This window comes from Apaloderma vittatum, unplaced genomic scaffold (assembly GCF_000703405.1).
Source record: "Apaloderma vittatum isolate BGI_N311 unplaced genomic scaffold, ASM70340v1 scaffold13998, whole genome shotgun sequence".
NCBI classification, from domain to species: domain Eukaryota; kingdom Metazoa; phylum Chordata; class Aves; order Trogoniformes; family Trogonidae; genus Apaloderma; species Apaloderma vittatum.
The window spans coordinates 1-51085 of NW_009731386.1; the positions used below are offsets into that span (position 1 = coordinate 1).

Below are 51085 nucleotides of genomic sequence, written 5' to 3' on the forward strand. Positions count from 1 at the left end.
TAAATTGCCCAGAGACGTTGTGGCTGCCCCCTCCCTGGAGGTGTTCAAGGCCAGGTTGGACAGAGCCTTGAGTAGCCTGATCTAGTTGAGAGGCGTCCCTGCCCATGACAGGGAGGTTGGACTAGATGATCTCTAAGGTCCCTTCCAGCCTAGGCCATTCTATGATTCTATGATTCTATGAAACAGGCCATATTGTTTATATGATGATCATTGATAAACATATTTTCTTGCTGAGTGCAATTGATGGGAGGATTTGACTAGGTCTTCCACAAAGGGTGTTTCCATCTCTGCATTTTCAGACACTGATTTATGGGCTTGTACAAGGGATAAAACATGAAATTAATGCTGAAGAATGTTGCTGTACTTTCTCTGTGGACATAGCAAAATCCAGTAACTGCCTAAAATGGAATAGCTTTCCACACACACCTTCCTGGGGCAAGCTGAATTATCTGAATGGTGGAAACATGCTGCTGTGTGTCAGTTTAGATGCTGAGATCCTGGCTTAATGCATGTACTGGAAGTGGACTGTGATTCATACTTAGTAGCTCCTGTTCTCCCATCAGCTTAACAATATCTAAAGGCTATTACAATACTACAGTCACCACTTTCTCTTCCGTTGAACCAGCAAATTTACCACTGAATGAACATACACTGTGTAATACCTGCTTCCTTGTGCTGTTACACCTTAGGTTCCCTGGCAGGAGGTCAACAGGCATTTCCTATAGAGCTTCTAAGAGGGAAATTTTAGATGTGCCGGCAACAGATGGCATGTGTGCATCCACGACTAAACCTGGATAAGTGCTTAATAAACTCCATGTGAAGGGAAAACCTAGCACACCTGAAAGCTGAAAGTACAGGCCAAGCTGGTGGGCTCAGTATAATAGATTGAGTCTGAATATGAGGTGGACAGAATTTGACCAGAGTGATCTTATCTTTGGGTAATAAAATACCCAATTCTGTATTCTCGAGCCTGGGTCTTCCTCCGGTTTGAAGAAGACAGATAGCGGAGCAGCCATTGCTGGTGTCTGGAAGAGCCGTCTGCACTTAGAAAAGGAAACTGGAAATAGAGAACAAACTGCAACTCGCTTACTGAAATGGTGACTTCTCATATTAGTGTCTGTTTACACAACACTGCATTCAAGTGATCTTTGTGGAATAGAAACAAGCCACTTCTCTGAATTCCTGAGTTGAGAGGCTGCTGAATCAGCTGAAATTAATGTCATATTGTGCTCCCAGCAGGACCCATAGATCCTGTGGGTTGTCCACCCAAACGGAGTTTCAGGGTCTCTGACAAGTCATAGACAGTTGACCTAGTCTGTGTTTTTCAACACAGCTGTGTGGATGTTGCCAACAAAATTGTTGCAATCTGGTTACCGTTTTTAATTCTATTTGTGCATTGTGTTATTAGAAAGACTAATGATAAAAGGAAGATGCATCTTTTCTTTTTGAGCTACTAAATGTGTCTTTATCTACCTGCAGTTGCACTGGCATAAACTGAGGATGATGTTTTCTTCATTTTCCAAGAGGAATTCTGTCTGTTTATCCAGGCTTGGCATGATTGTGGGGGGAAAAAGGAAATGTTTTTTAAGCTTCTGTTGGAAACAATGCTATTGCTAAATATAAGCAAGTAAAACCACAGTTGAAATGGGTTGTGATCTAATTTTTTTTCCTGTTTTACCAGTCCTATTTATTTTCCTTTTTTTTCCCCCCTACAGAACAATTCAATTAAAACATCGAAATACAACTTCTTCACTTTCCTGCCTCTCAACTTGTTTGAACAGTTTCAGCGGATAGCCAATGCTTACTTTCTTTTCTTGCTGATTTTGCAGGTATGGATTCACTGTGCTGTTTCTAGCAGATTGCTCTGTCTGTTATCAAAGCCGATCTATGTATTGACAGTTGTTATAAAGTACAAGCTATGAATTAGCATTGTAGTAAAACCTTAAAGCAGACAGAAAGTAGGGCAGAAAAAAAAGCAATTTCTTCTCTTACCTTTGGGTATGAGGGTTTGAACTAAACGAAGAGAAAAAATTTAATTAAAGTTTTCAACAAAGTGTATGCCTTTTTCATGCCCTGTCCTACTACCCCTTTGTGTCTACATCCAAACGCTCCCAGCTGTCCTAGGGTTTGCATTACTTATTCCTCCTGTAGTACAAAAGAAAGTTGTTTCTTACCCATAGCTTTAAAGGCAAATTCCATTGGCGGTCTCAATGGAGACCACAAGAGGAAAGGCAAATTTGTAACCTGTATGGCTTCCCTGGGAAGGAAGGAGTTAACATCAGGAAGGCACAAGGTTGGGACTAGTTTGCATAGAGCTGAATATTGCTGGTCCCTGCTCAGCAGAGTGAGGAAGGTGTCTAACATGAGTGTCAGACTCTGGCCACTCCACCGAACCTTGTGGGTTTGTGTTGCACTTCACCCATCGCTGCTGATAATACTGCTCTGAAAGCCAAATGCACCGGAAAAATTGGTATCAGGATTTCTGCCCCTTTGCACTTTGCTAGAATATGGATAAATGCAGTGTACTCTGTTGTTCTTGAGTCCTACTGGAACACACATTAACAAAAAAACAGGGTATAATTTTGATTATGTTTCAAGTACAATGTTTTAGATTTGGCCTTTTCAGTGCCCACAAATTTGCAAAATTACCTTTTTCAAGTGCTGTTTTTCAATTTCAACTCGAAAAAAAGCACAGGTAAAATTTTGTGAAGCCTGTAGCAAACCACACACAGACTTCTTTGCTTATTTACAGAGAATGAATCTGGGAAATTTCAGCCCATGTATATTTTTCAAGACACTAGTGAAAGTGCCTTTTCAGCTAAGCTAACAACACTGTGCCTGTATTGTTGTACCGCACTCTAGCTATTTGTCTATCAAATTCATAGCATTTCAAACTATTTGCCTGAAATTATTCCACTGTGTCTTCTGCTGAACTATTTAGGAGCTACTGTATATAAAAGTATGCAGCTTTTCCTGCCACCTCCATCAAGGTCGGCTAAAGAGGACAGCCATTAGTCTTTAATATTCACGTTCCTCCATTAATTTTTTTTGCTCTTCTGCCCACTTGCTCCATCCCTGTAGCACTGGGAGTATCTCTTCCTTCATCAGGAGAGGATGTGATGCATGGCCTGTGGGGCATCTGCCTCTCCATGTCCCAGCAGGACATGCATATTCCCAGTTAGGTGAGAAGGTAGCAGTTACGTGTCTCTGCAGCCTCCACAGCTGAGCAGGGCTGTGTTTGCCTCTAAACTTCACTCCTCCTGGCTGTAGGATCTGGGTTGTGACAGTGCAGCAGAAGGAGTAATCCCAAAGACCAGCAGCTGCTTTAGTGTCACACACAGAGCTGATACTGGTGAGATCCACTCTGACGGACACAGTGATGGTGGTACGACATTGCTTCCATCATTAGTCACGTTCTTTCAGATAAAGGGGAGAGCTGCGTTGGGCTGAGACAACCATCTCTGCTTCACAGAAGGCATGACAGAGTTGCCTTCAATTCTTGGGTCCTCTCACTATGTGCCACCTCTCCAGAGAAATCCACTGGGGACTTTGCAGTCCTAATGTTACAAACAACAAGAAAAAACAACCCACTGCACTTCCTGACAGCTCGGTGTTTATATCCTAAATAACACCTTGTTTCATAAGCAAAGTGTGGGTTCCCTGGCTGTCCCGTATTTGTGGGGTCACACAGAAGTGATAGAGCTGCGTTTCTGTCTTTATTCTGTCTTTATCCACACAGTGGATGACCTGTCTAGGCAGGGAGAAGTCTTCAAAGCCTGAATTAGAGGCAGATAAATATCATTTCATTATACTCTTATAAATATTTCTGCTTAGGAAGAAGACATTTTCATTATCAGAAAAGACTATCAGAGGAGTTTCAGTGGGATTTGGATGCTAAATCCTAACACCGCTCTCAATGGCCATATAAATGGTGCATTCAGCTTTAAAAACTTGATAATTAGAAAAAAAATCAAATAACTCACCTCTCATCACAGGCAGCTCAACATTAAAACAGTGCTACCTTTCATTTTTATCAGCCCATGTGGAGGATAGAGACTTTCTGCTATTCATAGTTAGAGAGCATTTGGTTCTACTGTTAACAATAACCAAATAATCCAGATGCTGTCAATAGGGGCAGAGGCCAGAACGGCTGATAGCACACGGCTGTCGTCAGTAGTGAAAATCTGGCACTTTATAACTTCCAACACCTTTGGTTTGGGGAGGAGAATGAGAAAAACAATGGCAGCCTCGCTGCTAGAGCAGTGCCTGTGCCATGCCAGTCGCTCTGCAATCACTCGTGACATGAGGTACTCAGTGTCACAGAAAAATGTCCACTACAGCTTCCACAGATAATAATGTTTTGTTTCTGTCCATCTGGTGAACTGGCAGGAAGTTCCTCAACTCAGATTTTTTATTCCTACAGTTGATTCCTCAGGTTTCCTCGCTGTCGTGGTTTACAACGGTGGTGCCGCTAGTGCTGGTGCTGGCTGTATCGGGAGTCAAGGATGCTATCGATGATTTTGTAAGACCTGTCTTGCTGACCTGTACCTTGGAGTTTGCCTGTGATTCTTAGCATAGTGACTAAAGCAAATTGCTTAAAATAAACACAGCCTGTGGCAGGCAGTTGAAGAACTGGTCTGTGGTCAAGATGGGGCCTGAGATTAGATCACCAAATCTATGGATTATTACCTAAAAAGGAGCTAGAATTTCCAAATTGTTGAGCAGCCCAGTAGCTCCATTGACTTTCTCTGAAATGGCATCTGTTTTTATCTTGTTATTTAATTTCTCTTGATGCTCTACGGAGACTCAGTGCGACTTCACAAGCGGGCAGGTGAAAGGTGGGGAGGAGCTCTCTCAGGGAGCAACGCCAGAACATCTGTGGCCACTTTCCATATCAAAGCAGAGCAATGGATTTCCCTGGGTACTTAGCTTGCAATTGTGTGGCAGGCAGGACCTCCACCAGTTGAGTCAGGACTGTGCTAATTGACATGTAATGCCCTACCATCCTTCTTCCCTTCAAGAGCAAGCCCCGTGTTGCCTGTTGCTCTTTGTAGTTCAGTTATGTCCTCTGTTACTAGTGAAAACATGGGTTCGACAATGACTCAGATGTGACTCTAGCCTGCCAGACCCATTCAGCCTGAAGTGTTAATGAACTGCATACAGCTCTCATGTGCTTGTTTTCCTGGAAATGTGTTTTAACATACTGATAATATATTTTCAGAATCGACACAAAAGCGACAAACACGTCAACAACCGCCCAGTCCAGGTCCTCATCAATGGCATGTAAGTCCTTTTTCTTTTGCTTGCTGGGAAGAGCATTCTATTAATAATATTTTTTTTCCTGTGTGATTCCCAAGGACAACTTAGCAATTTAAAATTTAATTGCCTTTCACATCATTAGTTCACCATGGACTGTCTGATTAATGAACCCAAGACACGGTACTACAATCAGTGCAGTCATTATGGCTGTAACCTTGCACTGACAAAAAGTAAACTATTTCAGTTCCTGGAAATATACATATTTAAATAAATGATACTTTGAGAGTTCTGTATGATTTTACTCCTTGCCCTAGAAGTGACAACCAAGGCTGTCTTCCCATGTCCGTTGACGTCTACAGCATTTATTTCTGCATTAAGCAAAAATAGGTATTATCAACAAGTTATTTAAATTCAGAAGCAGGAAAAACTTCCTCATATGTGTCATAACACTTTGAGCATGTGTAGCAATTCTGAATTAAATGTACTTAAAATTTTTTCAGTGCGTGCTTTGGAAGTTGTACTCCTAGCACTGTTCTTTGCTGAAAAAAAAGAGAAAAAAAAAAAGAAATAGCAGAGGCTTTGGCTTGTGTGGCACACACATGTGATGTTTATTTGCAGCTCCATGGAGTCCAACTGTGTGTAGGACACAGCTGTAGACAGCTGTGAAGTCTCTAATGATTTTTTTCTGTAATATAAATAGCATATAGGTTGTGTAAACTTGAACAGATGACCAAACATTTAAAAATATAACTAGAAGCTGAAGAATAGGAATATGCTTTTTGTACTTTCTGCTAAGTAAACTAATTTCTTAGTTTACTGTGTATTAGTTACTGTGTCTAGGAAGCATAGAATGAAATAGAAATTTTCTAATATTTTACCTTTGATCAAAACCCAGAAACCATAGGTCCTGCTCAACTCCAACCAACACTGAAAAATCAAGGCTGAGCTGAACCCAAGCTTGAATGCCCAGTCTCTTTTTGATTTAGCTCTTGACATCTCTCACCTCTAAATTCTGCCTTTACACCTGTCATGACTTGGTTACGTTGACATGAGCAGTTTGTCTGTCTGTCCACGTGCACATCTTGCCTGATGCCTTCAAGGCCACACAGACTTAAGCTTAGTCAGGCATATGCACAGCCAGAGCACCTGCATGGACCTTCCTGACAGCCCCATCTGTTGCTCTGGCCCTCGGTACCACTTAGAAAAACTAATACAACTGGAAATTTTCCCAGGTGTTTGGTAACTCTGTTACACGAAGTAGAGATTTTTTTTTTTTTCCCCTGAGGCAGTTGAGGCCTTGAAGAGGAGGAAGGTATTAGTCAGTCCAGAGAGAAGAATAGTGGACACAGGCTGTGAAATTATTGCGGGGCTTATTCTCAAGCCTGCATGGGTCACCCCAACCACTGTTATTTTTTTACCTTTTTTTTTTAATATTGTGGTGTTCCCTTAGCTTAGCATGGGTCAGGCCACATCATGGCAGACTCTGCTCCACCTTATCAACAGCCCAAGTCCTGGTGACACCTACAGTCTGGCTTAGAGAGCAGAGCTGAACATCCTACTTTCGCAAGGGCCATTTGCTTTATGTGCTTACTTACTAGGAGTTTTCTTGCAGGTTAAAGGATGAAAAATGGATGAATGTCCAAGTGGGGGATATAATAAAACTAGAAAACAACAACTTTGTGACAGTGAGTACATTCTTCTCTCCATCCTGCTCACAGCTAATCTCTGTAGTTGAGTCAATAGTGATGATAACTACCTCAGAGACTGGCCGCGCGCAGAAACCACACATAGCATTGTGGTACCATGTGGTACCATGCTCTCTGACCGCGTGGACTCACGCCAAGTCTGTCTGTTCATGTTCAGGCCGACCTACTGTTGCTCTCCAGCAGCGAGCCACACAGCCTGACGTACATCGAGACAGCGGAACTGGATGGGTAAGTGAACCTGGCCCGCAGCTGCAATCACCACTGCCAGCATGAGGCCAGGTCTCCTCTGCTGACCCAGCATGACGAGACCTTACCTGTAATATCTCTTGTAGCAACAGCTTCCTAGTAAATAGAATAGACTTTGGGTAGATATCTTGAAAAGAACATCTTCTGGTGGATATTTTTTGCCTCTTTCCATGCAAATATCATGTGTAGAGGGGACTTTTTCCTTTTATTTTTACTGACAGTTCTCCTAACGCTGAGAGTTAGTTTGAACTGTGTTCTTGTGCTATTCCAGGTCACTGGCAGAAGCTTTCTGCTTCTCGTGTCTCCCTTAGTCTTTTCTCTTAGCCAGATTATCTGTGTGAGATAATCACAAGGAAAACCTCCAATAATCTCCTTTGGACTGCTACACCATAACATTAATACACACGCCACACACTGCAAAGGCTTCCAAACGTTGTTCACTCCAAGACACAATTGACCACAAGTCAGAGGGCTGCAACTAATTTGTATAAATTGGAATAAACTTTATCTGGCCTCACCTTTATGACCCAATTTCCATTACCTCTTCTGCATTGCCCGGAGCTGGCATCAGCTTGAAAGCCTCAGCAAGATCAGAGAGACCAAGAAATTGCATCTCTCCCAGTACCCTACAGACAGCCCTCTGGACTTTCCCAGCCTGATTTCTGCTGAAAATAAGCTGGTAGTTCCTGTGCATGCACGTGCCAGGAGACTCTGAAAAAATGCAGTGTTTCCTTGACATTTCAAACTCCTCATCTAGCTAGTCCCAGGGTTTGAGTGCACTTCAGGACCACAACACCATGGCAGAAGATCCAGAGCTCTCCTCTACGCTCAGATACCTCAAAGATCAGTGTGGTCTAAGTGGCAAGAGAGACAGTGAGCTGCTCAGGTTGCTGAGATGCCTGGTTTTGCACTTTGCAGTGAAAATGAGAAGACAGAGCCACCTTACCTCTCTTTGGTATTGTCGCACCATGGTGCCATGTCCAGATCTCCTCTGCCTTGTCTTTGGTACCATGGTACCGTGTCTGGAATTTCTCTGCCTTTCCAGGGAAAAAAAAGGCCGACAATGGCATGATCCATCAGATGTCTAAGGGAAAAGACTGTGCTCAAGAACAGAAGTGATTTTCAGGGACAGCTTTCAGTTCAGATTGAATTTTCAGTTCCTGTTTTTCTCTGGTGTTATTTGTTACAGTGAAACAAACCTGAAGGTGAAGCAGGCACTGACAGTCACTGCAGAGCTCGGAGAAGATCTTCAGAAACTGACAGAGTTCAATGGTGAGTCTACATGGAAAATCTACTTTCTGGAGGATTTGCCCAGACCCCAGAGTCTGGAGGGTGCCTGGGAGTCTTCCTTCCAGGCTGTCGCCTTCTTCCTGATCGGAGTCCAGATCTCAAAATATTTTCATGCTGCTCTTTTACATTGATGCAGCAATGCTGATGCATCGATTACACTGAGCTTCTGAGAAGCAGCAATTTCCAGGCATGGTGCAGATCTAAGGATTAACTCTGTGCACACAAGACAGGTGACTACTTCCCTTCCTGAAGCCTTGCTCTCCCAGCATTTCTATCCTGCAGTAAAGACTGCATTTTAAGACATTTAATGACAAGCAATGTGGATGTGGTTAACAGGCAACATATCCTTTCTTAGCACTGTTTTGTATATGAAATATAGAGTAGAATAGAATGGACTAGAATAGGATGGAACAGGACAGGACAAGACAGGAGAGGACAGGAGAGGACAGAACAGAACAGAACAGAACAGAATAGAATAGAATAGAATAGAATGGATTTCAGTTGGAAGGGGCCTACAACGATCAATAGAATAGAATAGAATGGATTTCAGTTGGAAGGGGCCTACAACGATCATCTGCCTGACCACTTCAGGGCTGATCAAAAGTTAAAGTATGTTGTTAAGAGCATTGTCCAAATGCCTCTTAAACACTGATAGGCTTGGGGCACTGAACACCTCTCTAGGAAGCCTGTTCCAGGGTTCGACCACCCTTCTGGCAAACAAATGCTTCCTAATGTCCAGTTTAAACCTCTCCTGGTGCAGCTTTGACCCATTCCCACAAGTCATAGGCTGGACTTAATGATCTCAGAGGTCTTTTCCAGCTACAACAACTCTGTGATTTTGTGTTTCCTGTCACTGGGTACAACGTATTATACAGTAGCACATATAGAGAAAGGAGCCAGACCTGCCAAAACTAGAATACTCCATGCTCACACATCATCTGTCAGCAGAGAGAGGATGAAGAAACAGACAAAGCAGTGTTAGCTATGCTCCGCAGTGCCCTGATGGCTTAGCTAGGAGGGCAGAATCATAGGAAGAGTCAATATGGAAAGGGATGGATTGAATGTTGCTATCCTTGGCACGTCTCAAGGACTGCAAGCTCTGAGGAAATATTTTTAGATAAAGAAGAAAAAGAGTTTTTAAAAAATTCAAAAAGAATTTTTAAAAATTTCAAAAATAGTCTTTAAAAAATTCTTTTTGAAATAACACAGTAAATAGATGATTCCTGGACAAAGAGTGGTGACATGGCAGTAGGTAGCACAGCTGGGACTATCTCTGGTAGAGTCATCCAAAGGCATAGACTCTGCTCTGCTTACTTCACTGAGATTTTATGAAATAGTGTGTGTGGTCTTAGCTGAGTGTCAGCTCAGTACAACAGGATTTCTCTAAGAGATGACTGAGGTTCTCAGTGCTTTAGATCTTGAGAAATATGTTTTTACAGGTGCAGTTAGATGCTTTATGTTAATAGTCAGAGTGGCATGCCTTAATTATTTTCCTGAAGAGGCTACAATATGTATCAATTAATAACCAAAATCTTCATCCTAAGTAATTTTCAAAGGATTTTCTGTGTAATGATGCATACTTGAAACTGTATAATTGAAAAAATACTTTAAAATGTTTTGGAAGAAAATCCTCTTTTTAAAATCAAATATTTACTTGTCCTTTATATCTCTATTTTAGTTATACTGTAAATAAAAGTGGCCTCTTTGCAATACTTAGAATGAATTAAATGTTTCCCAGGATGGTTTATATTTGGCAGAATACTGGGAAGAGTGCCTGGAACAGGAGTCAACCTTGCATTTCCCCAGCAAACCTCTGTAGAAGTATTTAAATATTTATGTAACTCTTTATCTAATTACTTCTTAAGACAGGAAGAGAGGAAAGGGTTGAGCAGCTAATACAGGCACTCAGTGGAATTCTTAATGTGAGTTATGAAGTTTGTTGACATGGCGATGGTTCAGATAAGGCAGATGGTTGCAAAACGCTGAACTTCTTTATTTGATTTGGGGAACTGGGAGATGTGAAAGGAAACAATACTTTTCAGTTACCTACTGCTGATCACGTGCAGCCTTGGCCGGTATTTAACTCTTTCAGGTGAAAGGCATTCAGTTGTCCCCTTGCTCTTAATGGGAGGAGGAGACTGGAGCCTTCCTGAGGTGTCTTCAGGTGCGGAGTTACTGGGGTCAGTGTTGGCATATTGGGTGAATCCCTAGAGCTTCTGACTTTTTTTCGCGATTGGTCTAAATCAGATGAATCTCTTCTATCTCAAAATCAGCAGATCAGTAAGGCAGACCGACTCATTCGTTGGAAAGCAGATGTGAATGCTGGCATACAAGGTTCTCACATGAGCGTTGTCCCTCAGCTGGCACAAGGAGAGGTGCTGGTGGAGGATCTAGTCGAGTCTTCCTGGGCTGGGGGATCAAGTCTCACTGTGCTGTGCTTCAGGTTGCCCTGCAAAGCCTCTGTTTAATTTGTGTTTTCCAAGGGGCTGTAAGGGCTGCAGTGAGACATGTCTGGTAACTGCAGACTTTTAGAAATTATGGGACTACATGTCTGATTATTCTGGGATTTGCTAGATGATAAACCAGAAAACCAGCACAGTTGTTAGTATGAGCTCTGATGTCACATATGTCACATAATTTCCTAATCACTTCGTGCATCAAGTCTGGTGACTGGCCTGCCCTAGGGATTAACTACTTTTCTATGAGATCCATTCTTGATTTTAAAATTTGCCATGGTGGAGACTGCCACAATACTTAAAGTTTTACTCTTCTTCTGAACTTTTCTGGATTTTGTTTCCAGCTTCTTGAGCCTGAAGTGTTTTGTCTGAGAATAGCTGGAAGAGCTGTATTCTCTGCAAATTCTCATCCTTATGTAGATACTTGCAGCCTGTGATCAAAATAACTTTAATGTTCGTACTGATAAACTGAACAGACTGAATTCTTGGATTCCCTTTCAGTAAGGCATATTTGTATTTTCCAGTTCTTTTCAAGATATTTGCAGGGCTCTACTTTAAATCTTAGTCGTCAGGAGCAAATGTTAATTTAAAATCATTTTTATACTGAAGTATCTGTGTTTACAGTTTTGTGTGAACACATTTTATTACAAGAAATAAAGTGTGGAAATAGAAACAGGCTTTTCAATCACTTACAGAATCAGCCACATGGCCAAAGAAGGTAGCAGCATCTTTTTTCTTGTGCCACTGGGGCTTAAGTTATAAAACAGATGAAATTAAAAAACGTTGAAAAAAGACACCACAGTTAATTACTTTTTTTTGCAGCCTTCAGGCTATGATTTTTCTCACTTGGGTTCCTGCAATTTTAAAGAAAATGTAATAGGAATTATGTGAGGTCAGCACTTTTATCTAAGTTATCCGGTGACATCCTACCTCTGTGAACTTGCTGTGAAATGATTAAAAGTATGTTGCTGGTTCAACATTTTTTCTCACCTACATAAAAGCTATGGGAACTTTGTTTTGTACTCTGCCAGTAAAAAACTGCCGTGTTCAAAGAATAGGATAAGTCCAAGTTCGTTGTTGTTCATTGTGACATGAATATGGGAAAGGATCAATATCCCAGAACATCAGTAAATATATGATACAGGATGGCAACGATGGGGTCAGGAGTGGACTGCAGCTACAGTGTGAAATATTCCCTGTCTTGGGAAGAGCTGAGAATGCAGCATTGACCAGCACCTTTCTGGAACAAGATTTCCATTTTGTTTTTATCTTCCTTTTACAGGTGAAATCAAATGCGAGGCACCAAATAACAAACTGGACAAGTTCACAGGAACTCTTACTCTTCAAGGAGAGAAATATGCCCTGGACAATGAGAAAATGTTGCTGAGAGGCTGTACTATTAGGAACACAGAATGGTGCTTTGGTCTAGTTATTTATGCTGGTAGGTAGAAAAATTGACGCTCAAATTGCAGAGCACAGTGGCACTAGTGTGGAAGTACATCACACCTGGTACACACAAAGGAACCAAATATTTTTGTCTTTGGAAATTAAGTCCCTTGGCTTAACTCTAGGCTAGAAACTATGCATATTAAAAGGGATTTTAACTTGAGATTTTTTTATAGTGGTCTGTAGGAGAAAAGTAGATTGCAAATGCTTCATGAAAACATCCAATTCCATCTTGATTAAGTGCCTCAGTAAGCTAAAGTCACTTTTTATTTCAGAAAGGCATGCAGCGAAGTACACGAAAGAAGTCTTGATGAGTCAGTAAGAAAGAACAGAAGAATTAAACTGGTTTAGGGATAAAGCTGAATTAAATCCACCTTTACTGGCCCACACTGGGTCAATTGGAGTCTTCCTCTTGCCAGGCTTGTTCAAAATTTTTCATTCTTAAGTGTATTCAATTAAAAATTCCACATAATTTCTACGCGATTTCAATCCCTATTAGAATACTGGGTTCATCAATAATATTCTTGTAAACCATTAGATCTATGCTTTTTACGGGCATAGACCTTCTGTTGTTTCTATACTGATGTAGACATGTGAGATGATGTATAATATGTCAGTAATAACACAGCAGTATCAGGTATGCTGTGAAAAGTAGTTAAACCTGAGAGGACCAACTGTTGAAAGAAGAGAGCAGGGTCGATATTCAGAATTAATGGCTTGGTGTGGCTGTCACCATATTATCCAGGGCAAGTGACTTAGCCTTTTTCTGCCTAAATTTGCCCGATTCTGTAAACTGCTCGTATGTACCTACAAGAAAACTGTAATGGGTGTTTATGCTGTAAAGCACAGTGGGGCCTCAGAGGGAGTCAGCTGTACAAGGACTAATCTTTATTACTGAAATTTCATGAGCGTGTTTCATCTCCAGGGCCAGACACCAAACTAATGCAGAACAGTGGAAAAACAACTTTTAAACGGACGAGCATTGACAGGCTCATGAATGTCCTTGTGTTGGTGGTAAGTCTGATTAACGTGTCTTCATTTCTTCAGATGTAGTCATCACTTCCAGATGCTCCACCTCTTTATCCACACAAAAGAAGGAATATCAGAAGTGACTAATGATAAAAAGAAAAATTACGTAATAATTTATTAGCAGCCTGAGTTCTGCAGCGCCTCTGCCAGCCCATCTTGCAAAGCAAGGCCATTACATTGACAGCACTAAGGACCTTTCTTCTGAGCTTTTAATTTGTTCTCCTCTCCCTTGCTCTGCATATTTTTTTGGTAAGAATCACTTTGAAGACTGCAAATGCCTTTATTCCTCAGTAGTTTTGTCATCTTCTATTTAAATAAGCATTAGCAGTTCTCCCTCTTTCTCCTGATTTCTTGGCATCTCTAGTGGTATCTGCACAGGACTTGGTAATGAAGTTTGTTAACTTACATGACGTCAGTTTCCATCTTAACACATTAGGGTAAAATATTAGACATGGTTTCATTAATACTCAGAAACTGGTGTTTTTAGCAGCTGGGAAATTTGAGAACACTAATGATATATGGCAGACATTCCCCTCAAACTAGAAAACAGACCTGATTTGAGGGTTAAGTGGTTTTAACAAATGGCAAATACTTCCAGGCAGAGGTAATTATTCTTTTACAGACTCCCAAAATTTTGCCTCCCAAGTTAAAAGCCACTCAGGGGAGGAAGACTCTGACACTGCTTCGCTCAGTATTGCTTCAAGTAAAGCTCTTTAGTTTCAGACTTTTATTTCCCTTTGGATACAAGTTCGTCATGTCTTTTCATGCATGCTGCATGACCATGGTCCAGGTGCTGGACCAAGTCCTGGAGAAGGCACCCAACAGCAGCATCACAGCAAGGCTATCCTGAGCTCTCCCTTGCCCTCTATGACTTCATGCTTCCACAGCCCTGCGGCTTACAGCACGAACATCTCCAGGATGGCACCACTCTCCAACTTTCCATTTCATCACAGCCCCCTGCTTCTTTTCAGGATCCCAAAAGCTCTTTAGCTGGATCCAGAGAAGAGAGATGTTAGTGGACAGAGCCACGTGTGCCTCTGTGAGACTGAAATTGTGCCAAAGCAACAACAGTCAGCCCAACTCCCAGAACTGTGAAGCAGTGTTCCGAGTGTCACTATGTGTGTATTTGGGGTAAAGCAGTGTCACAGCATAGAGAGCCACTCCAGGGTCATCTTCAAGCCCTCTTGAGTCTTTGCTTACACCACTTTACGCCAAGTGAAAATCTTACCATCATCAGCTGGTTTTCCTCAGTTTTTTTACCTGTACACTTTAGGACACAGCAAAAAGAAACAAGGTATGAGTCTCTTACATTCAAAATTATGCAAGTATTTGAAAAACTTCATATTTTCCTAGATGTTCTGCTATGCTGTGCTCGAACTGGAGAGGAGGATGGGCTGTGAGGGATCAACGGGGCACAGGAATGGAGCAGAGAAAAACTGAACTGGGAACTCCGAATTTAGCATACCATTAAGATTTGCCAAATCTCCTTTCACAGGTCAAGGGTCCCACCCAAAGCTTTCAGACTGCTTGGCCTCTTTTCACGAACACAAACAAGATTAATTTACCTCCTGGCTCTGCTTTAAAAAACGGAGCAAGTTGCAGCCAATTGCATCAGCCTCTGCCTGGATTCTTGGGCACTAATGGATCCAAGGATGTGTTTTTCTCCTTAACCCATTTTTAAGGCACCTAACATTTTGGTGTCTAATTAAAGCTCTGTCCTACCCTAAGCACCAGGCTCTCCGCACACCCAAGGGGATGTGGCAGCAGGTCCTTCCAGCTCAATGAATTGTCAAAGGTGACAGAATACGGTTAGAAAAAGAAGCAGTATGTTGTGCTCTTGAGTTTGGAAATACAAAGCAGTCACAGCTTGCTATAAATAGCTCATTTTAAGTGTAATGAAACTTGTTGCCTGTTGACACTGGTAAAGATATTTTGTGTTTAATTGTCCATAAAACTTCCAGGCACAAAGCAGTGTTTAAGGAGGGCTAGCCCACAGAGACCTGGTTAAACGTCGCTCTGGTCTGTCAGATTAACAAGGGTTAATCAGAAGTGAACCCTTCCAGATGGAAACCATAGATTTTATTTTTTTTTTTTTACATTTGGAAGTGTTTCTCAGGGATCTGAGAGAGAAGTGAATGTTCCCTCACTGGGGACACAGCCACCAGCTCCAGGAGTGCTATTTCCTCCAAAACTTGCTTTTTAGCAGGCTTGAGGGAGCACATTTTCTGAGAAATAGGGCTGTTACCTTAACCTCTTAAACCACACATTGCCTCAAATGCTGGAACAGAGCTTAAGTTACCAGCAAAGAAACTGAGACAACTTGCATTCACTGTCCAAGAGGATACGCTTGTTAAAATTCACCTCCTCTTTTCAAAAATCCTACTCGGTCCTGCAGAGGATCTTTCACAGGCACCCTATGGGCAGGAGGCAGGGAGGGAGGATATTCACACTGGGAACATCCATGAGCATGCACAAGCCTATGATCAGGTCTTTTTTCACATCCTTCTCTTGCAGAGCTGTGGTTATGATTACAACACCCTGCACACAGTCGTTTCTCTGCACAGAAATTAATTTCTGGGGCTGCCATAAGCAGCTCGATCTTTTGCATTTGTCTCAAAGCATTCAGCACGTTCGTAAACTTTGTCTGAACACAAGTACTGCACACAAGCTGAGCTGTTAGGGACCACAGTCTTGACATGCCAAAGCACATAAAGCAAAAAATGCACATAAAACAAGTGCAGTGGTAGGCAGGAGCCGATGTGCTAAGGGAAAGTTCAGCCACGATCTTGCCCCGTGTGTATTTCTGTTGCTGGATCACACATTGAGTTTACTACATGGATATTCTGCAAACTGACAATTTTTAACCTGTGAGGCAGTGAGGAATCCTTCAGAGTACAGTGGTAAGATAGAAGAGCCAGCTGGCTCTTCTAATTAATTTCTCTCAGGACACACAAGGTCTGCATAGAGAAGTAGTGTCTTTTGCCTGACTGACTGAAACATCTACTAAAATAGATGGTCTTGTCTCTTTTCTGTATCTATAGCTATTGGTTTAATAAAGGACATTTCCTGTCCCTCGGTTGTGCTTCTCATATATCTGTAAGTCTTGATGATTACAACAGCACAAATTGAAGTCTGTTTTTACTGCAGGCCACAGAGGTTTAAAAACATTGCACCACATTCCTTACCAGCAAGAAACATTGTCTCCATTTCACAAGTGAAGTAATTTGTTGGGCTTCCCACAATTACATAGAAAAGCTACTACTGATGTGGAAAATAAATGTGTCCCCTGAAACCCAGCCCAGCACCTTTACTTACTGCAGTCACCTTTTGGCAGATTCTTGGTACTAAAACTCAAGTTGGCTGGACATGAAATTTTCACCAAGTGGGCAAATCGCTCCGTATAAGTATCCTTCTTCCTCTCCTAGGTTACCTCAGCAATATATACGTCAGCTTTACCAGCAATGTTTCTATGTTTGTACCTCATCTATTTAAAAAGGTTAATTACTCTTTCAATGTGGTTGTTACTGGAAGGCCTTGTATGTGATGACCCAACTTACTGATATTTCCTCCCTAATGATCATACTTGCAAAAGTTTGTTTTTAATTGCTCTGTTGTGTAGCCTATTGATTCCATATCTCCACATTTTTGTTAGACATTAGTTATTTTAACTCAAGTATTTGAAGTCTGTGTCAGCAGAACTGGTTTTACTACAGTAGAGCTTCCCAGTTTTCAAAGCATTGTTAAAAATTAACCCTACTGCTTAAGAGAATTTCTCAGGTAGACCCTCTAAGCTTTCATCTTTAAATTACCTGAACCCATTGGGTTGAAAATACTTCTTATTAGCAGACAGAGCTATACAGAATTCCTTGTCACAGAACGTAATCCATCCTTTCCATCTTCTACATCAGGCGGGGTAGATATTTCCTTCTGCTTCCTTCATCCTTCATTCCTGGAGGACTCTCTGTTGAACACGTCCACTTTTTCCACATCTGTTTATGAGTTTACTGTTTTCTTTTCTTGATATTCTATATGACTCTTCGATATTCATAGTTGTATAGTTCCTTGCAGTGTATATTAATTTCTGTTAAGTTCCCTTCTTCCCTTTCTTTTTGTATGCTTTTCCAAATAATTGTATTGCTGTATATTTTTTATTCTTTTAATCAGAAATGCATTATGACCTATGTAATGTTTTTGTTTCTATTCAGTGGTGTTCCTGAGCAAGTCCTAGTTTTCATGAAGATGTACTACTTTGAAATTCTCTTTCCAGTTGCTCTTCCCCTGGTTTCTTTTAGGCTTCAGGAAATAGGCTTCCCTAAAGTCCAAGAATACTCATCTCGTTAGTGTTACTTTCTGTTTGCTCGAAGGAAATATAATCAGATTGCGATGGCAGGTACCAAGGCAATCAGTAGTTCTGAGTCAGCGATTAACTCTCCTTTAACCATCAGAACGGCATCCAGTGTGGAATTCTAAATTGCACAGGGCTGGATTTTCTGTGTTACAAGTTATCTTTTGTAGTTTTTCAGAAACAGTAAGTAAAAGTCTGATATATCCATCAGGTGTCGAGGTGAAGTGCTCCAGGTAGTTTTTTACTCCTAAGTATGCAAACAGGTATTTGAGGAGCTGCAGCTCAGCTCAACTCTAGGGAGTTTTCATGTAATGCAGCCAGCTGCCTATGAGCACTCTGGCTTAGATGTCTGCTTCAGACTTAAATCCCCATCTGTTTGAGGTCTTCTGATTCCAAATTGTCAGACTCTGCACTGTATGATTTTGTTCTTGAGGTAAAAGTGTCAGAACTTTGCTTTTTCTCTTCTTTCACCCCTAGGAACATTTTCTTGTGATTCAAGCTGTACAAACTAATGTCACTATGGTTTTCTGAATAACCTGTACATAATAAATTCCTTGTTTCTAAAACACAATATTTTGGTGGATTTTTTTTTGCAGATCTTTGCATTTTTAGCACTGATGTGTTTTATCCTAGCCATTGGCAATGGCATCTGGGAATATGACAAAGGCTACTACTTCCAAGTCTATCTGCCCTGGGCAGAAGGCGTCAACTCTGCCTCCTACTCCGGCTTCCTCATGTTTTGGTCATACGTGATCATTCTAAACACGGTGGTGCCAATTTCACTCTATGTCAGGTATGTCCCAGAGCCTCCTTTCATGTTTCATCTTAGGGAAGGTTTAGCTTTTGCCCTGAGCTGGGGACAGCGTTGTCCCTAGAAACAAATGCAACCCCCCCTAGTGGGTACAACAACAGTCGTGCTTTTCATATTTCTGCGGCCTTTAGAGGTCTTTGTCAGGGTTAGCATGGGGACAGCAATGAGTCCTGGAAGAGGAGAGGATGATTTTGCATTTAAAGGGGAGGTGTAGGTTTAGAATGCTGTAAGAGTAAGGGTGGAATCCTACTAAGGTTATCATATTGCTCTCTCCCTCCTGCACCACCCATCAGACAAAGTGAATGTTTTTTGAGGTGGCTGTAGGGCTTATGTGAGGAGTAGATTGCTGGGTAAGTAGATGTAATTAGGTTGAAGATCCAGAGCACTTGGTGCTATATAAGCAGGGTGAATGTTGCCGCTTCCCAGAGAACGTGATGCTGCATTGGCTGTTGCAAATCGGCAAGCAGGAATAAAGAGTAGGCAATGTGTCCTTCATGCTCTCAAAACCTTGAGGCTGAGGTGTAGACTGAGTAGACCTGTACGGTTTAATATTGCACCTAACTCTTCTGAAAGCTTTACTTCTGAGACTCTCTTCTGTGCCTATAAATACGAGGAATTAATCCTGCTCCTCTCCAGTATGTCACACCAGCATCAAAGTGGAAATTCATGTCCCATGCGAGATGATGGGTCTTCTTGGTTGTACTGAGTTACGCAATGACTCACTGGTTTTGGAGCTCTGAGTTGTTTGGGCCATGGCTGTGCTCAACCCCAGCACCAGGCTCAGCACAGAGCTCTGCAGGAAACCATCCTATCTGAGCTCCACCCTCAAAACTGCACCAAGTGAAGCCCTCAGGTCCTGCCTGAAAACCTCCCAAAACCTCTCAAATACATTTATAAGAGGTTGCTGTATGAATAAAGGTATTTGCTATAAACCTAACAGATAGTTTCAGTGGGAACTGGTCTAGCATTTATTGCTAGAAGGCCATCTGAGGACAACCAGATGAGTACAGCCTGTCATTACCTTCAAAGTTGCCTTCTAATTGCAATCACTAATGGTGGTGCTGAAGATAAAGATCTTGTGCTTTAAAGTAATGAATATTCCATCTCTTTCTGTTCCACCAGTGTAGAGATTATACGCTTGGGTAACAGCTTCTACATTGACTGGGACCGTAAAATGTATTACCCGCCGAAAGACACACCTGCTCAGGCCCGTACCACTACACTCAATGAAGAGCTGGGGCAGATCAAATACATCTTTTCAGACAAAACAGGAACTCTCACTCAGAACATTATGTGTTTCAACAAGTGCTCCATCAACGGCAAATCCTATGGTATGTTACTATTTGTCTTATTTTCCTAGTTTTATTCCTTTGTATGCTTTTTGGTACATAGAGATTAAATGTGACATCCAGAAGAGAGTGTCTTGTAAGAAGCTGCTGTGATCAAGTGCAAGGCTGCCCATCAAAGATGCCTGGACAGCCCTGATTACATAATTTGCATATCTTAATATCGTTTTCCTGTACCTTGTTTCCCCTTTTTATCCTTCTTTTACCTGCTTTTTTCTGCCCCAGTATCATTCCATCTAAAAAACCCGCACCTTATAGCTTTTTCCTCACTGGTCCCAGTTTTAATTTATTTTTTTTTTCCTAATATCACTACCTAGGTAATATTAGCCTTTATGGTATTGACATGGTTACCCAGGTATTGCTAACCCTGCAAAACATAACACACAACTCACATAACAAGCTTGCTCTTATCCACTTGTGAAATCAATCATCCTTCATGGGGCTATCTGCAAATTTTGCCAGCCTCTCACACTGTTATCTCTCACATTCAGAAATTTCTCATGTCATGAGTAGTGGTTTTCCACATACTGTTCAGGTAGCTGAACCTTCAGTTGGCACCTAGTCAATGGCCTGATTATTTGTCTCTAGCTCTGACATGCTTCATCTATCAGAAGAGAGAAAAGCTTACAAGAAACTGGGAAAAAAATGGAATACAAAAGTTGTTAGCTCTGTTAGACACTAACAGTCATTGACTTAAAAGGCCCATTCACTGTATGGGCTCAAGCAGTTTTTCTTCATAACGCTCAAGAGGTGCTAACAATTCACAAACTGACTAGTTGATTAACATCATTATATTCCCCTAGAGAAATTAATCACTCTTTGTTTATTCATTGATTGATGTTTATTTTGCCTATGTAAAACCTGATGCTGAACTAGTGTGCCAGAAAGCTTGTATTTATTTTCTCAGTGCTGTTGGCTGGTCTAAAAAAAAAAGTTATTTCTTCTTATAAATCTTGGTTTGTATGTATTTGGAGACCACTGTATCTCAAACAGCACTACTATGCTAGCTGATGTTTGTGTTGCTAAATACTTTGGAAAATATTCAGTCTGCTCATTTGTGTGTCCTTAGTTGACTTTTCCAAAGTGAAGTCACCACTAACATAGACACAGGGTGTGGTTTTAAGAAATGAGTGAGAAATATGAGGAAATAAGGCAGATAGTTTATCGCCTATTGATTTCTAAGTGCTTAGCTTCTTCCTAAGAATGTATTTCTTTGGATTTGCTGCTCAGGGGCATTTGAGAAAGCCATGTTAGAAAAGTTGAATTAGTTCTGCTGCCAGAGAAGGTAGTCTGGAGGCTTAAGCTTCCATTGGGAAGGTGGTGTCCAAAATTTTACCTCTTGGTTACAGATCCGAGGGAATGAACTGATGTGCAGTTCTCAGGAAAGATGACTTCTGAGTTTCTTTTACAGCCTAAGGGCTTTTTGTGAAGGTGTGCCAGTAACTATAACTGACTTTGGTCACAGTTGAGGTTGCTGGTGCAGGTATGGATCTATCATTCATGTTATTCACTGTATTTCAATGTTATTTTTATGAATTGTTCCATCTGTCTGGACTGAGTACAGTCCAGACCTTCCAAGTGAAATTTTTCTTCAGGCAGAAGTAGTTTCAATAGCGTTTCCTGGAGATGATGTCTTCCATTTCAATGGCCGGATCATCATTTCAGGGAAACTCAACAGAGTAGCTTTGCTACCTAGACTTGGGAAGAATGGGCTTCGACAACTCCTTCTCCGTGGCTGTCCAGGGACTGTTGTGAACACAATGAGATCCAGAAGCTGGATTTTGTCTCACATTCCAAAGAGAAATTGTAAGAGAAGTCTGCGTTGGGCTTGCTTAGCCAGATTTCAGTGGTGGGGGGCTGTAGGGGTGACTTCTGCAAGAAGCTGCTAGAAGCTTCCACTAGGTCTGATAGAGCCAATGCCAGCCAACTCCAAAGGCAGACTCATCACTGGCCAAGGCTGAGCACATCAGTGATAGGATAGGAACGTCTCTGTGAAGATGTATTTAAGAAAAGTGGAAAAAAAGAACCACCACATAAAACAACTGGCAGAGATATAGAGGAGTGAGAATACCTGAAGACACCAAGGTTGGTGAAGAGGGGTGGGAGGGTGTGCTCTTGGTGCTGGAGCAGAGGGTCCCTCAGGTCGTGGTGAAGATCATGGTGAAACAGGCTGTCCCCCTGCAGCCCATGAAGGTAACAGGGTGTAGATGTCCATCTGTGGCCTGTGGAGAACACCACACTGGACTAAGTGGATGCCTGAAGGGGGCTGTGACCCCGTGGGAAGCCCATGCTGGAGCAGGCTTCTGGCAGAACCTGTAGCCCATGGAGAGAACGAAGCCCACGCTGGAGCAGGTTGGCTGGCAGGACTTGTACGACGCTGCGGGAGACTCATGCTGGAGCAGTTTCCCCTGAAAGACTGCACCTCATGGAGAGACACATTGGGGCAGTTCATCAGGAACTGTCTCTCCTGAGAGAACTCATGTTGGAGAAAATGTGTGAAGATTGTCTCCTGTGAGAGGGACCCCACAACAGCCCAGGGGAAGAGTGACAAGTCAGTCCTCCCCCGGAGGAAGAAGCAGTGGTGGAGACAATATCAGATGAACTGAAAACAACCCCACTCACTGTCTCCCTGCACCACTTGTCAGGGAGGAGATGGATGAACTGAGGGTGATATTAAGCCCAAGAAGAATGGAGGGGCAGGGCAAAGGTGTTATTTTAAGATCTGTTTTTATTTCTCATTACTCATCTCTGATATCGATTGTTAGGTAAAATTAACTAGTTTCCACAAATCGAGTCTGTTTCGCCCAGGATGGTAGCCGCAGGTGATCTACCCTTCCTTATCTCAAAACATGGGCCCTTTGTTGTATCTTCTAGATAGAGCAGCTGTGGTGGGCACCTGGCCACCAGCCAGGGTCAAACGGCTACAAAGGCATACTGCTGAAAGCACCTTTGTTTCCTACCTAGCACTATGTTCCTTCTGGCTTCAGCTTGAGCCGTGTCTTCTTTACCCAAATGCCAGCCATTTTAATGGTAACTGCTTTGTGTTTCAAGCATCTAACAGTCTCTGGATTTTGTCATGAATTAACATAGAAACTGATTTATGTGAATCATCAGTTCCTAGTGTCCATGTTGAGATATTTATGCTACTGAAGCTTTTTAATTAGCTACTAGCTTCAAAACATCTTAACCCATTTTTGTCTTAGCGAAGCTCAGAGACTGCACTAACCTGGTATTTGTGGCTATAACCTCAGTTTCTCTTGCTTGCAGGTGATGTCTATGATATGTCCGGACAAAGAATAGAAATAAATGAGGTAAGTGCTCAAGTCCTATGAGGATCTGTGCCTTCAGTGAACCTGCCTGCCTAGTGGACACAGTCCACCCAGTCATAGCTCATGGTCTTAACACTGACAATAGGGATGTGTGCTCTTGCAGATATCAGAGGATTGCCAGTGCTTAATTCCCTTCCAGTAAGCCTAGTTTAAACCTGAAGATGGGGTAGCCGGAGTGCCTGCTGTTCCCTCAGCTTCCCATAACATCTCAGTGCAAGCAGAGCTCCTCTTGAATACTTAGTGATTGATGTTTGTTGGAAATTTGGGCATTGGTGGATTTTATTATCCCTGGCGGCTAATAAAAGCTTTGATGGGGAATCAGTGAATTCAGTTTATAACAACAATTCAGTTCATATCAACAACAAAGTCACTGTCAAATTGCCCTGACGTCTGGACTTTTGAAAGTGTGAAAATGGGTGACTTCTCCATTTCTCACTAGCCTCTACTTGCTGGCACAATCCCACGTCTTGGATTTCTAAAATGTCTGAAAACTGCATGCAGTAATCCAAATAAGAAACAGCAAGATGATGATGAAAATCTCACTCCTCGTTCCAATGATTCACTTCCAGGCCATTTAGAACTTAAATTACCCACTGAAAATGGCTGTATGTGCCGAGTGCTCTGCCTCCAGACTGCCCTTGCTCTGGAAGCAAAACACAAAGGGCTGACTTGCTGGGGGAGAGGTGCTGGTCACCTGCCAACAGGCTGCCCAGCAGGTCCTCCTGCCCATGACACTCACCAGAGCGGAGTCCTGCTGCACACACATCCACAGTGTTGCAGTGCCTGGACCTCGCTGCACAGATGAGTGTGTATATGTGGTGGGTCTGTGCTTTTACAGTAAGCACTAAATGTCAGCTTGCAGAGGTCAAAAAGATGACTCCCATCCTGGAAACTCTGAGCTCATCGGAGACGGGGCGGGAGTTAGAATCATCCCAGGCAGGCTTGGCAGTGCATTCCTCCATGACACATCACGCTGTGAGCTTCTGGACATTTCTCCAGTACACCCTCCTCTGCTTGGAGCTCCTTGTTTTTAGACAAAATGGGCACTGCCTGTGGAGTCAAACCTATACGTCACTTATCTGTCATGTTTTTTCCATATCAGGATTTTTTTCTTGCTTTGGGTGAACAGAATGGAGAGCACGGCCTTTTGAATTGTTTTAATTTGGGCTTCCACATTCCCGTGTCACAAGCAGCCATAGATATCAGGAGCATGATGCCTCCAGGCATGTGTGTGTTGAAGGCAGGGAGTTTTTTACTGTAGAAGTCCTTTGGCATGGATCCTGTAGGAGCATTTGCTGTCATACAGAGAGGCATCTTTAGCTAATCAGGTTCTCAGCCTGAGTGCTGCTCTGAAAGGCATGTCAAGTGCCTGTCACATTCTGTGATTCAGTAGCTTTCATGACTTCCCACTTACTTAGACTCACCAGTCTCTGTCATGAGCAGCCCTGCAGGAGAGGGCCTTTTGTAAGGGTAAGGAAGGGAGAGGGGCTATGATGGGCAGGCATTGGTGTAACAGGCATGTGACAGCTCCACAAATAACACTGAACCATATTTTTGCAGAACACAGAGAAGGTTGATTTCTCATACAACCCATTAGCCGACCCAAAGTTTGCCTTCTACGACCACAGTCTGGTTGAAGCTGTGAAGCTGAGTGATGTTCCAACACACAGGTTCTTCCGGCTGCTCTCACTTTGTCACACAGTGATGCCAGAGGAGAAGAAGGAAGGTGAGGTTTGTTGAAGGCACCAAACCGAGTGGTTCTGTTCACTCTGCGCCACAGTATGTCTTCTCTCCAAAGAAGGTGTTACTGGTTCTTTTGGTTCCCTAATTTCCTGTAGTACATGGCTACACATAAATCAGTGTATTTGGAGATGCCACAAGGGAAGAGAAAGGACCAGGGCCTCTGTTCCCCGTGTGTTCCTGTGGATGCCACAGCTTTCCTGAGGTGGCAGATGCCTTGCCCTACTCTTTCTCTACTCTGCACCAAGTTCCATAAAGCAAAGAGCAAAGAACGCTGGAAACTCGGTAGCTTCACTCACACAGGGTTTCTGCAGGTACTGCGTCAGTCACCTCAAATCCCAGTCAGTGTTTTAAAGGTCAGAACCACTAATTGACATACATAAAGTGAAAATACTGATGAGAAAAATATATGCAGATACAAAAAGAAGGGGTTAAATCCAAGGAAGTTGACCTCTCAGTGAGATCTGTTGGACTCCAAAGAGTGTGATAAAAGACCCCAAAAGAGTCTAGCAGGCCTCTTGCACTAGCATGGAAGATGGGTTGATGGGACTTGATGAGGATGTGCAGACATCAGGTGCTTTTTAGTGCTGCATCTCTGAGGATAGACAGAAAAGCAAAGGGTAACTGCTATATAATGTCTTTGGGTTTTTATTTGTTCAGCCTCAGAAACAAGGCAGAAACCACATTACTATTTTTTCCCTTACACGGCAGGTAACTTGGTTTATCAGGCCCAGTCTCCTGATGAGGGCGCCCTTGTCACTGCTGCAAGAAACTTTGGATTCGTGTTCCGGGCTCGCACACCAGAGACCATCACCGTGGTGGAAATGGGAGAAACAAAAATCTACAAACTCCTCGCCATTCTTGATTTCAACAATGTTCGCAAGCGAATGTCTGTTATTGGTATGTTCCTTTTGTTCCCTTCTTTCCTTCCTGACTTTTTAGGCTCTCAATTTGGCCCTAATTCTGATGTGATGCCTTTTCGTAGGAGATCTCCTGTGCATGATGCCTTCTGAATAACTTTTACTTCCATGCTCTTGAGATGGGCTGCCTTGACTTTTCAATTACACAGCAACAGTGCTAGAGAAATACTTAACTTAGGCAGGTGGGAGAAAATTTTAATACCTGGACCATAATGATGGAGCAACCTCCTGGAGACACTAAGCTTTTTACATATCTAACTTAGCTCATGACAATGCAAGAAAGGCCTTCCTTCTAATCAACTTTAAAATTAGCAGCGAAATCTGAGAAAGAATGAGTAGAGAAGCCGACTTTCCCAAAATTAAAATGGAGAAATTATTCAGGAACCTTGGTAGCCTTTATTAACTCTACAACATCTTCAAATATTTCAGGAATTGCAATATCATAACTCTAGCAAGAGAGTCAAAGAATAAATTATTTTTTGACTTTGAATGCAGATGTTCTGCCTGAAGTCCTGCCTGGTAGAACCACATAGTCCAAGAGAGCACCTGCTCAGACCAATCCAATAAGGGTACAGGTGCCTGTGCTGCTACTGCTAAGGTGGAAGGTTGGTTGCATTATCTTTTGTAAGCAAAGCTTGTCTTGATTCCTGGGATTCTGCCAAAACTGGATGGAGTCTGAACACCCCTAAAAACATTACTTTGTTTTGATGGAAGTGCTGTATATCCCAGGTGCTTTAGACTGGGATTTTTAACACTTCTTTTCCTCATAGTGCGGAGTCCAGAAGGTGACTTGACTTTGTACTGCAAGGGTGCTGACACCATTCTTTACGAACTGCTTCATTCATCCTGTGACTCTCTCAAAGAAGAGACCACAGAACACCTGAATGTAAGTGTTTCCTTCTGCACAACATCTCTGCAGCTGATGGTTTCCTCCTCTTCAGATACGGAAGTGTACTTTGTACTGAGGCCAAGTACAGATTTCAGAAACAGCACCTAAGCACTGAATTTTTTAGTTATGGAATGGATAGGGAAATCAATTTATAAAGCCTCAGATTTTAAATTAGCTGCCTAAGCGTGGGCACCAGGTGCTATCTGAACTGCTCTAGAGCATCTGGACACAGACGGCAAATACAATGCAGGACATCCAGAAGACTAGTGCTCCTCTGGAGCAGAAGCTGGAAGCCAGGCAGGATAGGTGGAACACCTGAAATGGTACAACATGTCTGTGTTTTGGCAACTAAATTCCATCCGAATCTGCTGTTACTCTACAATGCACACACCCAACACATTCAAGTGTGTCTTGGATCAGAGTAACTCACGTGATCACTAAAGGGCCACAGACCCCTTTACCTGCTTGGATACAATTAAGATGTGCAGTGATTGCAATTGGAGAGGTCTCAGTCAGAAGGGGCTGACCAAGTGCTGGGATGTACTCTTGTCAACCTCCCTTTTTTTCCGCAAATCATATGGGGTCATATCGACTGGGCAGCAAGGAAAATGTGTCACTCAAACTTATGGCCTTGATGGTGTGCAGTGGGAGGTTATTACTCATATAAGGGGATGTTTTGGCCAATATTTACTCCCCCTTGTGATGTCAGATCCTGCTGGCAGGGTGCAGAATACAAGATAACTGAAAATTTTGCCAGGAGGGTTGTGCAATAGCAAAAACATCTCTGCTCACTTCCTGTGGGAGAGAGAGAAAGCTGCTGGCAAAGGAGAGGGCAGAGCAGAGAGATTCCTGATGCACCTTCACTTCAGTCCTGGGGCAACACCTCAGTTTTTGCCAAGGGATCTTTTTTATTCCACCAAACACTGAGATCCATGGCGTCAACGATACATCGCCATAAAGCACACTACCAGGGACTCGCTGAGATGTCATGACTGGCTGTGCTCCCTCTGTGCGTTTCAGCCAGCATTTGTAGCCTAAAAATGTGGAACCTGGGTCCAAAATTCAAGGCTGTGTTCAGTGTTTATTTAAGTCTCACTATTCTGAACCTTTTGTTGAGAAATATGAGCCTGGGAAACACCTACCTGGTTAATACAAAGCTTTAGATCAGGAATCTAGGAAAGCTCTTTTGAAATTTTCCTTTGTAAAGACTGTGGATGGCAATAATAAATAAAGTGTTTTGCATCTAGTTTTTAAGCAGTACTCCAAGGCTTGTGGTGTAAGGTGTGTGACTTTTTTTTCACCTTTTCTTTGCTGGCTATAGGCAGAAAGCTTTTACAGATAGGCATTTTCTTTCTAAGTGTCTTTTGTAAGCCCAGGTGAACAGACCATTCTTTGACCTATTCTGCCCCACTGCTGCCTTACAGGAGTTTGCTGGTGAAGGTCTGAGGACACTCGTGGTGGCCTATAAAAACTTGGATGAAGACTACTTTCGGGACTGGATCAGGCGTCACCATGAAGCAAGCACTGCCTTGGAAGGACGGGAAGATAAATTGTCAGAGTTATATGAAGAGATTGAAAAAGATCTAATGGTTGGTGTTACAGGGAATCCGGGCCAAGCTCTGGGGGAGGCAGTGAGGATGGTGATTTGTCAATAAACAGCTCAGTATGACTTCAGTAAACATTGCTAAGCAAACAGCTCAGTGGGTTGTGTGATGGGAGCGGTTAAGAAAATGGCAGTCCTGGGTTTTCACTGGCACCTCTATCAGGAGCCTGTAATTGGGGTGTCAGCCACCCGTGCAGAGGAATGGTTTTATTTTAACTCCTGTGGGTGTCAGAGTAGATTTCACATGATGAATTGACATACCACAGCCTGAGGGAGATGACGTGGACACGAATATTTCATAGCTATCCTTTGTGAGTGCAAACGGCGGATCTATTTATTTCCCTGTCTTTGAAATGGCAGGCAGTGAATAATCCCCAGTGCCCCTCCGTTTTGGAGAGTGTCTTCTTTGTTCTTGCAGCCCTGGGCAGGACGGGGAGTTGATGTCCATGAACATGTTTGTGTCAGGTTGAAATTGCAATCAGCTGTGATCTTCAAGGCATTCCTCTCTCCCTGACTGTTGTTGCAGCTTTTTGAAAGCCTGGGGGGAGGGGGTGTCTGCTGTGTTTCAGAGCGGTGAATAATGAATGAAAAGGATATGTGGGATCTAAGGGGAAGCAATTCAGCTCTTGAACTCTTCCAGCAGTGTTTTCCTGAAATCCTAGGAGCCACACTGCTCTGTTGCTCATTCCTTTAGCTGTACAGTCAGGGTACCAGCATGGCCTGAGGGGAAGCAGGGTGTGAGTCAAGGAGGTGCTGACCTCTGAGAGTTGCGTGGTCCATGGGGCAGAGCCTCCTCCTCTGCTCAGTCTCATCAGAGTAGTGGAAAACCCTTCTCCTCCAGTCCAGAGAACACCTTTATGCAAATACTCAGCAGGTCATGTCCAAAGCAGGAAAGATGTGGAGGTTTAGGAGGTGAAGGGGCCATCTGCTTTGCAATAAAGGGTTGTGAAGCTCACAGACTGAGTAGAGAAGAGGTTGTGGGCTCACAGCAGGTAGAAGAGTGGCTAGGAGGAAAACATCAACCCTTCTCTGTACAGAAGTGACTTTACTTCCTGAAGCCCTGTGAGGACAACAGAGGGTGAGTGTACGGAAGCCTGGCTTGTGACAGAGAATGGGTGTGAGAAGGTATAGAGGCGGCTGCTAAGCTGGTAGAGGGCTTAGAATACAAGTCGTATGAGGAAAGGCTGAGGGATCTGGGGCTGTTTAGCCTGGAGAAGAGGAGATTGAGGGGAGACCTCATCGCTCTCTACAACTACCTGAAGGGAGGTTGTAGCGAGGTGGAGGTTGGTCTGTTCTCCCCAGTGGAGAGTGGTAGGATGAGGGGAAATGGATTTAAGTTGCACCAGGGGAGGTTCAGGTTAGATATTAGAAAGAATTTCTTTATGAAAGGGTTGTCAGGCATTGGAACAGGCTGCCCAGGGAGGTGGTTGAGTTGCCGTCGCTGGAGGTGTTTAAGAGATGGGTGGATGTTGCGTTGGGGGACATAGTTTAGCTGGTTGATAGGGCTGGAGGCTGGACTCAATGATCTTCAAGGTCTCTTCCAGCTGAAACTATTCTATGATTCTATGCTTCAAAGGAGGAAGATGGGTCTTTTGGAGGTGTAGAGGACTGCCAGGTGTCATGGTCTGGTTGACGGACAAGAGTAGAAATCCCCGCATGTGGCAGGCTCTTGCTAGGGGCCCTTAAAGGGAGTACAGATATGAGGACACAAGGGTATGGTAGATTGTTAGATTCAGGGAATAGTAGTAAAAAACATTTTTTATCGTTGATTGATATAATAACTAAGGGAGATTCACAGCAGGAAGGATCACAACCATGTCTCCAGATGCTTTTGCACCAAGTAATGGGTACACAGACAAATGACTGTAAACAATACTGCTGTGCCTTTCTGCAGCTCCACAACAGCTGTGCGGAATGCAAGCCCCTCCTGGGCACTCAGGCTGGCAGGTAAGAGCAGGAGATCCCAGGACGTGTCTTTGTATGCAACAAGCATTTAAGCTCTCCATAGCTGGACCAGGGACTACTGTTTGAAAATGTGGATTGTGCTGTTTGGACGACCCTATAGAGAAATTCTGTCAGAGCTGTTGTCTACATTGATAACACTCATAACTGATGAATGATGAACATCCCAGGAAGCCAAAAGGGCTCTTGGGCTTAAAGCCAACCTCTGAATTTAGTCTCTCAACAGCAGGAGGTAGGTGGTAGCAGATGCTGCCTAAACCTGAGCTAGCAGTGGAACCCTCATGTCCGTTTGATGATAGCTTAAAGCCACCAAGTATCTCCAAAATGCAGGAAAAAACCAATAACTTTAAAAGAATGAAGGTTGATGTCCTGAGCAATCTGTGGTTTGGCTGGGTAACAATGTGCAGTAGGGGTGGGGACAGGTCTGTTAGGGGCTGGAAAAGGTGTTTAGAAGCCAAATGACAGCTGCAGTACAATATAGCTGGGAGCAAGGTCCACACTAGAGGTTGCATATGGAGGTTTGTGGGCACGGATCCACAGCTGTCTCTCTCCCTTAGTTAAAAGCACTGTCTGCTGTGAAGGAGGCCCAGAGAAGAACACAGACCTGTAGGTCTGAAAACATATTGGCAAATAATTTCATGCATGTTCATGATCCATCTGATCCTGGGGGATTAGAGACTAGAACATTCGCAGAATCAGGGCTCTACTCTGTACTGTAAATTTGCTGAGGAAGAATGAAAATCAGTACAACTTTACTCCTGGATTTCATTTGTGTTTGCTTGAGTAATTACCTGGATGTCTAATGCTTTCTCCTGCGCTAGCAAGGGGAAGACTTACCCTTTCCCTGTCATTTTCTGTTAAGCTGCTAGGTGCCACAGCAATTGAGGACAAGTTACAAGACGGAGTCCCACAGACAATAGAGACTCTTGCCAAGGCCAACATTAAGATATGGGTTCTCACTGGAGACAAGCAAGGTAAAGGGCTCTGGATGTTTCTTGTCTCTCCCCCTGGTGAGATGGTTCTACTAAGACCCATGTTTTCATTCTTTCTCCTTTGAAATCTGCACAGAGGACAAGCTTACAGAGCTTTTCTTCCTTGCCAGCTAGGCAAAAACTTCAGTTACCTGGAATTAGACCTGAGAACTGTAGCTAGTTCCTGTTTTTAATTCCTGCCCTGAGGTTGAAAGAGGTGTGAAGGCATCTTCCTTTGCCTTTGGAGGGCTGACGAGCATCTCACAGTACCTGTCATATTCTGGGAAAAGGTGCCAATTTAGTGCGATTGACTGTCCTGGTGACCAAGGTGGGAAAAATGTTGTCCTGCTTTCCAGGAACTTTAATGCTGAAGTGGGTGTTGGGTCTGTTTCAGTCTGGTCCTGGTATTAAGAACCCAGAACAGAAATGGAGGAAGCATAAGCTTCTAGAGAAAGCATTAAGTTGGAAAGAATGATAAACAGAATCTAAGTAACTCTTTTGGAGAAATAGTAACCTCACTGAAACAATGGTGTTTCAGGGAAACCAGAAGTGTTAAGAAATAATTTTATTCAAGAAATGAGAAGAATATTTTTGAGAAGAAAGGAAATATTTCATTTTATCATGTTCTAAATATAGTAGTTTTTCTTATGAAATACCAACATTTTTTTTTCCTCAGAAATGTCAAAAAAAAAATGCCTTCATATTCTTCTTCAGAACTATGATTTGGGGCTTTGCTAGGAGTAGAGGAAGGGAAAGTTAAAAATCTTGAAAAAAAAAATTTAAATCAATATAATTTTGTTATTGTTGTTGCTCCAAAGGGCCTTTTAAGCTTTTTTGGGTTTGGTAGAATCCTTTTATTCTTTTTTTCTGTGTCCTTGTGAAACCCAATTTGGGGAGATACGTTGCTGCATCCATTAAGATGACTCTCCTGCATCTCTTAAACTGTTGACTCAGAAAGTCTCCATGCTCTTTTAGTTGTGAATAAGAGTTTTTTTCATATGCTTAAAAGGCCACAGAGGTGGTGGGTGAGACTGGAGCTGCTGAGATTATCTCTGCTTTATCCTTCCCAGAGACGGCAATGAATATTGGTTACTCCTGCAACTTGCTGAATGATGACATGGAAGATGTCTTCATTATTGAAGGCAGCACAGCTGATGATGTACTTAATGAGCTGAGGTAAATGTCTGAAATATATAGCTTCATTTCCGTGCACTGACACTGTTTGTATCTTGTATTACTCAACCTTTTTTCCTGTAGACTTTACTTGGTGCAGTTCATTCAGATACCTTAGGTAAGGGCTAGCTGGCATTCTGGAACATCTAGCAGCTAAACACAATGTAGAAATCTCGTCCAAGGATAAACTCTGAAGCTTCTTGATCCAAGAGGTCAAATCTATATAAAAGCATAAGAAAGCAGAATCAGGCAAGCACTTGACATTCGACAAGTGATCTGGAGCCACAATGCCTTTGGCTCCAGGCTTGAGCTATGCTGTTGCTCTAATACCATTGCCATCCACCCACATTGCAGTCCTTTGACTATGGTCCTTTTATAGCATTATCTGGAAATCTGTCTTCCTCCCTAGCCTGCTCAGTAGACACAAGTTCTAAGGTATAGGTGGAAAATAGGAGTTTTCCAGTCCTTTTCCCTTGAAAGAGGGAAAGTTTTCCAGTCCTTTTCCCTTGAAAGAGATGGATGCCAGACAATATGCACAGAAAATTGGGATACCCTTTGAGATATGTTTCTTTATGATGCTCAGATGATTAATTTGACTTGAAATCAGCACAAGTTTAGCAGACACTTATGAGAGTTTCAGAAGCGTGTGGATGATCTGCACAAATAGCAGCAGCTGAACTATGCATATTTTTGTAGGGATACAGGGAAAATTGAACTAAAATATTAGAGGGAAGCACTGTTTTTTCATTTTCATGAAGCTGATTTAATAAAACCCACAAATCTTTACAAACTTTTCGTTATTATTCTGGTTTTGTTTCTTTTCTAGAAATGCAAGGAAAAAGATGAAGCCAGACTCCTTTTCAGACAGTGATGAAATCAATGTTCAGTTTGAAAAATCTTCAAAAAACCCAAAAATTATACCCGATGAGCAAGCAAATGGAGTATATGGTCTGGTCATCACTGGCCACAGCCTGGTAAGGAAGTCATGTTAGGGCTGTGTTCTCTGAAGAAGTGAATGTGACACACTGGAAGTTTGAAAACACTTTAAAAAACTAGCTCTAGAGGACTGGATTTGTTTTCCCTATTTGAAGATTGGGTTCAGTGGTTATCTGAGACATCAAAGGTGATGAGGTTTTTAGAAGTTTTTAGATTACTGGAACAGGGAAGAGAGTTGGCCCTGATGTTAGATGAACAAGATGGGTAGAGTATCTGGATCAATTTTCATTTCTAGAAAGATACTAGAAAAATAATCAGGCAGTTTATGGAGACAGCAAGACGGTAAGATAACATCAGACATGGGTTTCAAGTATGCCAGGAACACATTCTACTAAATATATCTGATAACAGATATATTTAACAGGTAGTACATATATCTTAGAAGTTAACTAATAAATTGTGTGACAGTCTCTCCCATGATGTTCTTTCAAGCAAATTGAAGTAATACATTCTAATTGAAATTGTTAAGTGACAAATGCAAGAAAAGTATGGCTCTTAAGGGCCCACTGATTATCTAAAACAACAGTTAAGTGGCCTCTGTAGGGGTCTATCCCACATCTATTTGATATTCAATGTTTTCATTAACTGCTTAAAAAGAGAGCAGATAACACCAGTCTGGGAGAAACAGCAGGCACGATGAAGCTCATTATTAGATTTGAAAACAGTCTTAACAAATTAGAGAAATACTTTGGAAAAATGGAGAAGGCAATTCAGTATGAACAAATGCCTTGTTTTCCACTTTTACATAATCAACAACACATAAAAAATCAGAGTTATGTATGTAAGAGCACCACCTGTAAGACATGTGAGGAAAGCCTCCTGCTTTATTTGGCATTCGTAATGTCTTAGCTGAAATAATTAATTTGGGCCATTTTCTTTGAGAAGAAATACAGATCAACTAGAGAGAGTACAAGGAAGACTGTAAGAGTAGTTATGCATGATCTAGAAAGCACGGGGGAAAACTGAGAGAGTTAGGATATCCAAGCCTGGAGAAAACCGGTCAGTCTTGGTAACATTCTTCAAACAATAGCAGGTGAACAGAAAAATGGAATTAAACTGAGGTAAGAGCTATGGGTGAAATGTTTTCCTGGTAAGAATCAAGAAGCACTGTTAAAGATTTTCCAGCCTTGGAAATTTTTTATAACAGGTTAGAGAAAAAAATTAGATACATTTCAACCTGTCTGGGAGGAAGGCTTAGTCTAGATCAAGTTTGTCTATTGTATTTTGCTTTTCCAGGTTGTAGGGGAAGCAAGTAGGCAGACATGGACAGAGCTGGAAGCTCTTTCAGAGAATAGATGCTTCTGTTCCCCGTGGTTGCTGCGTGTCTCGTTAACAGTCCAGCTCTATACCAGCATGGCAAATTACCATTAAAAAAAACCCTCATCTTGCTCCATTTTTTGTCTTGTGTGCCATGTATATGGACCCTGGACTAGAGGGGATGCTTTCAGGCAGTGTCTACATTGTCAGGTGCCCTCTCTCTTTTGCACTAATCCTCTCTTCAACTCAAGGGCCTTAATCCCCTTTAGATTCCCACTAAAAAACAGACAAGACCTCTATCAAGCTCAGTGCATCTGCATGGGTGAATCCTCTGACACCCTCACAAGCCACAACTCCCTTGCCTGGAAAACCTGGCAAGGAGATATGTTCCACAGAAAGAAGCCCAAACCTGGGCTGTGGGGGTGCAGCCATGGCTTTCTCCTGGTTATGAACCAGAAGGACAGTGTAGGCAAATCTATGTGTTATTTATCCATTTATTATTTATTTCTATGAACTTAGAGCTTGAATAATGGTAATAGTACGGATGCTGTTCCACTCAAACACAACATCTGTTTTGTTCCGTACCCCTGCTTGGGTGTGGCAGCACTGGAGCTATGCATGCCTGCGGTCTTGCTTAAAAAGAAGTCAGTGAACAGAAGCACACCAGCATCTGTAATGGCATCATTGTACATTTAATACACTACGCAGTAACATTTTGCTAGTGCTGTGCAGCAAGGACGTTGTGGCAAAAGCCATCTCTAACTGTGCCAACTAAAGCTAAATGATGAGAAGGTCTCTCTTGTCGAGCAAGCCTGCCTGCCACTGACGTGAGGGAAGCGGGGGTGCTGGTGACTCACAGCTCTCTGCTTCAAGAAGAAAGAGCGTCTGGCCTAAAGATCATCTGCATTAACGCAGAAAGGGCAGTGAGCCTGCTGTAATGGCTCCGAGGAGGAGAGAGCCCTGCAGATTCCTTCCATGCATGTCTACTGAGAGGAGACATCAAAGAACAGAGCCAAAAAGCATGATGATCTGAAAGAAATATGAAAAGCTGACACTGCTCCCTCCTCCTTGCGCAGAGCTGGGGGAGTGACCAGACACCCAGTTATCTCTCTGTTTCCCAAATAGAAATAACACGTCTGACTGATCTAAAAGGTCAGCACTCAGAGCAAAGCTACCTTCTCCCTGGCTTTGTGTCTTGCTTTGCCATGCCCACCTGAGCTCAGCTTTTTCCATGTTTTAGTTTTTGTTGTTGTTTTTTTTTAATTAAGTACTCCCAAACTGAAATCTCTTCTGTTTATACCACACACCTTCCAGAGCTTAAAAATAAACCAAGAGGGATGAGCAGAGGCTCTCTTGCATGGAGATACATGCAGTTGTCTCAGGCCCAGCAGCAGCTTGCCTTATCTAGTGCTTCTGTTGTTTAGTAATTCTACTTGCACTGTCAGGTTCCACCAACTAGAGTAGCTGTGGTGCAAGTCCACAGGGAGGAAAGAGACAATCTCTTCTGAGGAAGGAGACCATTTCTTGTCAGTGGTGCCCAGCAATAGAACAATGGGTTTAAGTTAGAACATAGGAAGTTCCACCTCAACATGAGGAGAAACTTCTTTACTGTGAGGGTGACAGAGCCCTGGCACAGGATGCCCAGGGAGGTTGTGGGGTCTCCGTCTCTGGAGACATTCAAAAGCCGCCTGGATGCGTTCCTGTGTGGCTGCCCTGGGTGATCCTGCTCTGGCAGGGGGGTTGGACTAGATGATCTCTAGAGGTCTCTTCCAACTCCGAACATTCTATGATTCTATGATTCCATGAAATACAGCTGTGATGTGCCGAAAGCACAAGGCTGTAGGTGCATGCCATATGGCATGATGTTGTGTGGTGTGGATGCTCTCTGCAACTGAATGGAGAGACTCACATAGGGTATCCCATACCTTCCAAATGAAGAAATCATCTGAACTCTCATTTCCTTCCCTCTTTGTCAGGCCATGAGTTGTTGCTTGTCTGACCTGAACTCCTCCTTGGCTCCTTTTTCTCAGGCTTACGCGCTGGAAGGGAATCTAGAGCTGGAGCTGGTGAGAACCGCCTGCTTGTGCAAAGTGGTGATCTGCTGCCGGGTGACTCCACTGCAGAAGGCCCAGGTGGTGGAGCTGGTGAAGAAATACAAGAAGGCTGTGACCCTGGCAATCGGAGATGGCGCCAACGATGTCAGCATGATCAAAAGTGAGTGACGGCCAACAGCCACCATGCTTTAGCACAGTGACCAGCCAATTTGCTATCTGAGGTGGCTTAGCAGCAGGAACATATATCCAAGTGTCTTCTGTACCACCCTCCTTGTGGTACTGACTATGCTCCAAGTTTTGGCAGGTTGCTGCAGAGCACTGTCACTACAGGCTGCTCATGTCTCCTGCCTTTCAGGACACACAGGAGGTCCCTCTGCTGTGCTCCTGCCACCTGGATCGCAGGGACCTAAGATCTCACTTATTGCCTATTTCCCTATTTCCACCTTAGAGTAGACAAAAGCCCACTGTGACATGTTCTCCTCTGTGTCTGTGTGGTGACGTTCACAAGGGCAATAAAGAGAACAAACAAGTTTGTTTCAGAGATTTTCTGTCTCCATTGAGAAATAAAACCTTCATGCCTGTAAACAGTCTGTATAATCTTCCAAGATTTTTTTTTTAAACATTTCCATGTTGTGGGGCCATTTGTCAGTTATGTCCCTTCAGTTATAAATCACAGGTTTCTAGGTCCCTTCATCCTTCAGCATCATTTGATACTGCATTACCTTAGTGAATTTATGAAAAAAATCTCCCAACTAAGTATAATTAAATTAAGATTATTCAGAAGGACCTATTGCTAATCTTCCTTTCATTAATTTGCAGCAATTGATTAACTGGAGCCTTTTAATTAAGAAAGAAAAGGCTAAGTAGAGAGCTTCAAGGGAGATAAGTCAGGCAGTCAGCAAAGAAAGGATAAGCAAAGCTCAAGTGTACATGATAATTAGAAACTAACCCACTTCCCCCACAAGAGGGTTGAGGCTTTGGGATTTTATCAATTCAGTGTTCAGTGGAAACCTCTGAATCTAACCAACTTCCAGCCATCAAGATTGTTCTCATTAGTAAAAGCTGTATAATTAGCTGTCACATTAAACTTATGTCCATGTTTAATAAACCCAAGTTACCATTAAAAAAGACATGACTCTTCTATCTAATTATCTGATTGAACTCGTAAAGCCTAGGAAAAGTAAAAAGGCTACAGTCTGCCTTGTAGCTCTGTGTCTAAGAAGTCTATAAGCAGGTTGAAGATTCTCCTTGTCTGGAGTGATGTTTAAAGGCTGCTGGAAGGATGTGCATGGAAGTAAATATAAGTCACATGTAAATACAAATGAAAGTTATCTTTTCGTAACAGCAGCTGTTACACAAAACAGTATTTATGCTGCTGGAAAATATTCAGAAAGAAATCATGAATTGTCACTGAGGGTGTAATTTCATTCAAATAATAAAAGCCCAGCTACTGGAAATGTATCTACACAGCAAAAATCGTAACTCTACTGAAAGAATTAGGGCCCCCTAAAATTTTATTTTTTTAAAAAAAAATAACATGACATTTTAGAAAAGCTGGGAAGGAGTTAACATAATGTCCCAGAAGAGTCCTCAGCTTGCCGAGTGCAGGGAACTCTTCAAAAAAATGGGGTAATCAAAACTCGGGGTGTAATGACATGATCAATAACCTTATTGTTGCAGCTGCCCACATCGGGGTTGGTATCAGCGGCCAGGAGGGGATGCAGGCAGTCTTGTCCAGTGACTTCTCCTTTGCACAGTTCCGTTACCTGCAGCGATTGCTCCTGGTCCATGGCCGGTGGTCCTACATTCGCATGTGCAAGTTCCTCAAATACTTCTTCTATAAGAATTTTGCTTTCACATTGGTGCATTTCTGGTATGGCTTCTTCTCTGGATTCTCAGCACAGGTAGGTCTGGCTTCTGTTTTCTCATGGGCACGTCTAACATTTTCAAGCTAAGTATCTGGAAATATTTTAAAAGGGAATAAACTAACCCATTCTCCCACCTCACTGAACATCACGCAGCAGCTGTGTGAGTGTAAAGCAAGTAATGCTACCTTCATTGTGCTGCTGGTAGAGCCCCGGTGACTGAAGATATTTACATGCATTATGAACCACATAGGTCCCCCATGGGATTTTCAGAAGTGTTGGAAGTGCCTCCAGCCATCAGATAAGGGTATAGTCAGAGAGGACTGACCAGTCTGGCAGACCTGTATAAAACCTGTCCTTGCCCTGCTAGCAGATTTGAAGCAAACAGTTTAATGCCAGGTACGATTCAGCAGCTTGCAAGAGGAGCAAGTCTTCTGCAGTGGAAAAATCTGCTGTTTGATTAAGACAAACCAATCTCCAGCCCAAGCCAGCCCCAGGGAAGCACAGATAGGTATTGGGCAAGTGTTATCCCCAGGGCCAAGAGCGCAGGGGTGCAGGGAGGGTCCGTGCCAGCTGGGTGTCCTCTGCACAGCTGCTCCCACCTGGCATCTCCAACCAAGATGCTTCAGCATTTAATCGTACATACTTTCAAAGAGATGGAAAAGGCAGCCTTTTACTAACTCCATGCTCTGTTTTCTGTTGTTTGCTTTTCAGACTGTCTATGATGAGTGGTTCATTACACTTTACAATTTGGTATATACCTCTCTCCCGGTGCTAGGAATGAGCCTCTTCGATCAGGTACTGTTTCAATCACCACTCGGATTTTTTTATAGGGTTTTATCGCCAAGTGCTTTCAGTTAGTTCCATGAAGCAAAAGCAGCTGACTTCTTGGCTAGCTATTGTGGCAGCCCCTGAAATTGTTTCCTGCCAGAAAAAAAAGGATGAACCAGGGACAACATGGTGTATTAGCCTGATCTGGCCCAATGGATTTTAGCGTGTGGTGAGATTTTCAGGCTAAGCTGTTGACTACAGGTAACAGATACCATTGCAACACTTCACTGAAGTAGGCACATCTTACTAGCTGTGTTCCTTAAACCTGACAAGTGACTTTTTAAAGATCACACAAAACAATGAATGAACTAGATCTCTGAAGCCGGGATTTCTGGGTTCAGCCTTTGTAATGGAAATCTTTCTGCAGTAATTTCACATACATATTTCTACCCCTTTATTACTGTTCATCAAGCTACAGGAACAATAAAGCTGTTTCTACATGACTTTTACAAGTTAAGTAAGTAGGAAATCGCTACTCTGCAGTGCTTCACAGTGTACAGTTCTGCACACTTAAAGGATACAGGTCAAAAATCTCTGCCCTGTGTGTGGACCCAGGGGAAGTGTTTTCTATCCCGTAGCTTCAAGGTAAGCATCTGGAGAGCAGGCCATACAGTCTGCTTAAGATTAAGTGTACCTTCTTTCTTCTTTTTTTCTTTTTTTCCCCAGCACTTGTCAGTCTTCTTCAGCACAAGAAAGGTGAAATTCAAAATGGAAAGTGGAAAATATGTCCAATTGGGTAGATGCCAGCAAATCTGACATCTCCTCTCTACTTTTCAGGATGTGGATGATCGTTGGAGTATTCGTTTTCCTCAGCTGTATGTTCCTGGCCAGCAAAACCTCTACTTTAACAAAATGGTGTTTGTCACATGCATGTTGCAAGGGATTTACAGTTCCCTCATTCTCTTCTTCATCCCCTATGGGGCCATGTACAATACAATGAGAAGTGACGGGAAGGCCATTGCTGACTACCAGTCCTTTGCACTAATGGCCCAGACCTGCTTACTGATTGTGGTGTCTGTACAGGTAAGGCATCCCAGGTAATATTTTTGGGAATTAAATATTTCTTTAATTAGCATCTAGAGGGCTGCTTGGGATCTTAATAGAATTGTACCTGTTGCTGCATCTTGCATTCTTACAGAAATAAAAATCAAAATCTCTTTACAGCAGATTATTCTCCTCAGTTCAACAGGACAACAGTTTTGAATCATGGAATCATAGAATTCATTTGTATGTTATGGAAGATCAGGGTGACAGGAAGGAATTTTTTGCCGTATGAAGTTTGCAGACAAAACATTTAGCAGACAACACATTTAAGGCTAGGAATAGGGAAGGACTCCTTCCAGTTTTGTGGGAAGAATTTGAGTCACAGGACTGTCTGTCTGCTATTAGGCAGTTATTTACAGGGTCTTCATTATGGGGCTGTCTCTGTAGCCTGGCCCCATGCATGATGCAGATGCTAGGCCTACATTTGCCGGAAGAAGTAGCTAAGACTTGGGTGGTACAGAATTCAGATGGTACAAGCAGATTGAGAGAAATTTCATAAAAGAAAACCAATCAATCACAGCTAATGGTTTCTGCTGTCTAAGGTCTTGTAGGCTCCCTCTTCTAACTTCAAATGCTAGATCATAGCTTGGGGGTAAGAACATAAGCACGGATCATTGGAACCTAGAATCCTCTCGCCACTCGTGAACGCTTGAGAAGAGGGTAACAACAGGGCAAATGTAGAAATACTTGCCTTGAATCATTTCCCAGCATCCTATGATCTGTGGCTTAGTATTTGTTGAGACTTGAACAAATAACAGTTTTGGGGGCAAGTGCACAACAGAGAGGACAAGCTGTGTTCAGCACAGATCTGTTAAGCAATTAAGGCACTGACAATAGCTCTATTGCTCCATTCTTTCAGATTGGCTTGGACACTTCTTACTGGACAGTTGTGAACCAGTTCTTCATCTGGGGCAGCCTTTCTGTTTACTTTGCTATCACCTTCACCATGTATAGTGATGGCATGTACCTGATCTTCACAGCCGCCTTTCCCTTTGTTGGTAAGCCCTGGGACAAATCTGGATTGCACTAAAAATAGCCATACTGTAGACCTTAAACCTGCTGAGTATTTACAGTACATTTTATTGCCTCTAGAGAGGCAATAACAGAATATATGGACTGTCTTTTCTACAGGAAATGCCAGGGTATTTCTGAGGGCTGCTAGGAATGCTTATTTTGAATCCTATCCATCCAGGTGAATGTATGTACATTCACATGCAGCCACAGGAAAGGTCCTTTAAACAAACCTACTTAGCTGGCTGGAATGCTTTCTCCTGCTCTTTTATATTCTGCCTCCAGGTGTCTAGTTCTTACACATATCTAGGAGCATTTTGTTTGCAGAAGGATGCATGTTCTCTTGTAAATAAGTCAACATGTTGGAATAGGAAAGTCTAGAAGTACAACATCCAGTTAGACATGAGAAAAATGCCACATGATTATAGCGAGCCTTCACACAGATTAAATGGTGAATTGCCAACAATAAAAATTCCAGTGATGACCAGGTCTTTGGAGTTAATCTGTATAATCAGATTTCTGAACACATGCAAAAACTGAAGGGTAAGCAGGAGGAAGATGAAAGCTTATCAAAGTAATTCACGTGTTTTTAATAGCTCTGTGCATCCATAGCCAATACTGATACAGCATTGTTATGCGATCTGCTTCTGAAATCCCAAAGCTTCTTGTCTGAAGTCTCAGAATGGTGCATTAATCAATGCCTCTACTTCTGGATTAATTGTTAAGCCAAGACTTGTTCTGCTCATCTTCACTCAAACACCAAGGTGCTTGGCCATTTTAGAAATACATGAGATTCAAGTAAGTCAGTTATTGCAACTTATTTTCTGAGCAGGTGGTCACATCCACTATAAGATGTCTTTCAGTGTCAAAAATGCTGAGAGAAGACAAGTGTCTGTTCAGTTTTCAAAGACAGGTGGGAACTCACTTAACGGGATCTCTTATCTGCTGCTCTGTTTGTGTTACATAGGTCAAATTAGCCATAATGCTGAAGGTCACTTAATATGGTCTCAGTCTGAAACCATCTTTAAGGAAAGTATTTCTAGTCTCAACTCAGACAACTTGTTCACTTTGATTTCAGTGGCATTGTATTACACCAGAATTTTGTCACCTGAAAACATTCAGCAACTTTACTGCCCACAACAGCATCATCAAGCCTTGTAATGAGGGTTTTGCAGACTATTTGTTCTGTCTTACATTCCTTCAGTTTTGGAAGAGCCAGAAGTGAGCTCTTTGGTTTCAAAGAAGGTGGCAGTGTAAAGCCAGCACAGGGCAGTTGCTCTGCCAACACACCCAGCAGGTTATGCAGACACTCAAAGCAACATGTGCTCCTCTCATAAAGGGCTGCCATCCTGCCTTCTGCTGGGCAGTCAGAGCGAGTACTCCATATGCTTCAGGAGATTGACGCTAGCAAATAAGAAAATAGTATTCTTCCTTTTCCACTAGAGTCCTGGCAAAAGGTGAGAGGGCTGGATTACTGCTGTAAAAGGTCTTCCGAACATGTACATCTGCCGTTTGCAATCATTGACTCTGAAGAGATGAGGCATTTACTCCGACATCGTTGCTGAGTTGCTGCAGCTGTGCCTGGATGTTGCATTTTTCTTTGCTCATCTCAGTGATACCGGTATTGCTGTCCTCCCTACAGCAAGATGATTTAACTGCTGGAGATGGTGTCTGCTTTATATTTTGCTTTGTTTGCCAACTGCTTTGAAATCACAGAGTGAAAGGTTCAGGTAAGAGGTGCTGCTTTTATGGTTTTAATCATGCTTTTGTTTTTCAGGTACGGCTCGAAACACCCTCAGCCAACCAAATGTGTGGCTAGCAATCTTCCTCAGCATCACCCTCTGTGTGCTCCCTGTAGTTGGCTTTCGATTCCTGAAGACTCAGTTAAAGCCAACTCCCAGCGACAAGGTAAGGGATACCTTATTAAACCAGAAATCCTGCTTAATACCACCTTAGCTTACCATGGAGCCATACTGCATGGGCTTGGTATTGCTAGGGGTGTATGTCCCTGCAGAGGCAAGTCCTGCCATCCATCTGTCCCCTAGACTCTTGGGAAGGAGGACAGAATTTGGGTTTTGGCACAATTCAAACCACATGGGACCAAGGCTGAGACTATTTAGATGTGGGTTAGACTGCCCTGCAGCAAGGAAGCTGCATTATTTTTAGGTTCAGGGTTTAAGCGCTGTGGCTCAGCAGCAAAGGAGTGGAGTGTTTCTCCTGCCCTACTGCCAGGCAGTTTTTAGCCTCGTAGTCCACAGTCCTTCACCCTCCACCCAGGCACACGTTTGCTGGGGATTTTTTTCACTTTGGAATTTGCTTTGTGGGCAGTAGTTACATCCCTCCTCCGAAACCAGCTGCCCTCCCATCCCCAGGAGTGAGAAGATAGGGAGAGGTTGGGAGAGATGGAGTCGACAGAGAGCTCGTAGCTCACTGAAGCCCACGGACCAGTGCGAACACAGCTCCTCTGGCTGGCTTTCAAACATTTTCAAACATTCAAAAATTTCTGCTAAATGCTGCTGCCACCTGGTGATTCCTTCTTCTTCCTGCACCGAGCTGCCAAAACCGAGTGCCTCTCAGCATAGGCCGCAAGAGCTTGCTCCTCAGTGCTGGACCTCATCACCCTTGGCATGTCTGTGAAGCTCCCCAGGTGCTCCAGAACTGCCGGAGAACGAGTGAAAGGGAATTCTCAGACCCTGCAGAGAGAGTAGGTGGGTGCTAGGGAAGCCTGCTAGGAAGCAAGGTCCTCAGGACACAGTTACAGATGTGTTAAAACAGGAAGAGTGTACCTTTCAGTTGAGTGGAATTCCAACACAGCTGTGGCCCAGAATCCCAGCCTGGGCTGTGCATCAGTCTCTAGTGCAAAATCACTTTATTCTTCGACTTCCCCTGGGAAGTGAATTGTCACGGGACAGGAGTGTTGTGGTTTCCTGTAGTACAGAGAATCCCAGCTGGCACTATGAGAGCAACTTAAATACAGACCTCATACTTAGAGAGGCCAAGTACCTATAGCTGCCACAGTCCCAAGCAGGAAAAAAAAAAGATGCTGCCAAGCCCCTGGCACTCAGAACTGGCCTCTTGCCTGTGACAGACCTTTGGCAGAGCTTTGTTCATGGGTTGGTTTACACAACACCAGGGCTGCTGGTGACAGATGGGATAGACTTGTCCCAAAGCAGGATAAGAATCTTTGCATGGGAGTTAGCAGGGCTCATGGAAAGAGCTTTAAACTAGATTTGAAGGGGGAAAGGGAAAAAAGGAAGTCACTAGATATAAGCCATTAGATATAAGTCTCAGTGGAGACAGAGGATGGAAATTCATGCATCAGCAAAGATGCAAGGGTTATTGATGCATTAGAAATCATGGAAGCACCTGAGAATGATCACATGGGAATTAGGGCTTCTCTCTTCAAAAAAGTGCTGGGATTGATAGCCCAACTGACATGCATCTACACTAATGGGCAGCATGGGCAACAGACAGGAGGAGCTGGAAGCCATTGTGCAACAGGAAATCATAGAATCATAGAATGGCCTAGGCTGGAAGGGACCTCAGCGATCATCTAATCCACCCTCCCTGTCATGGGCAGGGACGCCTGTGAACTAGATCAGGCAACACATGGAGACTGAACAGGGATCAATCTAGATATAGCTGCCATCATGGAAACATGGTGGGATGACTTACACAACTGGAGTGCTGCACTGGATGGGCAAGGAAGGAGAGGTGGAGGGATAGCCCTGTAGAGAGTGTTTTGACTTTCTAGAACTTGACGATGGTGACGATAAGGTTGAGTGTTTATGGGTAAGTATCAGGGGGAGGCCAACAAGGCAGACATCATGGTGGGAGTCTGTTAAAGACCAACCAACCAGGATGAAAAGGCAGACAAAATATTCTATAGGCATCTGGGAAAAGTCTCATGATGGCTAGCCATTGTTCTCGTGAAGGAATTTGACCTACCAGATGTCTGCTGGAAATACAGCAGAGAAGAAACAGTCCAGAAGTTTCTGGAACATGTGGAAGAGACCCTCCTGACACAGCTGGTGTGTGAGCCAAGGAGGGAAGGTGCCTGCTGGACCTGATGTGTGTGATCAGAGAAGTACTCTAATGATGTGATGGTTGAAGGCTGACTTAGACATATTGATCATAAAATGATAGAGTTTTCAGTTCTTCAAGAGTAAGGATGGGGGGTCAGCAGAATTCTGCTTGGACTTTGGGAGGGTAGACTTTGGTCCGTTCAGGAGCCTGGTTGACAGAGTCCCTCAGGAGGCAGTCCTGAAGGGCAAAGGAGTCCCAGAGACAGGGCATTCTTCAAAAAGATTAAAAGCACAGGAGCAGACTGTCCCCATGTGCTGAAAGATGAGCTGGTGGGTAAGAAGACCAACCTGGCTGAACAGAGAGACTTGTCTGGAACTCCAGAAAATTAGGAATTTATGACCTTTGGAGAAAGGGGTAGGACTCTCAGGAGGACTACAGCATTGTTATGAGGTTATGCAGAGAGTAAATCAGAAGGGCAAAAGCCCAGCTAGAACTTCATTTGGCTACTGCTGTAAAGGGAAATAAAAATGTTTCTATAAATACACTAACAACAAAAGAAGGTCTAAGGAGAACTTCCATTCTTTACTGGATGCCAGGAGAAAACAGTAACACAGGATGAGGAAAAGCCTGCAGTACTTAATGCCTTTTTGCCTCTATGTTTAATAGTAAAAACAGTTGTTCTCTGGGTTCCCAGCCCCCTGAGATGTGATGGGGATCAGAATGAAGCCCCCTTAAACAAAGGGGAAATTGTTAGTGACTTGCCACACCAACTTAGACACACACAAGTCTATGGGGCCAGATGGGATCCACCCAAGGGTACTGAGGGAGCTGGCAGAAGTGCTTACCAAACCACTTTCCGTCATTTACCAATAGTTCTGGCTAAACAAGGAGGTGCCAGTGGACTGGAGGTTACCAAATGTGGCACCCAGCTACAGAAAGATCCAGGAGGACCCAGGAAACTATGGCCTGTCAGTCTGACTTTGGTGCCAGGGAAGGTTATGGAGCAGATCATCTTGAGTGCTGTCACGTGGCACATACAGGACAACCAGGTGATCTGGCCCAGTCAGCATAGATATACGAAAAGCAGGTCCTGCTTGACTAACCTGATCTCCTTCTGCGACAAGGTGACCTGCCTAGTGGATTAGGAAAAGGCTGTGGACATTGTCTATCTGGACTTTAGTAAAACCTTTGACACCAGTTCCCACAGCATTGTCCTGGAGAAACTGGCTTCTCATAGCTTGGACGGGTGTATCCTTGGCTGGGTGAAAAACTGGCTGGATGGCTGGGCCGAGGGTGTGATGGTGAATCCAGTCGGTGGCCGGTCATGAGTGCTGTTCCCCAGGGCTCAGTACTGAGGCCACTCCTGTTTAATGTCTTTATCAATGATCTGGACAGGGGAATTGAGTGTACCCCCAGTAAGTTTGCAGATGACATGAAGTTGGGTAGGAGTGTTGATCTGCTTGACAGAAAGGCCAGTGGGACCAGGGCAGTGATTGTGCCTCTGTACTCAGCACTGGTGAGGCCGCAACTTGAATCCTCCGTTCAGTTCCGGGCCCTTCACTACCAGAAAGATATTGAGGACCTGGAATGCATCCAAAGAAGGGTAATGAAGCTGATGAAAGGGCTCAAGAACAAGTCTTATGAGGGGTGGCTGAGGGAACTGGGATTGTTTAGCCTGGAGGTTGTAGCGAAGTAGGGGTTGGTCTCTTCACCAAAGTAACAAGCAACAGGACAAGAGGAAAAACCCCAAGTTGCACCAGGGGAGATTTAGATTGGATATTAGGAAAAATTTCTTCACCAAAGGGGCTGTCAAGCAGTGGAATGGGCTGCCCAGGGAAGTGGTGGAGCCACCATGCCTGGAGGTATTTAAAAGATGTGTAGATGTGGCTTTTAGGAACATGATTTAGTGGTGGACCCGACAGTACTAGATTAATGGATAGACTTAAAATTCTTAAAGGTCTTTTCCAACCTAAACAATCCTACGATTCTATGACAGCCCCTTTCTGAAGAGATGCTTGTCCACAGATGACCTCAGTAGCCATGTGGAAAGCAGAGAGCCCACTACCTGCAAATATGTGTATTATTTTGTTCCTTTCTGCCAAAGAATATGAGAACTTCTTGATCACCGTTCTCATAAAAAAAAAAAAAAAGCAGGTTTTGCACACTGGACATTCCCTTTAGAAGTCTGTTTTCTAGATTAAGTAGGCCAATTTTTGAATGCTTCCTTATTTGTTTTCTGGACTTTTGTTGAGATTACTTTCACAATTTGGGTTATTTGACTAAAGGGCCTAGAAGAGCTGCAGTAATACCCCAACCCAAGCATTGCAGAACTATGAAAAACAATACACTGAAATCATTCCATCCCATTGCTTACAGATCACAGTCCTACAAATGCCTTGAAAATAACATTTCTGCCAGGCTGCCATTCTGTGCTGCCAGTTCAGTTCCTGCCCTGCAACCCTTCCTGCCACCCCCGTTTTGGCAATTTTAGCTTTGGACCCCTAACTGTTTCCCCTTCTTTGCTCCTCTTGTACCAAGCATGTGAATAATTATACACTTCTCACTTTGTCCATCTTATCTTCCAATTTCAGGTCCTGCTCAAGATCAAAGAGGACAAAAAGCGGCCACCGCCACCCTCACCCAAGAGACGCTTGCGTCGGACCAGCACCCGTCGCTCCGGTTACGCCTTCTCCCATCAGCATGGCTTCGGAGCACTCATTATGTCTGGGAGAAACATGCGGCCAAAATCACCTTTTGCTACAACGGGAACTTTTTCACCAAATAGTGACAAGCATAAACACAAAGGACTGTAAAAAAAAAAAAAAAGAAAAAAAAAAAAGGGCAAAAACCCCCAGCAAACCAAACCAAAGTAAAGGGCTGTCAGGAGAGGAGGCTGTGCTCCCTGCTACGCACTGAGCCAGTGGCTGCCCAGAGCTCTCCCCTCTGGGCTACCAAATCTAGGACTTGGGCCTTTCCTTTCACCCACATACGCCCTGACTCCAACTTCTCTTCCAAAGACGTGAGCTGTTGCTGGGCAAGGTGGGCAGGGTGATTTTTAGGGCTGCTGTATGGTATGCCAGAGTGCCTCCCTGAAACACAAGAGGACATGCTGTGGAAGGCATCTCCTCTCCCTGAGATTGTTCATAATGCTATTCTTTTTTCTCCCTTTAATTACATACCTCAGAGCAAAGAGAAGTCCAGGCTGAGGAAAAGGCTGAATTGGTAATGTCTTTCTCATTCATGTGCCTTTGTTTCTGTCATGAATCAAATCTGGGCTGTATTACTGGGGTGACAGTATTAACCCCAGGTGTGCCTTAAGTCCAGCCACACAACCTCCAAACCCCAAATCTTTGTAATATGTGTAATTTTGTAGCCTTTTAATCATACACAGACACTGTGGAAAGCATGAGTTCGAAATAACCTCCTTCTAAACTAACCATTAATCCAGTTTCTCAAGAGGTGGCCAGTGCCCAAACATCACCCTCTTCCCGCATTTGCAGTTGAGAAGTGCTGTAAGCTCAGAGACACCCCTAGCTGGTCAAGTGACAAGAACTTCACATTCATCATCCTATCCTGTTTTATCTGCATTGCAAATCTGCTCTTGTAAAAGACCATCACCCTCAGTATCCTCTCAGGTTTTGTAGCTAGGCACCAGCCATTCCATTGACACTTACAATAAAAGAGCAAAGGAAGCTCAGGCTCCCGTATGGATCAAGCCATAGAATCTATCCTCAAGAAGCCCATGTCATGGTTGGCGTTCATCTGAGCTGCTAGTACTGAGAGACTCTCCTACTGTAACAGGCTGAGGCACAGGCACATCTGACGTGATGGAGATCACACAAGTGGTACTGGAAGCAGAGATGCTGTCTCACAGCTACCACAGGGTGTCCAGCCCCTCACTCCAATGGTGCTCAGCGCCCTGTTGCCTTCCTCACCCTCGCTGATGAGTGGTGTGGTCAAGCTTTCCAGCTTGTGCAGAGTTTCTCTGTGCTCTCTAATGCTTTGTTTGGGAACAGTTTGTTCACCAGTCACGAGTTGCAGAGAGCTGACAAGCCAATCAGCCTGGCTGCCAGCAGAGGGTCCAGGGATGCACAGACGCAGCCAAAGACACGGGCGTCCTGAGGGACTGGGATTTGCTCGCTCTGTTATTACACCAGATCCATAATCAGCGGGGTTACTGTGAGGAAGGCCAGCGTGGCAGCCCAAGAGTCTGTCCTGCCAGCTCTGCTGAGCTGTCTAAAAGGAGCTTTTCTGTGCAGAGGACTAGGCAGCGTTGGCTGGTTTGGTTTTTTTTTTTCCATCTCCTTTATACAAATTCTGACTCCTCTTTTGTTTTGAATTGGACTTTTTTGTTGTTGTTTTTTATGTTTTTTTTCTTTTTTTTTTTCACAGTAACCATCTGGTATTTATCAGGAGCTGTCTGTCTTGGGTCTCTGAGCAATCGACAGAGGCAGTGTACGACAGCAACAGGCCAGCCACATCCCCGTTTCATCCGGCCTGCCTATAATACCTTACTCCCTGTCGTCCACGTTTCAGCAGTTGTGTAAGGTTGTTGAAGATCTAGTAGAAGGTTTCACCTCTCTTGGTTTAAATCAGCAGAGAAAAAAAAAATGTTGCACCTGCTGCTATCTTGCAAACTGTGGTATTAAATTTCAGTCTAGCTGATGCAAAACTAGAACTGGGACTGGATCCAGAGACCTCAGGAGCCTGGAGCCACTTGCTAGGGAAGGAGCAAATTCTAATCTGGTGATCTCCACAGCAAGGAGATACCTAGGTAAAGTGAGAGCCTGCACCCTGACGGAGGAAACTGCTGTAATAGGTAGTGCTGGACACAGCCCTCTGATTTACCGTTCACTTTGCAGAGACAATCATGGCTTTCTGATGAGGACCATCCCTTTCGCAATCAGCCACCCCAGGGCTAGAGGAAAAAGGACAATTTACGCAGGCAAGCAGGCAACCCCACAATATCCAGACTGGGCTGTGGACCAGGAGTCCTATCAAAGCTGTCCTAGCGCGTGATGCAGCAGGATGCAAGGCAGAGCAGCAGAGACAGAGCAAGGCAACTCTGAGACTGTGTCACTCTTCTCATATGGTTTACGTGCAAAGCACTCACCGTCTAGCTGAAGGGGATTTGCAAATGCTGTGTAGCATGTGCAGGGGATAATCGAGCTGTTGGTGAACTTGTGCCAGATCCAAATACTTCAGTGGTTTGACAAGATCAGCATTTGAAACGTATCAGTGATGTCTGTCGTGCACAACTCCTGATTTTATAAAATATTTTTTTTTAAAAAAAAAAAAATGACTCCTTGCCAGCCTATTTAATTGAGTTCATAACCAGATGTGTGTGCCCGTCCTGCACCAACTAAAGAGGCAGGAGCGCCTGTGGGAGGATGGATCAGAGACAACACCGCTTTTCACATGCTGACTGCGGTGGGGGAAAATGATAATAATAATAATCATAAAGTAAATCCCAAACTTTG

The 51085-nt window shown here is 43.3% G+C and overlaps 1 protein-coding gene across 1 annotated transcript; it reads left to right on the top strand.

Annotated features, from left to right (window-relative positions):
- Positions 1–1715: 1715 nt before the first annotated feature.
- Positions 1716–48418, top strand: ATP8B2 (ATPase, aminophospholipid transporter, class I, type 8B, member 2; the record flags this gene model as incomplete). The annotated part of the gene is made up of 25 exons (XM_009875171.1): positions 1716–1829; positions 4424–4522; positions 5222–5283; positions 6872–6944; positions 7123–7193; positions 8401–8483; positions 12240–12398; positions 13329–13417; positions 18374–18570; positions 19711–19919; positions 23202–23245; positions 24824–24989; positions 25715–25903; positions 26694–26809; positions 28237–28401; positions 31240–31351; positions 32419–32524; positions 33348–33495; positions 36805–36988; positions 38509–38732; positions 39408–39491; positions 40302–40547; positions 41428–41566; positions 43357–43487; positions 48197–48418. Coding segments are annotated over 25 exons (3432 nt in total), but the record flags the coding sequence as incomplete, so codon positions are not given.
- Between the last annotated feature and the right edge of the window lie 2667 nt (positions 48419–51085).